This window comes from Amblyomma maculatum, unplaced genomic scaffold (genome assembly GCF_055883805.1).
Source record: "Amblyomma maculatum isolate TAMU_Amacu unplaced genomic scaffold, ASM5588380v1 scaffold_72, whole genome shotgun sequence".
In the NCBI taxonomy this organism is placed as follows: Eukaryota; Metazoa; Arthropoda; class Arachnida; order Ixodida; family Ixodidae; genus Amblyomma; species Amblyomma maculatum.
In genome coordinates, this window is record NW_028146797.1 from 134,348 (window position 1) to 206,436 (window position 72,089).

Below are 72,089 nucleotides of genomic sequence, written 5' to 3' on the forward strand. Positions count from 1 at the left end.
TATTTACCTCCCCTTTTGCTATTATGCGCATTTGTTTTCTTCGCCCTTCTCAAATGTCTTTTTTGAGAGTAATGCTCTCCTATTCACCGAATATAATTTTTATGGAAGGAGATTTAAATCAATATTTCCGTATCAGAACTGGTAACCGTCAGTAATTATTGCGACAAAAACATCTGCTCTGCCATTTAATATGTTGCGACTTTACTGATTGAACTAGAAAACGAAGGTCTGGCATTCACTTTGCGTCTGAGCATGATATAGAATTCATAAGACCTCGAATTTACTAGCTGCCACTAAAATGATGCTGGTGATCTATGAATCATTTTGCGATAGCGTACGCAGTTCTTTTCAACTGAAAGCCACCACCGCGGTAGGCGGCTGTTGGACAATTAATGTGTGCATGTGAAGTAGGCTAGATATTAAGCACCGCCTTTAAACGCATGATTAAAAAGCAAAGACGGCTACCACTGACCAGCTTTTCAGTGGATTCCTCTTGGAATTAAAGGTTTTAGTCAAGGGCTCTATTTCCTGATGTGAACCTTATACATCTCCCCCCCCCCCCCCCCCTTCTTTTATTATTTTTTTACTCAAGTGCCTTCTCATGGTTCGAACTGGTTATGACAAAATTTCCTATTCCGTATTACCTTCAAAAGAATGTCAAATGAGTGTCTTGCCTCCATTATCGAAATATATACAGGGTGCGCAAGCTAACTTTAGCCGAAGGGTAGAATAAAACCTTTGAAGTTGGCCTGGAAAACCAGTTCAGTAAAGCTCCCAGCCATCTTGCGCGCCTCAGGCAATTTATGCTTGCAAATTACTTGTAAGTTATTATACGAAATATTATCTTGAGACAATAACTATGATATGAAAATTTGGAGAGCACCTTCCGAAACCCCATCTAGGTGTTTTGCGATGAAGAGGGCGTCACATGTAGCTTTTGTTCCTATCAGAAAAAATACGGCAGCGAAATAAGCAGAATATTCACCTGACAGGCGCGTTCGTGCACCACAATTGTGCTGCTCTCAACCGTGGTTTGAACAACAATCAGCTGCCGCCGTGGCTCCATTTCACCGTTGCAGCGACAGGCTGTTGTGTCTGAGTCGGTTTCTTAGACAGCGTCAACCTTCGGAGCACGTGACGATGCATGTTGCAGCGACTGCTTGGAGCTTGCGGCAACCATCGCCAGCATATCAGCCTACCGCTGGAATGGGTTGTCGAGTGACGGCTACAGATAGTTTCATTCGCTCAAACTGCAACTGGGAGCATCACAATCATACCACGCGAATACGCCAGCCAGGTAATAGTTTTTGTATTTCGCGAGATTTATTTATGCGTCTGAAAAAAGGAACACGTAAGGCTTTCTTTAATGAAAGTGAATGGAACGTTGATTTCAGAGGTTCTTCAGTTTGCAATTCATATTTCTTCTTTAAAGGCAATAAGTAGATGGTTAGACAAATGTTTATTACTAATTACATAATTGCAAAATAAAAAATTGTCTGTTGTGAGCAGACAGCTGGCAGCTGCACACAGGTCATCTCCTTGTCCTTCCTAGAAGGTTTTGGTTTCCCCACTTGACTAAAATTAGCTTAGAAAAATACCTTAGGTGCATGCCTCCCTACCCATGGCTTAGCGAGGCCTCTCTTACAACTTTGTCCTTGTTTCATAAGAATACAAGTTGCTTTAACTTTGCGCTTCGATACCTCGCTCCCTGACCTGAAACCAAGCATGAATCAAATATTCATCTGCTTTTTGCAGATTAGTGTATCTCCAGTGGATGGGATGACATCACATTCTTTCATTGACCAAATAGGCAAAGCTCATACTCTCTCCCTCTGCTGCAAAACCACCGGTCTAAAAACAATTGCACACTTTCAGACGACTAATGTTTCTGTGCCAAGTCCTTTACAGCATGAAAATAATACGTACAAGGTAAACAAAAGAAGCGCGTAATAGCGCAGTTGAAAAATATATAAAGCAAGAGATATGCACCATTTTTAAGCAATTATTGTCCAAATTATCTTTAACCAGAAAATTCGGCGTGTGCGTTGTGAGCGCTGCTTCGTTGTTGCTGTCATATGACAATGCCGCGCACTACTACTTTAATAATTTGTGCGGCTTCACAACATGACATATAATATTATCAGAAATCTTGGAAGAACTGCCAAATCTGGTTGCTGATTTGAGAGGGGAAGGTGGAATAAGAAGCTGCTTTCTAGTGCGGTTCAATAGAAAGCATGCCAACCTACTCCTGTACCGCACAAGCGCTTTCATGCGGCTTGGTTAAGGGCAATTTATGTGTCCGATAGACACTTAAGAGCGTTTGCTGGATAACGTGGTAGCTTAGTACAAAATGCTGATAGGAATGTGAAAAACATTAGATGCAGAAATGTAAGGAGGATATCGCTTCATACCCTCACAGACGAAGCTTCAGTGTGCGCCATTATATTTATTTCCCTCCATTTGTCAGTACGTTACCAAGAGTAATGGCAAATGCATTACGCGAGACGAGTATAATCTCCTCCATTTCATTCTGCTTCCCCCTTTCATTAGGAGCGGTAAAGAACGGTTAAAAAATTAGACGGCTCCACCAACGCTACCTTCAGTTAAGGAAATTTATTGGACACCTTGTCCGAGCTAAAACAAAACCTCATTCTCCTGAGCGTTGTGAATTTTTGTCCCTGTTTTCCCTTCTCTTACTGACGGCATAAGGTTGAAAAATACTTATCTCGATTTTCAAATCTCTTACCTCTCGTTTCGCTCACGTATACGACCGCGTCATCGCCCTTTTGCTCCAGATCTCCAGTTAGATACAGATGCTTCCTGGAATACGATATGCTTTAGGACAAATGATTACTAATCTATAGGCAAAAAAAAAAACATACGGATAATGTCCAGGATAAACTTTTTCTCGTTTTTAGTTTATTAATGTGTGCGAAGTGAAACTCTTTTCCATGGAATACTCATCAGTAGGTTGCCGCGCGTATGATAGGAACACGTATTCTATTCTGTCTTATGAAATGTATTTCGTTTTTTAGAAATATTTGCGTTGATTTAGAGGTCTCTGAAGCCGTCTGTGACCAGCTCTCATATGTATTTCAATACTGATGCGCCTCAACGAGACTGGATGAAATATCTTCCACTTATAATAATTGCTAAGTAATATTTTAGCTTCCGCAAAAACTTAGGATATCATGAAACATATACTTGAACGTGACTGTATGAGGAGAGCATGTTGCCGGGCTAGTTGGTAAATCCATTAAATAAAAAAATTTAGCGCAAAAAAAGAACACAAAGGACAAAGAAGAACACAAAGGACAAAGAAACGTCTCGTCAAACGTCTTATGTCCTTTGTGTTCTTTTGTTAGGCTAGATGTTTTACTTAATGACTGTATGTTTTTATCCGAACGGGACGGTCGTCGAAATCTGAAGTTCCTAACTCATTCGAAACGGTCCTAAATACTGCAATATGCGTATAAACACCCTTATATTTTTAAGCTCCAACTGATTGTGTAGAAAGATAGTTTTTACAGCTCCTTAAGGAACTTATATTGTTTCAGGCTACCTGCTTCTAAATTGCGCACAGGCACAAAACGTAGGTTGAGGTTAAGGAAATACATTGGATGTCTGAATTACACGCCGGAAAACAGCATCAAGTGGCAAAAAATTTAGATGCAGATTCAGGTTCTTTAGTACTTCAAATATTCCATCTAGTGCAATATTGTTCCACAAAATTCCACTGCTAGCTAGATATTCCTTATATCCTCTAGTATCAGAATAATTGTTTCAGCGATGCACTAGAAGTTAAACACGGCGCATAGGGTTACCAGGCATATCAACAGATAAATAGCGTTTTGTCGTCTACAAGCGTTTGAAATTAATCAAATGCTACTGAAATTGACAGAATAAAATTTTAGTATTACTACCAACTCAATATAATGACTAACATTTTATTTATCTAATGCTCTTCTTTTATTCTTATTAAAGCGCTTATGTCATAATATCTATATTAGGAGGAAAATGTTAAGATATGCCTTTAAGGGTATAATACGACAGTGTTATTTGCTTTCGTCTGCGGCTCCCCTTCCGTATACTTTATGTACATGCCCTTTGCTACTCATCTAAGCAATATTTTCGTTTCTTCGTTTGTTTGTTTTTTCAGCAATACTGGTTATCATACAGTCGTAGGCTGCGGGAATTAGAGCTCTTAAATACTACCAGTTGCGGATATTCGCATAGGGACAATGCATCCTAAAGTTGTGCTTTTAATTGGTCAAAATCTAGGTGCTGATTAATAGTGGTGGCGCCTGCGACCATTAAAGGAAACAGCGAATAAGTTGACAACTTCCTGATTGTTGACAAATGCAGAGCCAGTTGGCAATTAAAATCAGCTTAACAGGGGAATTAGCCAAAATTATAAACGTAATGCGAGCAGCGATACTTGAGAAAGAAAGGAAAATAAGAGATATTTGAAAAACAATGTCGGTAATAGCAGAAAATGTATTAGCCAATTCTAGACTGCGCCACAATTCAAAAGCACCCAGAAATGCGTATTACTGTTAGTCATATTTTAAAGCGGATTTTTCCAATTGCTCTGATCAAAATGCTCTGGCAGCAATAATGGGGAACATTAAGTGACGTGCGTATAGATCCTAGGTATATCCATGTAGGTCGAACGCGGATGCGTCGTCTATGATCAATATTATCATCATCATCAGCCGGGCTATATTCATTCCAGGGCGAATTCCTCTCTCATAATCCTCCAAAAAACCCGGTCTTGAGCAAGCTGCGTCCATTTTACCCCTGCGACCTTCTCAACTTCGTCCACCCACATAGCATTCTGTCATCCCATGCTATGCTTTCCTGCCCTTGGAATAGAATTTGTTGCCATAAGAGACCATCGGTTGTCCTCTGTATTGTCCATGCCCAGTTTATTCTTGATTTTCACTAGAATGCCATTAACTCGTGTTATTTCTCTGACCCGGCCACTCTACGCGTTTCCTATCTCTTAACGTTACACCTACCAGTTTTTCTTCTATAGCTCTTCTATCGTTATCCTCCACGTTTCAGCATCATATGCGAGTATAGGTAAGATGCTATTGTTGTATACTTTCCTCTTAAGCGATACCACGCTACTGAAAAAATTGTATCACGCAATAACTCACATTTTCTCACACAATCTCACTCAATTAGCATATGATATCACACACTAGTTGCATATATAATTGCATAGTATCTTGTACATTATCATAAATTATGTACAATATTTTATGATAATGATGTGCACCTTATGAGAGTCTATGCGATTAGATGAGATTTTATAAGGTTATTGCCCCGTAGAGCTCTTAATTGTTTTTCACTAGGGCAGTACGCTGCTAGTCGTAATCTGCGAATACCTCTCAAATACGCCCCACTCCAATCTTGTTCGTCGTCTATAGGTAGCGTGTATGATTCATGATTCAAGGATCCAAGTTCGAATTCCTATCTCTCCCCACAGTCTTAATGAAGGTACACAGAGTTAGGTGCTGCCGCGATCCCGGCCAACGTTTACTTCAATAAAATCAGCAGCTGGCATAGGCATTCTCGCGATAATTGTTTCTCAAAACCCCGAAAGCTGACAATGCGGACGCTTTTTTTTCGGGAAGATGCCTGTAAGGCTGTTACACGAAAAGGTGACCGGGAAGTTAAACATTTTTCATAAGAGCTGAGTGACGTCGACATTGCTCTCCTTTGAAAACTGGAGGCGGCGTATGTCTCTTGCTCCACTTATCTCATTTTTACAATCTCCTATCTGAATTTTCCTATCTCATTTTTTGTTGCTTGGTTCGGGGTATTCGACATGTTTATTTTACCTGAAAAAAGAAATCAATAATTTTCAACAATATCTGATCGCACTGCTACCCCACACGCAGTTTCACATCAAAGAATCTTTTCATTTAAAATATAATCGTTATGACTTCACTTTTTCTAGCAATAGCATACGTCACATGAGACAGAGAGTCATGTCGAAAATATTAATATTTCGGCAATTTGAACAAATAACACGCTGCATACTACTCATCATTGTCTAGTTCTTGTGTAGTCTTAATTCCTCAAGATGCACATTCAATGCTTCGCGCAAAGTGCGCAATAAAATTGCTTTTCCAAAATAAGTTAGGTTTTCGTCCCTACATTACCTAACTGTACACACAATTTATTTTACCTTTTTAGTACTAGTATCATAAATCAAAGCTAGAAGCATTTGACATTTTAATCGATTATATTTTTCATATGTCTCGAATAAGCGATTTGAACTTTGATAGTGATAAACAATAATCTTTTGCAAAGTGCAGAGTGCATCTATTACGGTTCACGTAGAAGTAAAACGCCAAGCTGCAAAGCATATAAGTACGAGGGCCTATACCGAAACACGCAGCAGAGGATTAGTATCCAACAATATTCATAACGTCTTAGTGGCCCAAGGGCAATTCATCTTATTTATATTCAGTTTCATTTGTATTCAACCATGATTAAACTTCTGTGGTTTTAAAAACTTACGCGCTTCGAGGTTGGCTGTGTTGGATTTAGGACTCTAATACTGAAGCTTAACAGCACAAAATAAAAATAAATACTTCAAAGCAAAACGTTATCCCATTATATTTTAGGTTTTCACGCAAATAATGTCTGACCTTTCTAATTATATGCGTTCATGGACAGAACATAAGAACGTTTTACTGATTTCAAGTGCAGTATTTGTAGAGCTTCACTACACATGTATTATCAGAGAGGTATTCTTGGCGTGTTCAGCCAAGGGCCCTCCGGAAACAGGCATTTCCTGGAATGATGACTTGCTAAAATAGTCACCAAGCGGATTGCTAAACGCAGACAACGGGTAGTAGCCGCAAGGGCAATATTTGTAACTATAAAGGCAAGTCTTGTTTTAAATTTCTTAATTCCTTCTTGATTCATTATATTTGATTCTCATTGGTAACTTTATCAGCACGTGTTCAATAAAGTCAACCAACATTTCTTAAGTTTTTAACAGTTTGTTCTTGTTGTTTGGAGAGCCTGCAAATATACTTCGCTTCAGTTTGATATAGAAACTTTAAATGTACGAGAATATAAGATTACACTTTAAAAACAATTCTTCTGAATCTTGAGGCGTAATTTCAAAGCGAAGGCCACAATTTTAACGTTCCATCAGCCTAAGCAAAAGATCACCTTATATAGACACCAGAATGAAAGAGCAATATTCTATTTTTCTCTGCGATCCAGGTTTCGTCACTCACTGTTAACCAATGAAGGAGAGCATTTCATTTTGATGCGTTTGCTGACTTTAGCACATCCCGGAGCTCTAAAATCAATATCATAGTGTGAGCTCGGAAGACTAATTTACGTCGTGTCCACAAGAGTCGATTAAAATTCACATTAGCCATATTATTTAAATACGAACCTCATGGCGCGTTAATACCAATTGATTCATGGTACCGTTTCAAAGTTTCGAAGAGGTTATCGTAGAGGATAGGACCAACTCGGGTTCAAAAAAGAGTGTTTCTGGATATCAAAGAAGGCCGCCATAACAAGATCAAACAACATTTGATGCCCCAATTAACTGAGGCTACCATGCGCTCACAAAAAATATCACACGGGTAAATATACGGGGCCCTCTCTACGAGTCAAAGATAAACGCATATAGATACAGTACAGGAATCAGCCCTTTCCTGGTGTCAAGGATTTCAAAAAAGTCGATAGCTAAAAGCTCATGATGGTTATCTTTTCGGGCGATGACGGTATATCTTCTCGGGACATATTAGCTGCGAGAAAAGCAGCGCTTCCATGGCTTTGAATTAACCCAAAAGTCTTCGTCAAACGCCACGTCACATCGCATTATTCTCCGAGCTGAGGAAAATAAGCAGCGATCGTGCTTCGCGTATAACGACAAGGTCAATAATGTAGTCGCCATTTCGTGACGCCAGCCTGTGACATCATTCCTATCTGATATGGACTGATTTTGGTACCTCGATGGCGGAAATTCATGAACCTCGGTGGAACCATGATAATAAGTTGAATAATTCCTCCGGTATCAGATTTGCGTTGTTCATTTTCATTGGAAAATATTTTATTTTCTCGCCATATAAACATGTTACTGCAGGCGCGAAGACAATATATATTCCATGGCTTCGCATATTTATTGTAGTTTAAGTATGGTTTTTATACCTACCTCCCACCCACCCAGCGGTGGTGGTGCAGGAGTTAAAGGGAACGGCTGCTGTGCACACGGATGTGGTTTCGAATCCCGGCCGCTGAAGTCGTATTCAATTGAGGCGAAAAGCAAGACGCCATTTCGATCTGCAATGTCAGTGCAAGTTAAAGAAGCGTAAGTTGTCGAAAATACTGGAAATATACATCCTGGCGTCTCTCATAGACAAAGTTGCTTCGGTGAGTTAAACCCCGTAAACCAAACCAAACTATATCTGCCATTAAAGGTATCGAATGAGTGCGCAGAACAATTTTTTGCAATATTTTTACATTTTCTGTTTTGGTTTAGTTTTGTTTTTTTAGTTTATTCAAAACGGGCCCTGAAAGACCTTCAGAACAATACATAGGAGGATATGGAAGCAAAGCTTGGTATAACGCGAAAGAGATAACATGTGGTGATATGACATTATGGGACGGTAATAAAGTGCTTAGCTAGTAATCTTTATACTGAACAAGGCGGGGTAAACAATACCCAAATTAATAAAAGCCTTCGAAATGAGAAACATGTGCAGCGAGTTTAGCAAACGAGATTTTAAAACAAGTATAATATTCATGAGACACTTTGGAAAGACGGATCATGAGGGCAGAAAATTAGAAACAGAACAAGGTGGTAGAAAACCTTTTGCGATCATCGACGCAGACTGGAGACACCGAAAGAAGCCAAAAAAATTATTCTACACAGAGAAGTACAAAACCACACAATCCGACTACAATACGTCTGAATAGCTAGAAATTCTGTTTGGAACGCTGAGGTATTTTCCAGTACAGCGATACTAGACGGCACCTCGTTGCATTTATGTATTGCTAATGCTTGTGGCGAATTTCGGTACTTTGTCCTCGTGCGAAAATTGGGGACATTTCGTTTGCACAATCGAGTTGAGATGAGACGTGAGGAGTGGGGCAAAGATGAGGACGAGCAAATTCCGAATTGGTATAAGGTATAAAAAATGATAGTCGTACAAATTTACTTCTGGGAACAACCTCTGGTAGGTTTAAAATTTCTTTGATTGGTAATATGCTCAGAAACCTTGAGTATGATGATACTTTAATTTTGCAGTTTTGCTCTGGACGGATATATGATTGGAAAGAGATTCCTGGTGTGGACGCCATAGATCAGGAGCATATTGTAAGGTTGGTCTTATCAGCTAATTGTAAGACTGAGGTCTTGTGTCAGAATTTGTGAGCCGTAAAGACACATTAGCATGACAAGGTTTCTGAAAGCTTTGGCGGTAATATCATCTATGGGAGCATTCAGAGGCATATTAGGATGTAAATGGACACCCAAATATTTTGTGGTAGAAGAGATTCAACACATTTATTGACAATTGTGTAAAGGCTACGTAATAGTCCCGGAACAGGCGAAAATCTTGAGTAAACATATGCCAAACGCAGCACTATTCAATTAGAGTATTTAAATCGGACTGGCTCGTGTGTGCATCGTTCGCGTTAGAAACATTTTTATAAATCTCGCGGTCATCTGCAAAAAGGCAGAATGATTAGTTGAAGTTTATTGCTGTAATTTATATAAATTAAGAGGGAAAAGGTCCGAGAGCTGTTCCTTGTGTGGCACAGTACCTCATACATGTATAGGGTTCTTTAATTAGGTTAACCTATGGAAACCTATTAGTGATAACTTCGCTATCCATCTGGTCGCTTTCCATGAAGCTGTAAATGTTTTATTTTTAACAGTAAACGTTCGTGAGGAACACGAGCAAAGGTTTTGGGAAAATTGACAAAGCTGCATCTATGTCGAGGGACATGTGAAGCGAGTAGTTTAGGTTAGTAACTGATACAAATACCTGTGTTTGGCATGATCTTTTTTTACCGGAAGCAATTAGGGTTCTAAAGAAGTAGATTATTTAATTTCAAATGGTTCATGACGCACAAAAACAGCATTTCTTCAATGGCTGGTGGTCACTGCTGGTTAAATGGCTAATGAAGATGACTTATGAATACCAGAGAACACAAGTGATATGGCAAAATATATGACCCTTAATCCCAGCGGTAGACTGGAGAATAAACTGCTTTTTCACGCCGGACCTCACATTTACGTATTTTACAAGATCCAACGTCATAAAGTTTTCTTCGCTCATATCGTTATAACACTAATGTGTTTTTGTGTCCAAATACGCAGTTTTCACTACTTACCACAACTAACCATCCATCAACCCTCCTCCAGAATGACAGGTACGTGTTGACTTTGCAGCTAATGCTATATGGTTCCTTAGTCACCCTTTGTCAAGTTCGTCGTCAGTTAAAAAACTTCCTTTGTTGGTTTCAATATAAATGATTTTTAACGTGGCTGTAACGACTGCTTTGGAATACTTATTGGCTCACCGGACAATGTAAAAAAGCCAACCATCAATCGATCACCCGTTTCACCAACCGAGCGTGAGCCTTGGTGTTGTCGCCAAACAGACCTGTAGTGCTAATCCATATTTACCCAAGGGAGACATTAGTCTGAGAGCTTTCTTCATGGTTTGTCTCTAGAAAGCAAATATTATTTATTGGAAGTATAGTTTTTTACATATAGCTGGAACGATTCTTCAGATATGCTTTAATTTTGTGCGAAGCATTACAAAAGTAATCATTCAACAATAACGTATTTCACAGACAGAGGTAGGCTGGTCGAATCTCCCGCGAAATATGTCTATGGCTCTTCCATTCATTCATTCATTTGCATACAGGTGTAGAAAATATTTTGTTTTTTGCTTTGTTTTAACGAATCCCTCTTGGTGTACCGGAGATACGATTATGCGACCTGTCTGTGCGTGCCTGCCTAGTTTCAAACGAGGCATGGTGCCAGAGAAGGCACCAATACCGACGTTAGCCTATTGCGGTTTCATACAATATGGGGATCAAAAGGAACACAATGCTAATGGTAATTGCGAATATGTATACTTTATTCCAAAAAAAAAATTTCTACGTGAAAAAACGGATAACAAACATATCATAACAGGCCACGAATATTGCAAGCTCGCAGCGTATACAATGAATATAACAATTTATAAAAGGAAAAAACTTTGTTGGCTCATTTGGTGGCATACATCCAGTCACATTACAGCTCTCAGTCAAATGACGTCACCATAACGTAATCAAAACAATTCTCCACCGTGAATTGAACCAAATGCCGTACGCTCAGGATTTAGTTTTGGTTATTGGATGGAATTACCTTAGGTCCGGTTTGACCAAGCCGCATCCCGCAACAGCGCACCAGCATAAAGCTCTCACTTTGCCCATACGTCAACTTTGCTGGTGACATATACATGCTTCGACTAAAGGTAATCAGGCAGGTCGATCGTGCGCAGCATATACTCCCTGCACCATGGCATGCTGGTTTCTTAACATTTACTTCGATGAACATGGTGCCTCTCCCTGGAGACCTCTCATATGGCTCTTATACAGGCTAAACAGTTTCATGAGCCCAAAAAAGAAATGAAACCTCAGAAGCTTCCATTGCAGGCAAAACTCTCATAAGACAGTGTGTAATATCAACGTTTCTTTTAGAGTCGATTGAAGAATGTCTAAGAAAACACTGCATCACTGCAATACACAAAGCAATGATCTATAATTTCTGTCTGCCGACACAGGCGATAGTCCACTCACCATGGCAGAAAAGTCTCTTTTGCACGAGTGCACGCTTTGATAGGTTACGCTGACATCTGAAGTTTAAGTCTTTGCGGCTGATTGTATATTCGTCCTTTGCACCCGCTTTAATACACTATTCACTAGAAAGAGAAGGTAAGGCTGCGCTACATCGGTACAGGAAATAACATCTCAATCAAAAATGTTGTCATCTGTATTTTCGATATAGTGTGTAGGTATTCTAAGGAAACCCGTGCGCTTAGGAAATTGGAAGTGTCGGCAACTGCCTTAATAAACCACGCAAAGTGTCCTGACGCCTATGGACAGTGGCTACAAACATATTCGGCGAATGGGTACTTAATGGGCTCTTAAACACAGCTACATGGAAGGAATGGCTTGCTGATTTAAAAACGAAAAACCTTGAATCAATATGATAAAAAAAGGGCTGAAGAGAAGCGCCATCTGCCTTCAGATGGAGAAACAATTTGTCTCGACGCATAGACTCCTAGTGAGATCGCCGCACAAAAGTAGCTGAAATTCCAGAATCCATCCAGAATCCAGAATTCCATTTCCAGAATCCCTTTGATTTATTATGGTTAAGAGACTCACCTGAACTATCACAAGAATACTAACTAGCGCGCAAAACCTCGATCACTATCTTACTGTCATAACTGAAAAGGGCAATGTCGTCACCACAGACCAACATCTTAAATTCACATTGTGATAGTAAGAAGCCACGAAATGGTTTGTTCTGGATAATACTGCGACACAGAGACTCGAGATATAATGCGACTACTAAATGCGATAGCGGACAGTCCAGCCGAACAGATAAGCCGAATAGGTTTGGTAAAGTTTTGATTAACAATCAGCCTAGTAGTGCCTGCCCCCCTGCCTTCCAAAGGCAAAACTTGTAATTTGTATGACCCGACGCAACCAAAATATTTTCAGCGTTGGGCTTGTTCATTGAGCAGCATGAGAAACATCTTTGGCGCCACATTAACTCAACAGCATGGTCCTTACAGTCTTTAACATGCACTAATATTGCAAAAAAGATCGTTTCCCCCTTCGTATTCAAATAAAGGTCACCATAACGCACATACTGAAACCCAAGTGGCATGGACGAGAAAATACACCAATAGACCATTCCAGCAAAGACAATCATCTCAACACGCTTTCATGCCGCTTTCGCTTGGGAAATCTGAATTCATCCATATATTTAATAGTCGATATACTATTGTTGTTCATCATCCAAGCATGAACATGTATTTCAACAGGATACAACATTATATACTGACAATATGGAAAATTGGACAAAAAAAAGATAAAGCGCGAACATGCATTTATGGTGTTGTGTGAATTATTAAGAATCCAATATAGTTTACTCTTTACCAGCGGCCTGATTGCATGTCCATCCAGCATTGAATAAAATACCTAAGCGCATGAAAAAATACAATTTTTTTTAGGATACGGCGTCAGCGGCAAAACATTTTACTTCTGGTAGAAGTTTGTATTGAAGAGAAAGCATCGCATGAACATTAGCAATTTACAATGCCATGGAAGCTTTCAGATATAAAATGACGCATTAACTATAAACAAACACTTTTTTCCACAGAGTTGTGAGCACAATAGTTTGCTTCCCGAGAAAAAAAAACTTCCAGCTTTTCTGGGGTTTTTCTAGTATTTTTATGGCGATATTTACAGCACCAGAAAATAAGATTACGGTTATGTATTGGTTCTTAGAAAAAGCAATCACTTTAGTTTTCTTTCAAAAGCTCATATGTTCCCCCTGGTGCACTGTGTCTGTTTCTGTATCGTTCAGTTGTCAAACCGTGAGCTGAAATGGCAATGAAAATGACTGTTCTTGTACTCCTTTTGGGCGGTCAGATTTATTACGGATTAGGACTGAGAACAGCCCCAAATAGGAAAAAAGGAAGCAAACCCTTCCCCGTGCTTCATTATCAAACTTTGTTACTACCACACATTTAATTACTTTTTCCCAATTACATAATATTCATAACTGAATGAGTCCTAATCAAATATAGAAGCCATTGCCCAAACAACCCCACCAAAGTAGCAGCGAATAACAAAGGGGCAAAATGTATTTACAAGAGCTCTCAAGTCAGGAATAACTCGTTACGCGTGATCTTATGGATGAAAATTTCCAAGACGTGAAGCATGTCACCAGCGATACCATACTGAGATATCACCACTTTTTTTGAAGAAACTGTAGAAGTGAACCTATGAATATACAAAGAGATCAGCAGGCGTAAATTTAGCAGGTGTAAGAGGCAACAAAATATCAGAGAGGGTGATGGAGAAACAATAGCGATATCCTCGAATTAGAAAATAGAGACGGGCATTAGAAGATAATGCCATCCGAAGGTACGATATCAGTTGGGTTCTGGAGCAAACTAAATAGATTATATGCACTGAGTGATTTTTTCAGAAGACGACTGGAAGGAAGTTTATGAGGTTACGAATGCTGATGGAGAACATGTAATTGTGACACTGGGCAGGTTACTTCAATAAACCGATGACCATTTTCTCCTATGGTTGATATTATAAGAATATGAGCGACCAGCGTATCTATATTTAATTCACGTAACGTCGAGGCTGTTTATCGGATATTAAATGATGCAGGTCATATCAGATGCACAAGTAAGTTTCAACTTTAAACATGTTAATGAAAACAGCCAATATGAATAAGAACTAATTCCAAATCTAAAGGTTGGTACTTGTACGAACAAATTTGCACAGAAATTATATACCTAAGTTGTAATCCTATATGAAATGTGCTGCTAAATATACTTGAACCTTGAAATACATATTTGAAATTGTTTCAGAAGAAAACCTTTTCTGAGAATCTGTAAAAGTATTATATACAAGAAACATTGGGAATGAACTTGACATGTGCAAGTATTAAATGATTTAGAATGGCATCAGTGGAAAAGAACGAGAAGCAGATTAAACACAATATACAATAACTGAAGAATTAGAGCTAGAGGAAAATGTTAATCCTCATTTTGAGAAAACACCTAAAGCTAAATGTCCAAAGCTGCACAGCAAAGTTACAAAGAAAATACGCTAGGGGCACTTTGGACCACTAAATTGCGATGAGGCGAAAGCGACTGTTTCGAAGTAGACCGAAGCCTTCCACTGAGGAACTTCTTTTTCTCTTTTTTCACTGCCACCTTGCTCCGTTTCTTTACAGCTCGGTTAAGTTGTGCGCGGAGAATTCTGAGAGATACTGCGCCTTTTCTCTGCTGTCAACCAATTTGAAGCGCCGCTGACGTCTGCTGTACTGCGTCTATTTCTATATGGTCTGTCATGCGGCATTCGTTTTCCAGCTGTGAGCTCCCTATGAATACAACTGCTGCCTGGAATGCAATACAAGAAAATCAGTTGTTATTGCCTTACTGTGAATACTCCAAAATAAAGGTCAGTTTTTAGCTTCAAAGTGATGAAAATATTTTTGTTGCCTTTGTGTTTGATGTCACTGTTATGATGTCATGAAAGCCCTTTCTAATAAAGGCTATATTACGTAATGCGAAAATTACTTTTTCGCAATAAAATCTAGTAATAGATTGGCTGCTTAATCTATTATTGCAAATCGTCGATAATGGTTTAACGTGCAGATGGTTTGACTATATGCACCAGTGTAAAGATGCTGCATACCCACTTCACGCTTACGAGCAAGCCCATAGAATAGCTTCAGCAAGAAAGGTACGTGAGAATTGATATACCTAAAGCATTATAATAGGTTTCGTGCTTTCATGATATTTCAAAAAATGCTGGTGCCTTAATTTTACCAGCCATAGCAAACATGTTTGCTAAAATACTACTTCAATCTAAATTGCTTATTTAGGGAGATTTAACACTCTTCTAGAAAGAGCCTTTCTTGCTACTCCTCAAAACGTTATTATTTGATGGTATTTGCAAAATGTCTGTACATCATCTACAGAATTTGATGAAGGTTTGAAATACCCTGCTGGGCTGTCTTTGTCTCAAACACCGTACACATATTGTAGACTTACAAACATTATAAAAATCTCTAAATCTATAATGCATTTTCGCGCTAAAAATTTATGAACTCGAGAGTCTGGTAAAATATACGCTGGTAAAATATACTCCCCGAAAAGTGAACCCTTTCATTGACTGTACTTAGGTATTTTCACTTAATTATGCAATATGCCCCAGTATAAATATCTTGCTGATAGTTGCAAACGTGCTTGCTGGCCTCCCACAAGAATTATTGCGATTTCTTGTGTAAACAATGCATGGAAATGCTCAAATATAGACTATTTACAATTGTCAATACGTAATAACAATACGTACAGAGAAGGTATTAAACGAAATTGCTAAGTAAACAGGTTTTTCAATGTTCCTTACTTAACAAGTCTTCGATTATTCCTTATTTAAAGGAAAAAACATTATAGATGGACACTTACCACTTATTTGATATTTATTGCCTGTATCAATTGGTATTAGTTGCTTGTAAGAAGTGTGTGCATACATTAAATGTAAGATAAAGGTGCATGTGTTCCACGCTGCTGGAAAGAGCGCGAAACTGTCTAATGATGATTCTTAGTTTGTTACGTCTGACGAAAGAAATAATGACGAGAATTCAATTTAGGATGAAATTTTTGTTTGAAGACAACCGCGACAAAAATCTAAAGTTTTTGCCTCGAGAACTCAGTTCAGTTCAGTTCAGTCGTTCAGTCGTCTCCGACTTTTCGGGACCCTATGGACCATGTCACGCCACGCTTTCCGGTCTTTCACCATCTTCCTAACATCACATAACTTCATCTGCAGTGCCTCGAGGATGCCATCTAACCATCGCGTTCGCTGCCTACCCGTTCTACGGCGACCCTCAACCTTTCCCAACATCAAATCTTTCTCCAGCGACTCCTCTCTTCTCATCAGATGACCAAAGTAGCTGAGCTTTAACTTTAGAATTTGACCCTCTAATGAGCAGTCAGGGTTTATGGTCGACAATATCGACTGATTTGATCTTCTGGCAGTCCAAGGAACTCTCAAGAGTCTTCGCCAGCACCACAATTATAATGCGTCAATTCTTCGGCGGTCAGCCTTTTTCACAGTCCAACTCTCGCATCCATACATCACAACTGGAAAGACCATAGCACGAGTTATACGGATCGTGGTTTGCAGACTAATGTCTGTGCTCTTTACTAGGTGGTCAAAATAACCATTGCTCTCTTTCCCAGAAGCAGGCGTCTCCTAATTTCATGGCTGCAGTCTCCTTCCGAGGTAATCTTGGAGCCCAAGAAGAGAAAATCTGTCACAGCTTCCACTTCTTGTCCATTGATGCTCCAGGACTTGATAGGGCAAGACGCCATGATCTTTGTCTTTTTAATGTTCAGTTTAAGCCCAAACTTCTCACTCTCTTCTTGTACGCGCATCAGAAGTCTCTTCAGTTCCACTTCACTTTCTGCCACTAAAGTGGTATCATCCGCATATCTAAGGTTGTTGATACGTTTTCCAGCAATCTTCACTCCAGCTGAAGACTCGTCCAGAACGGCCTTCCTCATGGTGCACTCTGCATATAGGTTAAATAGGCAGGGCGACAGTATGCAGCCTTACCTCACTCCTTTCTCGATCGGAAACCAATCAGTAAGACTATGCCCAGTTCTGACTGTGGCCTCTTGCCCTTCATACAGGTTCCTGAGGAGACAGATGAGGTGAATTGGAACTCCCATCTCTTGGAGAGCTTGCCACAATATGCTGTGATCTACGCAGTCAAACGCTTTTGCATAATCAATAAAGCAGAAGTAGATGGGTTTCTGGAACTCTCTTGCTTTTTCCATGATCCAGCGAAGGTTGGCAATTTGGTCTCTAGTTCCTCTGCCCTTGCGAAACCCAGCTTGCACGTCCGGAAGCTCCCGATCCACATACTGCTGCAGACTACCTTGGAGGATTTTCAACATCACCTTGCTAGCATGCGAAATAAGCGCGATCGTGCGGTACTGCATGGTTGCTTGCTGCATGGTTAAGGCAATGCCTAGCGCCATAATAAGTGGCCAACACAGTCTCAGTACTGTTGTGCTGACCTGCATGATACTGAAAAAATAAAGCTGCTATTTGTAAATTGTGTGCATATGCATTTAGAAATTAAAATACCATCTCTATACGTTTGCAGATCTAAAGCAGTGTATGAAAGTAGCATGATAATTATTCTACTCTTAACTGCTCCTAGTCAGATAATGAGAACTCAAAGGCAGACAGAACTGCTGGTCAGGCGCGGCATCTCAATACTCACTCTCAATATGCTGTATTTTAACACAGTATGTGTACTGCTTAGAAATCAGCTAAAAAATAACCTTTTTTCTGGACAACGCTTATTCATTCTCGTCTTGTGCACTAGCAATAGAAACTGAAAAACGAATATCAGTTTTAGATAAGCAATACCGGCGCCGTTATCTAAAGCGAGGCAGTCACGATCCACTTTTGTTTCTGGCAACATTATACGAGTAACAAGCTTGGTTTTCACCTTTTAACGAAAGAGCGCTACTGGTCTCATTTCATCAAGTTTCGTGGCTGACAATCGTTCTTGCAGTAAATGCTCACATCTTCACAAAAGAATAACGAATCAAGTCATAGGAAGGCAAGCTCAGTAGCAGCGGCCGCGTGATGCGCAGGCGTTTCGTCATAGCCAACTGCTCTACAGGACCATCAGTTGGCGCCGCGTCTGGAAATATCGAAACAAGATATTGACACTCAAGGCCAAGGGCGCTGCATATACACACTGTCGCAAGATCTAACTCGGCGAGCGAACAGAGCTGCGCTTTCTTCTTTCAAACAATATCAATTTTGCTATTGCCACAAAGCGGATAGTTGAGACTGATTAAATTTTCTCCCTAAGAATGCTTCATAGTAGTTTAGGCTGAATGACTGAAGAAACAAGGAGATTTCTTCGTCTGACCAATTCTTTTTGGCTCTTGAGAACATTAATAAGGCTTTTTGAGTGCACATACAGACATACACGCACCATCTTGAATTCTTTGCCTCAGTATGTCGCAAAAGGCTTAAATATCTGAATTTCCGCATTAGGGAGTATTGTAATATTTAATAATTTTTGTTCATATTCCTTGACAAATAATCACTTTATGACTGAAATATTATTAATTTTCAAGTAAAATTTCAAGATCGCAAACGCATCACTTGTGCTGTTTTAACCAGCGACATCAGAACTTTGCGTAGGGTTACACTCAGCTACATTACCAACTGATGAACACGCACTTCTGATGAATCTTCCACTTTCGTAGGTAATAATAGTGCCGATATTCAAAAGTTGATATTGTTCACCGGCGCCGATGGAAAGCAGAATGGCATGGGTAATATTAGGAGATTGGACGAGAGCAATGTTATTCAGAGCGCTTCACTAAATTTCCACCACACGTACCGGCAAGTTCAACCCCAGTTTTCTGCGTTGCTATTACAGTGACTCCATAAGACAATCTAAGGTTTAGGTGGAATGTCAGCTCATGATTGTGCAAAATTTACATAAGGTCTTGACTGAAGTTTTGTCATAACAATATTCTTAATATTGATGATAAAAATGTTTCCAAATTTTGTATTCATAGTTGAAGATTTTTCAATACGAATACGCCGATTTCGCTCGAAGCAAAAAAAAAAACAAACAATGTATCTATAGTACATTTAATTCTTCAAATGACATATGCGTTGCTAAATTTCACCTAAATGGGTATATGTGGTTCTTTAAGCACCATGTCTCTCGTTAGTGATTCGTTAAAAAGAAACATTCGATGTCTTCACCAAAAACTATATACAGCAATTCAATGAATATAGTTTGGTACAATGTAAAAAAATTTGGTTGAAAAATACAAAAATTTTCTGGCAGCTGTCCTACAAGAATTTTTTGTCCTGCTATGTTTTCTGTTTTAAATTTTTCCGGTCGTTTTACAGCTTGTTCTGTTTACAAGTGATAGAATGTTTTTTTTTTTTTTTTTAAATTGGCAAAATATTTCTGTTATACGGCGATATAGGACGAAAGCAAAGGACGAAAGCAAAGTTAGTCATAGCGCTTCACTCAATTTGCACCACTCGTACCGGCAAGTTCAACCCCAGTTTTCTGCGTTGCTATTACAGGGACTCCATAAGAAAATCCAAGCTTAAGGTGGAATGTCTGCTCATGATTGTGCAAAATTTACATAAGGTCCTCACTAAAATTTTGTGATAACATTATTCGTGATAATGATGATAAAAAATGTGTGCAAATTTTTAAATTCTTAGTTGAAGATTTTTAATACGAATACGTTGATTTCGCCACTTAAATGGGTATATGTGGCCCTTTAGGCGCCATGTGTCTCGTTAGTCATTCGATAAGGAGAAACATTCCATGTTATCACCAAAAAATATATATAGTGATTCAAAGAATATATTTGGTACACTGTACAAAAATTTTGTTGAAAAATGGACATTTTCTGGCAGCTGTCCTGCCACAAATTTTCTGTTCTGCTATGTTTTTTTTTAATTTTTTCTCTCATTTTACAGCTTTTTCTGTTTACAACTGATAGAATTTTTTTGTAAATTGGCAAAAAATTTTGTTAACGGCCTTTTTGTTTTTGTTTTTATTTTTCTGTCGCAGTGAAAAGTATGATCCAAATACATCTTTTTTTTATTCGTCTTTCATTTTGTGTTTTTTTGCCCGTAACAACAAAATTGCGTTAAGTACCAATTTCTTTATGAACATCATTTCTAAGGGGAAATCCTTGCCAACTCCATCTCACAAATATCTCGTGGCGCTGGCAATACCCGATGACGCCCATAAAGCTGGCCGCGCAACAGTCGTGTTTAGAAAATGTTTTATTAGACATTAGATATTCATGCGCAGCCCAGCCATCGAAAGAGGCCAGTGAAGAATGCCTAACAGATACCACAGTAGCAGGGAGCCAACCAACAACGGACCTCAATGTGCGCCACTGTTTATAATCTTTCGAATCGAAATTGTTACGCACCTGTTCATCGGAGAGCGCCTTCGTGGTTTTCATAATATTTCGCTTTCAATTCAGGATTTAACTACTATTCAAGTAAAAAATGTGTTTGCGGTAGAAAATACAACAGGAATTGTTTGCCTTCCAAATGAGGTTTCGGCTGGAAAACAGAATATTGCTCTTTTTTTTGGAAAATTTTCTGAACTGGGACAGAAATTTTCTTTAAAAATACCTTTATTTCACACACATTTTTTACGGTTTAAATATAGCTGAAACTACTCTTCAGAGGAACATTTTCACTTATAAACACAACACAACCACTTCTTGTGCAATCACCCCTCACCCCTTTAACAGGCTAACACTTGTGCGTAGAATTGTTGACAAACACATTTGTTATGTCTCGACTACGTTTGGCTATTTAATAAAATTGTTTGAGAGCTTGAGGCTTTGTGTTCTTCTGAAAACAATATGTTACGCTTCAAAAATAGGGTCTGATAAACGTAGTTGTATTATGCTTTACAAATACTTGTTTTTCACGTCGTTTGTCAAATTTTGCATGCACGTCGAATTTCTCGCCAAAAACATGTTTGCTTCAGAAAGTGAATTCAAAACCTGTAAGGAGGAAAATGCTAACTTGTTTTTAAAATAAACTTTTCATTTGGTAACATTTAATTTTGTCATGACCCATCTATGTTTACCTGGTTGGGAAAGATGTTTACGAGAGACGTTCATAAAGTTTCTATTGTCAGTGCCATTACTTTGTACCAGGCGTACAATGGAAATGTCAAAAAGAACATTTGTGTACTTCCAGCAGGATGTAAAATTTCCGTTTATTATAGTCCCCAGAAACACCGCTACATCATCAAAATAATGACGGTGGCATCCACAGGTAAATAGGAAGCATTCTCTGAGATCCACTTTTCGTATTTGAAGGGAAGATCCAAGGAAGATTCACGCGGACGTATTGGCGGTATACTCCTTACTGCAAGAATGTTCTTTCTCTGCCTAAAAAATTAGTGTTCTCCAATCATGATCCAAATACTTATATCAACCTTGGTTTTGAGAAGAACGATGAAGTTGTAATAGTTTTGCGCAATACTGTGGTGTATCATATATGATCAACCATGCTTTTAAGGGTATTTGCGAAAATATAAAATTTCTCAGTAGCAGCTCTAACTGAATGAGATTTACATAACTAGTTAACAAACGGCAATTTCATGCAAAAACATTTTGTTTAGTTTTAAACAGACCAGATCTAAAAAAATTATGACTGTAGCACATGGCGCCCCATCTACAACTGTGGTATTTCCTGCAAAGCTTTCTAAATTAAAGACCTTCACAACGGTTTCCTTCCTCCTACTAACTAGAGAATGCTGTCTTTTTCTTGGCATCAGTGCGCTGTATAGAGATCTTTAGTGCACTTTCACTATGACTACCACAGGATGTCCAATGAGCACAGGACCCACCTTTATGGTTTGTTATACACTGTAATATCCCTACTTTGAATAGAACCGGTGTCTAAAAAGGAAGTAGGTAATCTGAACACGAAACAGTATTTAAAAATCATTTGAGTGCAGTGAATTTATTTCTTGCTTATGGAATTACGAAACACCTTAAAGTGACAAAAATGACCCCTAACTGCACGATGTATCACATCTGATACACGAGTAAACAGCCTTGTCACAATGTAGTCTAAAGAATTATTGCGCAGATGGTGCTGTTACCAGACAAAATAAATCCCACTGATATCCTAATAATTTTCTGAGAGCGCTGCTTCTATTCAGAATGCAAAAAATGTTCCGTCTAACTATCAAATTTCTGCAAGAAATAAAAAATGCCAACATTTGTTGCACATTTGGGATTAAAAAAACTAGGTAATTAAGTCTGGAGATTTAGTTACGGCGCATAGGAATTCCAGACAGTACCCACTTTGGTACGAAATAATCAAAATTTGTTTTCTTGCTCTTCAAAATTATCTTCACTCGGATAAGAAATCCTGTACCATCACGAAAGGGATAGCCGATCGTCTCTCAGTGGCGAAGAAGAAACTAAGGTAACACGGAATGTGGGGCCTAGTAGGTTCGACGTAGGCAAGTGGGGCTCGGGCAACCATAATAAAACCTGCATCGGTCCCAGATTTGAGGGCCATACAACCTACGTTTGGGCTCTTTATGGGAAAGACCTCATAGACCCGAAAGGAGGCCGCCCACAATAAATCTCTGTGGGACCTACATCGGCCGTAGTTGGCCAAGAAAACGGGCAGGCCGCAATGCTACCCCACTCGGCCTCTTGTAGGTTTCTTAAGCGCAGGTGGAATCTGAATAACAGCTCAATTTTGGCAAGCCCTAGTGAAGTTCAAATGAGGCAACCTTTCCTAAACCACTTTAGGTCCTACATCGGCCGTAATAAGGCTGGAAGTTGGGAGTGCCCGCATTGTACCAAATTCAGTCATTTGTGGGGAATTTGAAGGCACGTGCAGCAACAAGTGGGCTCTAGGTTCGAAACTACACCCACCCCATTGGGGCTACCCACATAAAAATGCTTTAGTTCCCGTATCGACCGTAATGAGGCTAGAAGGCGGATGGGCCCGCATGATACCACAATCAGTAATGTGTGGAGAACTTGAAAGCACCTGAAACAGCTAGTAGACTATAGGTTAAAAAAAACACCCAGGCCAATCTTTTCTGCCCATACAAAACCGCTGCAGGCCCCACATATGTCTTGGCGGGGATAGAAACCAGAGCTTCCGTATGTTCGTCATATTTGTCAAGGAAGGTTGCTTGCGCAACGTAAATGCGGGCTCTTGTCGCAGGAAATAGCTGTAGCCCAAATGGGGCTGCCGAATCAATGACGCCGTGGGTCCCATATTGCTATAGCGGGGTGCACACATCGGGGTTTCCGCACACTAATATGCAAGCCTTATTTCTATCGTTTATTTATATTAGAAGGTGCTCTAAATTACTATTAGGGGTGATATGTATAACAGTTGTTTAGTCTGCTAGAAATTTTACATGGCATTAGTTCTCGCGCTCATGCAAATTGCGCTAAAAATACTGAAACATACTGATTGCTAACTGTTGCTCGTTATGAGGTGCCATGGACAGCCTGCAATGTACCATAATATTGGGCACGCGTCTTTGTCTCCCTTTTCTTTCTTCTCTATTTTTATTCGGTCCGAACCAGGCAGCGGAGGTGGCTCGGCTACAGAGTCAATCGCAGGCCCGTGCATTTCCTTTTACTTCTCCTTTTAGCCGCAACAGCAACAACAATATTTATGTTCAGAACAGACATCTCCACAGCCTAAACAAGATGCATATTAAGTCACTTAGGCTAGATTAATGGTATTGATATGAATTATAGTGAACGTTTATATTGTAGCTGATTATACAGGGAAGACATGAATAAATAATTGCTAATTATGTCAGTGAATATTCAGTGGGTCATATTGGACTAGGGCTTTCTATCATATCCCAGTCGAAAAAAACAACAGAACTTTGTCAAAAATACGACAAAATATCCTGTAGTTCTGTCGTAACCATCAAATTTTTCTGTAATTCTTTAGTAGTTCTGTCGTATACTTCTGTTGTCTGTAGTTCTGTAGCACTTTTGTGTTGTAACTACGGAAATTTCTGATGTTACGACAGAATGTTCTGTTGTCACAACATGTTTCCCGTCAAAAACCCCACGGAAATTCTGTCGTAACATCAGAAAACTTTCTGTAGTTTTTTTCCGACTGGGATACCTGTGTCGGCCGCCTATGACAATAATGTGGGCAAGCCCAAGTGCGGCTTGCGCTATAGAACCCCCATCGGTCCTATATAATTATGTGAGGAACAGACCGAAATAAAAAATAAATGTTCATCTAGAGCGGCTGCCCGAATCTGTCCAAAGTAGGACCAACAGGGGTAGTTGGCGGGATGTACGCTTTTGGCAATGTGGGAAAATTGTGGGCAGCCCCTCAAGGGCTGCCTGCATCGGTCCGCAGTGGGGGCCATCGGGGCTTTGTCGACAGCCCCTTTCAGGCCTACGTCGGCCTCCTTTGCAGCACCAACACTGAGCCCACCGAGGCTTTCCTGCTTTGCCTACATCGGACCCACCGGGCCTCTTCCTTCTTCTTAGCCTACATCGTGCTGCTTGGGAATGGCTGCGAGAGTGGAGGCACCAGGGCTTGTTGCGTTCAGAAGCACTGTCCGATACATATTGGGATGGCTTAATGCGAGTCCTGGTTAAGTGCACACCATTTTTCACAATACCCTGCTCAAACCAAGTACTGACGCGCTTGCAAAACACATGTCCTGCATCATAAAACCGAACGCACCGCTTCGCCAAGAAAAGGTGGCGGTTGCACAGTTTATCATCTTAGGGTAGAAAACATCTCATTGTTCATATTCACATCCGTTTTCGTCCTCATAACTAAGGTGAATGAGGTCGCACCAAGTGACTTCTCTCTCCTCCCCCCACAAAGGGCACCACGAGGGATACAATTCCGTAATGAAATTAAGTGATTTCAGAACCCGTGGTATCGCGAAGGCTCAAAGGCAAAGGTAGACTCAATATATGCCGCTGCTTGTTCAACAGCGGGAGAAATCCAAGTTTTCGAGAGAAGGATATGCTGATAAAATATTGGACTCCTATCAACACAACACATCCTTATCTGCGTTTCTTCTTGCCAATGATGCTACCTTTATGAACGCTCCTCGTATAAAAATTTTTGAATTATTTTCCAGCGCCATACTAATCAATGCGGCGGGTATGTTACGGCATTTATTACCACCAGTCTCATATAAAACGCGATTGACAGCAGCGGATGCCGCTGGGACATTACCGCTTATTGTCATGCTTCAGAGCACCCTCAACCGAGATGCTTGCAAGAAATTAACACACAAATGTATTGAAAATAAGAGGCCTATCGTTTGAAATGGCATAGAGGGGACATTTTTGAATGTTCACAACTTCCTCTTATTCAATCTCCTCTACGCCTAGCGGCATGTCCAAGCCCGGTTTTTTGCATGGGACGTGAGGAAAAATGTAATGGTTTAAGTGGGGTGGCTATTTTTGAGTATCAAAGATTTGCATGGGCTGTTCACTGTAATTTCTATCTTGAGAATAATCTGAATAATCAACATTTGCAAAGTTTTAAAAACTTTGTTGACCATATTTTATAACAATACGTCGATTTCACTAAAAGCATACGCAATGTAATTATCCATAGTACATTGATTTCCTGAAACGGCACGTGCGTTCCTATATTCCAACTAAATTAGTAGATGTAGCGTCTTAAACGCCAGTTGTCTCGTGAGGCATTCGTTCGGGAGAAATCTTTGCTCTTTTCACCAAAAAAATGTATGGCATTTCAAAGAACATCGCTTGGTAAAAATAGTTTAAACAACTATTCTTAGATACGATGTTCTCACTTATAAACATGAAGAAATCGGTTTTTGTTTTATCACTTCGTGCTTTGAAGATTGCGGTTTGAGAAACGTAGTTTTAATAATGCTTTACAAATGCGTTGTTTTCTAGTACTGCGTTAGTTTTTCAATAATTTTGCAATTAATGAAGTACTAGAAAACAACGCATTTGTAAAGCATGATTAAAGCTACGTTCCTCAAATTGTACTCTTCGAAGCACAACATATTTTTTTTTCCAGACAGAGGAAGGCAGAAAGCTACGAAACGAATGCATAAAAGGACAAAGTAGGGTTGAGAGAGACAAAATGTGTTTGCCAACAACTTCGAAGCACTAGTGTCAGTCGGTTAAACAAGTAATAAAACAAAAACCGATTTCTTTAAGTTTATAAGTGAGAAAGTCGTATCTAACAGTAGTTGTTTAAACTATGTTTACCAAACAATTTTCTTTCAAATGCCATACATTGTTTTGGTGATAAGAGCAAAGATTTCTCCTGAACGAATGACTCACGAGACAACTGGTGTTTAAGACGCTACATGTATGAATTTAGTTGGAATACAGGAACGCACGTGTCGTTTCAGAAAACCAATGTACGATAGATAATTTTATTACGTTTGCTTATAGTGAAATCGACGTATCGTTATAAAATATGGTGAACAAAGTTTTTAAATCTTTGCAAATGTTGATTATTCGGATTATTCTCAAGGTATAAATTACAGTGAACAGCCCATGCAAATATTTCATGCTCAAGAATAGCCACCCCACTTAAACCTTTACATTTTTGCTCACGTCCCATGCAAAAAACTGGGCTTGGAGATGCCGCCAGGCGTAGTGAAGATTGAATAAGCGGAAAATGTCAACATTGAAATCTGTCCACTCTACGCCACCATTTCTACCGATAGGCGTCTTATTTTCAATACATTTGTCTGTTACTTTCTTCCAAGCATCTCAGTTGAGGGTGTTCTGAAGCCAGACAATAAGCGGTAATGTCCCAGCGGCATCCGCTTCTGTCAATCACGTTTTATATGAGACTGGTGGTAGTGAATACCGCAACATACCCGCCGCATTGATTAGTTTGGCGCTGGAAAATAATTCAAATCTTCTTATACGAGGAGCGTTCGTAAAGGTAGCATCATTGGCAAGACGAAACACAGATAAGAATGTGTTGTTTTGGTAGGAGTCCATTTTTTTATCAGCATGATCTCCTTTCGAAAACTTGGACTTCTCCCGCTGTTGAACAAGCTGCGGCATATATTCAGTCTACACCTGCCTTTGAACCTTCGCGCAACCACGGGTTCTGAAATCACTTCATTTTCATTCCGGCATTGTAACCTGCGTGGTGTCCTTTGTGGGAGGAAAGAGAGAGAAGTCACTTGGTGCGACCTCATTCACCTTAGTTATGAGGACGAAAACGGATGTGAATATGAACAATGAGGTGTTTTTTACCCTAAGACGATAAACTGTGCAACCGTCACCTTTTCTTGGCAAAGCGGTGCGTTCAGTTTTGTGAGGCAGGACATGTGTTTTGCAAACGCGGCAATACTTGTAATGAGCAAGCTATTGTGAAGAATGGTGTGCACGTAACCAGGTGTGGCATTAAGCCGTCCCAATATGTATTGGACAGCGATTCTGAACTCAACAAGCCCTGGTGCCTCCGCTCTCGCAGCCATTCCCAGGCAGCACAATGTAGGCTAAGGAGGAAGAGGCCCGGTGGGTCCGATGTACACAATGCAGGAAAGCCTCGGTGGGCTCAGTGTGTACATCCCGGCAACTGCCCTGTTGGTAATACTTTGGACAGATTCGGGCAGCTGCTCTAAATGAACATTTATTTTTTTTTTCGGTCAGTTCTTCCCATGACATAGGACCAATGGGGGTTCTAAAGCGCAAGCCACACTTGGGCTTGCCCACATTAATGTCATAGGCGTCCGACTCAGATATATGATAGAAAGCACTAGTCCAATTTCACCCACTGAAAATTCACGGACGTAATTAAACAGTTATTTTATTCATGTATTTCCCGTTTAAACAGCTACAATATAAACGTTCACTATAATTATATCAACAGCATTAATCTAGCCTAAGTGACTTCATATTCGTCTAGTTCAGGCTGTGGAGATGTCTGTTGTGAACACTAATATTGTTGTTGTTGTTGTTGCGGCTAAAAGAATAAGCAAAAGAAAATGCACGGGCCTGCTACTGGCTCTGTAGCTGAGCTACTTTCGCTGCCCCGTGCGGACAGAATAAAAATAGAGAAGAAAGAAAAGGGAGACAAAGACGCGCGCCCAATAATATGGTGCGTTGCAGGCTGTCCACGGAACCTCATAAAGAGCAACAGTTAGCAATCAGTATCATTCAGTATTTTTAGCGCAATTGGCATTAGCGTGAGAACTAATGCCTCGTAAAAGTTCTAGCCGACTAAAACTTCTCACAACTGGTATACAAATCACCTCTAATAGTAATTTAGAGCCCCGCCTAATACAAATAAAGGATGGAAATAAGGCTTGCATAATAGTGTGCGGAAACTCGGTGTGTGCACCTCGCTATAGTAATATAGGACCTACAGCGGCATTGATTCGGCAGCCCCATTTGGACTAGAGTTATTTCGTGCGACAAGAGCCCGCATTTACGTAGCACCAAAAACCTTTCTTGACAAATATGACGAACATAAGGAAGTTTTAGTTTCTATCAGCGTCAAGACAAATTTTAAACCTGCAGCAGTTTTTTATGGGCGACCCGATTGGCATGTTTTTTTGTTTTTTTTTTCACCGAGAGCCTACTAGCTGTTTCACGTACTTTCAAATTCCCCACAAAGGACTGATTGTGGTATCTAGCGGGCACATCCGCCTTCTAGCCTCATTACGGTCGATGCGGGAACTAAAGCAGTTTCATGTGGGCAGCCCCAATTGGGCTGGGTGTAGTTTTGAACCTAGAGCCCACCTGTTGCTGCACATGCCTTCAATTTCCCCACAAAGAACCGAATTTGGTACCATGCGGGCACGCCCGACTTCAAGCCCTATTACGGCAGATGTGAGACTTAAAACGGTTGAGTAAAGGCTGCCTCATTTGGACTTCACTAGGGCTTGCCAAAATTCAGCTCCTATTCAACATTCCACCTGTGCTCAAGTAACCTATACGGGGCCCAGTGGGGCAGCATTGCGGCATGCCCGTTTTCTTGCACAACTTCGACAGATGTAGGTCCCACAGAGATTTAATGTGGGCAGCCTCCTTTAGGATCTATGAGGGCTTTCCCATAAAGAGCCCAAATTTAGGTTGTATGGCCCTCAAATATCTGCCAAGGGACTCTCTGGTGTGGGGGAAGGAACGTGCTCGTCAAGAGCTCGATCAACGCTGCTATGGGAGGATGCAACAGAAAGAAGTGCAAGCCCGAATGGGGCTTGTCTTCCTTCGCACCATCTGAGACCGATGCAGGTTTTATTATGGTTGCCCCAGCCCCACTTTAAGGCGAACCTACTGGGCCCCACATTCTTTGTTACCTTAGTTTCTTCTTCGCCACTGAGAGACGATCGGCTATCCCTTTCGTGATGGTACAGGCCTTTTATCTGATTGAAGATAATATTGAACAGCAAGGAAGCAAATTTTGATTATTTAGTACCACAGTGTGCACTGACTGTAATTCCCGTGCACAGTAACTGAATCTCCAGACTTTATTATTTTGGTTATTTTCATCCCAAATGTGCAACAAAGTGGCATTTCTTGCAGACATTTGATAGAGGAAACATTTTTTTCATTCTGGATAGAAGCAGCGCTCTCAGACATTTATTAGTATATCACTGGGATATATTTTGTCTGGTAACAGCACCGTCTGCGCAATAATCCTTTGGACTACATTGTGACAAGGCTATTTACTCGTGTATCAGTTATGATACATCATGCAGTTAGGGGACATTTTTGCCACTTTTTGGTGTTTCATAATTTCATACGCAAGAAATAAATTCCCTATACTCGATTGATTTTACATACTTTTTCGAGTTCAGATTACCTACTTCCTTATTAGACTCCGATTTTATTCATAGTAGGAATATTACAGTGTATAACAGAGAATAAAGTTGGTTCCTGTGCTCATTGGACATCCTGTGGTAGTCACAGTGAAAGTGCACTAAAGATCTCTATACAGCGCACTGATGCCAAGAAAAAGACAGCATTCTCTAGTTAGTAGGAGGAAGGAAAACGTTGCGAAGGTCTTTAGTTGAGATGCTTTGCAGGAAATACCACAGTTGTAGATGGGCGCCATAAGCCACAGTCATAACCTTCGCTTGTCAGACCCAAAACTGATTACGCTCAAGCTATATTCGATCCTCACCAAACTAATCTGATCAATTTACTAGAATCTACTCAAAATCGAGCTTCACATTTCATTCTTTCAGATTACTCCTATAGCACCAGTGTTACCGTACTAAAATCCAAACTTGAACTTCACAATCTAGCTTTACGCCGGAAACTAGCTCGCCTTTCTCTTTATCAAAAGTTTTATCACAGCTTGCCACCTAACAACGTGTTCATCCGTCCAGCCCATTGGTCATCTCGTCATCTCCACTCCAATGCCCTCTACCCCCCGCGCGCCCATACGATAACATTCCAAAGGTCATTTTTTCTCCGCACTGCCCTGGATTGGAACGACCTTCCCGACCACATCGCCTCACTAACCGACATTTATCATTTCAAGACTGCCATCGAAAGACATTTTTTATTGTAACCGCGGTACTCCAAGTCCACCCCTCATGTAATACCCCTTAAATGGGGCCTTTGAGGATTCAATAGAAAATAAAAACCTTTTAGATCCGGTCTGTTTGGAACTAAACAAAATGTTTTTGTATGAAATAGCCGTTTGTTGATCTGTCATGTAAATCTCATTCAGTTATAGCTGCTACTGAGAAGTTTTATATTTTCGCAAAAATACCCTTAAAACCATGATGTATCATATATGATACACGACAATGATGCGCAAAATTATTACAAATGCATCGTTTTTCTCAAAACCAAGATTGATATAAGAATTTGCATCATGATTGGAGAACACTGTAATTTATTAGGCACAGAAAGAACATTCTTGCAGTAAGGAGTATACCGCCAATACAACGACGTGAATCTTCCTTGGATAGTGGCCCTTCAAATACGAAAAGCAGATCTCCGAGAGTGCTTCCTATTTACCGGTGGATCCCACAAGTGATGAGCTTGCTTTATTATACTTTCAAATTGATAATATTGCAGTCATAAATTGATTAATTGTCAAAACATATCAACAAAAATAAAAAATAATACAATATTCTATTTTGCGGAGATTCAGATGTTTAATCCTTTTGCGACATATTGAGGCAAAGAATTCAAGATGGTGCGTGTATGTCTGTATGTGCACTCAAAAAGCCCTTGCTGATGTTCTCAAGAGCCAAAGAGAGTTGCTCAGACGAGGAATTCTCTTTGTTTCTTCTGTCATTCCGCCTAAACTACTATGCAGCATTCTTAGGGTGAAAAATTAATCAATCTCAACTATCAGCTTTGTTGCAATAGCAAAATTGAGATTGTTTGGAAGAGGAAAGCGCAGCTCTGATCGCTCATCGAGTTAGATCTTGTGACAGTGTATACATGCAGCGCCCTTTGCCTTGAGTGTCAGTGTCTTATTTCGATATTTACAGACGCGGCGCCATCTGATGGACCTACAGAGCATTTGTCTATGACGAAACGCCTGCGCATCATGCGGCCGCTGCTGCTAAGCTTGCCTTCCGATGACTTGATTCGTTATTGTTTTGTGAACATGTGAGCATTTACTGCAAGAACGATTGTCAGCCAAGAAATTTGGTGGAATGAGACCAGTAGGTCTTTTTCGTTAAAAGGTGAAAACCAAGCTTGTTACTCGTAAAACGTTGTCCGAAACAGAACTGTATCGTGACTGCCTCACTTTAGACAACGGGGTCGGTATTGCTTATCTAAAACGGATAATCGTTTTGGAGTTTCTAACGCTAGTGCACAAGACAAGAATGGATAAGCCTTGTCCAGAAAAAGGTTATTTTTTAGCTGATTTGTAAGCAGTATGCATACCGTGATAAAATACACCATATTGAGAGTGAGTATTGAGATGCCGCGCCTGACCAGCACTTCTGTTTGCCTTTGAGTTCTCATTATGATGCTAGGAGCCGTTAAGAGTACAATAATTATCATGCTACTTTCATACACTGCTTTAAATCTGTAAACGTATTAAGACGTTAGTTTATTTATAAATGCATAGGCACACAATTTACAAATAGCAGCTTTACTTTTTCAATGTCATGCAGGTCAGCATAACAGTACTGAGATTGTGTTGGGCACTTATTATGGAGCCAGGCATTGCCTACACCATGCAATACTGAGTTTTTAAGGCAAAAACATTTTTTTAACGATTATCTTCAAACAAAAATTTTTTCCTAAATTGAATTCTCGTCATTATTTCTTTCGTCGACGTATCAAACTAAGATTTAGAATCAGACAGTTTCGCGCTCTTTCCAGCAGCGTCGAACACATGCAGCTATATCTTACATATACTGTATGCACACACTTCTTACAGGCAATTAGTATCAATTAATACCGACATTTAATATCAAATAAGTTGTAAGGGTCCATCTATAATGTATTTTCGTTTAAACAATGAATAATCGAAGACATGTTTAGTTATTAACATTGAAAAACCTGTTTATTTAACACTTACATTCAATACCTTTTCTGTACATATTGTTATACGTACTGACAATTGTAAATAGCGTATATTTAAGCATTTCCATGCATTGTTTACACAATAAATCACATTATTGCTTGTAGGAGGCCAGCAAGCACGCTTGGTACTGTTACCAAGATATTTATTACTGGTGCGTATTGCATAAATAAGTGAAAATACCTAAGTAAGGTCAACGAAAGGATTCACGTTTTTGAGAGAATATTATACTAGCGTCAATAAAGTAGAGTCTATGACCCTCGAGTTCCTAAATGTTTAGCGCAAAAATGCATTAACATTTGAAGATTTTTATCATGCTTGTAAGTCTACAATATATGTGCGATGTTTGAGACAAAGGAAGCCAAGCCCGGTATTTTAAACTTTCATCAAGTTCTGTGGATGATGCACAGTTATTTTGCAAATACCATCAAATAATAATTTTTAGGGAGTAGCAAGAAAGGCTCTTTCTAGAAGAGTGTTAAAGCTCCCTAAATAAGCCATTCAGAATGAGGTAGTAATTTAGCACGCATGTTTGTTAGGGCTGGCAAAAAAATGCACCAGCACTCGTTGAATTACCATAAAAGCATAAAACCTATTCTAAATCTTTAGGTATATCAGTTCTCACCTTTCTTGTTGAAGCCTATCTATAGGCTTGCTTGTAAGCGTGTAGTGGATATGCGGCATCTTTACACTGGTGCATAATCAAACCATCTGCACATTAAAGCGTTATCGGCGATTTGCAATAGCAGATTAAGCAGCGACTCTATTAGTGAATTGTATTGCCAAAAAGTAATTTTCTCATTACGTGATATAGCCTTTAATAGAAAGGGTTTTCATGACATCAAAACAGTGACATCAAACAGAAAGGGAACAAAAATATATTTATCACTTTGGAGATAAAAACCGACTTTTATTTTCGATTATTAACAGTAAGTATTAAGAACTGATTTTATTGCATTGCATTACAGGCAGCATTTGTATTCATAGGGAGCTCACAGCTTGAAAGCGATGATGCGATGCAGTTCTCTATGCGACCGAAATGCTAGGTAGGAGCAGAATTTCCCTTTACGTTTTATCTGCATGTGATAAGCAAACATAGCCGCGATCATATTGCCAATGTAAATTACACCAACAAATTTGTATAGTTGCAGACGTCCAGTTGCAGACGTTTCAACAAAAACACATGTACGCTAGGCTTTCACAATTCCAATCTCTAGTTTGATACAAATTGGCTGCTGATTTACCATTTTTAAGCTAAGGGGTGACTACCACGCAGCTGCTACGCCATTTTATTTTACATAGCAGTACAGGTATTTTTTACTTTATTATTTACACTTGGGCTATTCTTTTTGTTATGTTTATATGATGTCATAGCATTCAGAGAAAATTATGTTTCTGTAATGACGGCAGAACCACTACCTCAGCAAAGACGCTGTCAGTGGTAAAGGAGAGTGAATACAAGCAGCAGTGAGATGAAAAAAGGCAGATGCGTGTATTGGAAGCATATGTACGTTCACATCAGCAAACACTACATCTCGGTAGCCTCTTTAAGCCAATATAGATGCGTGTATTGGAAGCATATATACGTTCACATCAGCAAACACTACATCTCGGTAGCCTCTTTAAGCCAATATAGAGGCTACCATTACATACAATACAATACAAACACATAAAATACAGAGATTTAAAAGAAATGGCCAACACTCCTACCGAATAAAAGGAACATAATGGAATCATAAAAACTAACGTTCTAATGCTGAAGGAACCTGAAAGCGGTTGGTACAAGCTGGCTGAATTGAAATTATGAGTAACACTAGCCCCCTCCGCAAGCGGCGTTGACCTATCAGTCCCAGCCCCGAAGGGAATGGAGCATTCACCCTTCAGCACCTCCCCAACAGCGTCTCGGCTTCTGAGGCTCGATTTTATCTACCCTTAAGACTTTCCCTTATCTTCGTACACCCAGTCACTGAAGATATGCAACCCAAATCGCTCACAATACGTGACACGCCTCTGGGACTGTGCGCAATCCTCTCCCCAAACTGCAAAACACAGACGATAACAATAGATTCGCCTCCAATCCACAAATCTGCGAAGTTGACATCGCGACTCAATTGGGTCACCACGTAGTGGGCCCCGCCCGGTAGCCTTTCCAGTCCTGCAGAAAACTATCTCTGCTATAAGCGTACTGACACATTCCGACACCTTGAAGTGGTTTTCCGCTCCGCCTGTAAGTAGTTGCGACACGGTAGTGATCAGCGGCGTCTCTCGGCGTGCTGCACCGTTAACCCCTTTCTTCGCACGTGACACGACATGGGCACCCCTTTTCCATTCAGGTACTTGGGACGCAAGAGAACCACCGCCCCCACCGCACACAGGCTCACTTCTTGAGGCCAGGGCATCTCCCAGAAAGCTGCGTTACGGCTCCACTACTCCGCCGCTCTAGAGCAATTCTCTACGCGCTACCGCTCGTCCCGCTGCGCAAACCATGCTGGAAGAAGCCGGAGGTTGATCTTCACAAAGCGCTTCGCATTTGCCTCGGCCTTCCTCAGAACTCATAATGCGCAACTTCTTTGACCGAGGCAGGCGCGTGGCCATTACAACTTCAGGCCACTCGGCGGGTGCTCCGATACATCGATCGCCTACAGCGCGCAAGCGGACGGCGCGCCGCTATTAGCAGCGCTGCTCTAGTACGACCACCTCACCAATACAACACCCTCCTACGAACTCTGCTCGCCCTGGCCCGCTGCTGCGCAGGTTCAGCGAGAGGTCGTCGGCATCGCGGGGAAACGCACCACACCACTCTGTGCGGTGCAGCAGCTGACCGGAGCCGTCATCTAGGACGAACGCCAACACCACCTCCTCGTTTACATCGACCGCTCCGTGGCCATGGATAGTTAGTTGCTCGCTAGCAGCGGCCGATACCATCCGCGCCTTGCAACGGCGCTGACAGCTGCACCCGTCATTCTTGGGTTTTTCCACCACGGCGGAGCTGCTGGGCCTACGCCTAGCTCTGGATCTACTGCTTGCACTGACTCCGCCGCCACCCAGGTGTGCCCTGCTATGCGACTCCCACGCCGCCCTCGGCAGCCTTCGAACCATCGGCTCGGGAACTCCGCTGCTGTGTCAGATTCGTGCGCGTCTTGAGCGCTTAGCTGAGCGCTGCTGCGCAATACGGGCACAGTGGATCACCGGGCACTGCGGCATCGAGGGCAATGAACGTGCCGACGAGCAAGCGACCGCAGCACATGAACTCCCTCCTAGTGACGAGCAACTCTCATTGGCGGACGTGCGTGCGGTAATCGATGGCCACCTCCTGACACAGCACCCTGACCCCCGCATTGCAAAAGGTGAGCGCCTTCACAGTGTCAGTGGCCGCTGGCTGACTCGAGTTGCAGCCGATCGGCTGCAACTCGCAATGATTCTCCGTGCACGCATTGGATGTGTGTGGCCTGGGGAACGACGGATGCGCCACGGACTTGCCACCAGTGACGTTTGTGATGGCTGTTGCGTGGTAGAAACTCTCGAACATCTTCTCCTGCACTGCGCCGCGCTAGCCGAACTCCGACGTGAGTTGCTGGCGGCTTACTGAACGCAGGGGTAATCCCGGACAGCGTAGCTGTGCTCCTGTGGCCGCTGGGCCATGCGCGCATTCGCGAGCGAACGCATGTGAGCCTGTGTGAATATGTCGAACAGGCGGGCTTGATGACCCGCCTATTTCAATTCGGCAGATAGTGCGCGCTGTGTCCGAACACTTCGCGTGTGTTATTCCGGACAATAACGGCCGATCGCCGCACGTCGACCGTCAGTGTTTTTGTACAGTGTGCACGTGCGGGCATCGTAAGGAGTTACATGGATGCAGAGCTATTGCCGAGTCCTGCCCGATGTGCCGAGTGCTCAGTTATCTATGACATTAGCGGGTGGGCCTCAAGCAAACTATTGTACATTGTATCATAATGTATATACATATATTTTTTTAATTTTTACCTACCTTTCCTGTCTCCCTATCGCTCACCTCTTTGATTTCCTCTACTCCTTCCTCGCTATCCTTTTATTTTTGCCGCCCAGTTCAGGTGCTTCAGATATCAGATAGCAGATACCATGGCTGGCAAACATCGTTTCCTTCTTTTTGAATATATAATAAAATAACCACTAAAACAACAACTCGGGACACTCATCCCCCCTCAACGCGTTGGCGTCTGCGATGGGGGGAGACGTGCGCATCTTTTCACCGCTTCTCGGATTTCGCTTTTTTAGTGGTAAGACGGCCGACTACTGTGCCGGAGTACCCCGGTTCGCATCCCGACCGCCGGCGGCTGCGTTTCGATGGAGCCGAAAAGATATGACGTCCTTGTGCTGTGCGATGTCAGTGCACGTTAGAGTTGCCCAGATAGTCGTAATGCTCCGGAGCCCTGAACTATGGCACCCATTCCTCTTTCCTCTTTCAGTCCCACCTTCCTCTCTTCCTTTACGGCGGCGGTCAGGTGTCCACAGAACAAGTGTGACAATGCGCCATTTCTTTCTGTGAACCAATTGTATATTTGTTTTGCTGTGCAGCTAAAGATAGCCTTTACACTTCCCCCTCAAAATATAGCTAAGGGTTGTAGCACCCTAAATGACTACGAACGAGAAAGACAAAAAGGATAGCTGTCATTCAGTGCTCCGCTTGCGGGACCGTCATGCACAAGGATCTATAAACTTTTCAGGTACGGGCATGAACAAATCCTCGCTGGACGAGCGCAAAATAGATTAAATGCACCTCAAACAATAAAACACATTCTTTACAGCACATGTTTTGCATGCACAAGTTTTGCTTCACACAGTGTTCAAGTTCGTGCAGTGGCGTCAATCTTCATGCTCGAGCACACACTGATTATCCTTGCGAACGCGCGCACCCACAACCACAAAGGTATTAAAAGAAAATCGCCGCAGTCGATCGTTCGCTTCACTGTTGTGGCGGTGAAAACGGGTCCTCCCCGACCTCTGTTCCGGGCCGAACACCACGGTCCGTATCCTAGCAATTATGTAGCCAAGGAAAACCGAGTAATGACCTTGTGTTAGAGCATCCGCCTCGCATTCGGGAGGTACCGGTTTCAATGCCCGATGCCAACAGTTTTCAATAGGTACAACTAACGCCGAGCTAACATACTCTTATCTGTATTCTTGGAGCGGCTTAGTGCCAGCGGCTACACTTAGAGGCTACAAATTCGCGTGGCCGTGACGTGCTGGAGAAATCTTAGAACACATATCCAGAACGGGAAGAAGCCTTTGCCATGCTGCCGTACATACACGGGATCGCGCACAGGCATAAGTAGATTGGCCAGCTGTTCAAAATAAAAGTTATCATTTCCGTTACGTTAAAGTTTAAATGAATCTATAAAAATACATCCAGGAAAAACTTGCGGTAGATGGAAGGCGGTGTGATGTGTGTCATAATTTGCCTATTGTCCCATGCTCAGTTGGTGTCGTTGGGGTCGGAATATTGTCACGTGTACGTGTTTTGTTTGTTCCTATCTACTGGAATATACTCTCAGTCGGTAGATCGCGTCTAACGTTTCTGCCCGTGCTTAAGCAACCTAGGCAGCGCACCCTCTAAAAATATAATTTTCCAAAGAGTCCAATTCCAGCACTTCTTAGGTTCATTAACGTTACCGTCCTAAAACAACTGACTTCACGGGCACGTCGTAGGGGATTGCTTGGGAGTTTTTGACGAAGCGGGGTTTACAAATGTGTCCTGATATTGCGCAAAAACAGTGCGCCATGACAGTAACCATTATACGAACCAATATATAATTATTGCATTTTTTTCTGTTACTGGTAATCACTATATAATTTCTGATATGCTAAATTTAGAAACCATGCTCTTCTGAAGAAAGGACTCTATTACATTATGTACCTTGATGTGCCCGAGGAAAAACTTGCAGGAAGGATACGACTGGGTAACGCAAACGTTATGCGGTAGTCCTGCTCGAGGAAAAATCTCGCCCGCACATGTTATATTTGAATACTCGAGAAATGATACCACTATAGGTAAATATGGACTTCCGCAGGTCTTCAGTGATATTCAAAAATGAAATGTCACAAATGACAAACGTAATCAGCTGCATGAAGTGGCACAAAAAATCAATACAAAGCGCGTTCTGCACCTGTAAAAAGATAAAATTGAATGGCTTCACGGATTCCATGGCACAAACGCTGCAAGTGCGTCAAGCCTTACGTATCGGAGTTTTCAGCAAACATAAAGAACACTCTGAAACTAAAACATGGCGTATCAGAAACCGCAACAAACATGAAATTGTTGAAGTGCAAGCTTCGATGCTGCTCGACTGCTATGGACTTTATGCGAAACGCTTGACGTTCAGTCTAATAAATAACTTCCTTGTTTGAACTACATTAGTATCTTATTTTACTCCAGCTTAAGCGAAATTTTAGGGCTTCGTAGCTTGCTCTTCCGCGATGTTATTTGGATTAGACAACAAGCCCAGGCACGCAACTACATTTACTACTGATCCAAATGCCTACGTATGTTCGCCTTACAACTGTGAATAAGCTCTATTGTATACTAAACTGTGCCCTCCAATGATACCCAAAACTTACGATGAACGATTATTTTTAGAACGCCCCAGCAATTTGTCTTGCTTGACACGTAGTTGTTGCATATGTACTTGCTGAATACAGAAACCTAATAGATCTTCTCGTAACTATGTGTGATTGGTTTTTGTCAGGCATTTGTACACGATTTAGGTATAGAAGGTGGTGATGTCCATAGCTCCAGATCTCTCTTTAAGAATCCACTCAGGGGGTGTAGAAGAAAAAATTCAGACAAACATTGCAATTATTATTCACTTGGGTGCAGCCGGGAGACGAAGCAGCAGCAGCGAGCGTCGCAATGTACCGGGAAGGGCTGCACGAAAAGATAATAGTCGTAGAGAGAGAGACTCTTTAATGGAAAAACAGAGAATTTTGCCGGCGTTTAGATTTCGCTGTAATGCTACTCTGTGTGGGTAGGGGAATTCGGGAGGGAAATATTGAAAAAAGAATGGTGAAGGAATAATAGAATTCAAGGGGGAGATAAAGCACGGCCATTAAATACGTGTTAAGGTGCTTCGTGGAGTAATGATATAAAATCAAATAATGAAATGCATGATCCGACAAATGTGCTTATAGAGTTCACAGCTTTCAAATTGCCTGAGGGAAACATGCGAGGTGAATTTAGAGTTTGTCAAGGAGTCCAATGTTTTTGAAATATGTAAATAAAAAGTTCATCGCGAGTCACTGTTGTCTAGGGCAGGCTAAGGGACCTAAAACACTGTTCATTGTTAAAGGCTCTGGGGAGAGCTTCTCCATGCTGTGTTCATAGTTTGCACGCTTGTCAGCGTACGCAGTGCACTCAAGTAGGATACGTTCCACAGTTTCAATCGAGCCACAGTTGTCGCAATACGGGTTGTTCATTTCACCGAAACGGTAGGGCAATCCATATGTGTATGCACAGTTTAGACGAAGTCGGTGGTAAGAGTTTCTAGTTGGCGAAGAAATTTCGGAGGAAGGCTTGATCTTAGATGTGGGTCAATTGAATAAAGAAATTGGTAGTGATGCGTCTGCAAGCTCCAAAGTTCATACTTTGTTTCGAAAACAAATTTTTTAGCCAGTTGGGATGCATCAGATTTCGTGAAGAAGGTCCTAATGTATATTTGATGTTGGTGGCCTTTGCGAGCCGCTTCATCTGCTTTTTCATTGGCTTTAATCTGGTACCCAGTGAAATGTTATGCAGTGGCCTGCGGCAATAGCCAAATGATGAATATACTCGATGTAAAGGGAAACAGGATGATGACTGTTTTTCTTCAGCAGATTATTCAAGATTTGCAGAGATGCTTTGGAATCAGTGAAGATAACCCATCTTCCAGGAGTTTGGCGCAGGATATAGGAGAGCTTCTTTAATGCCATGGAGCTCAGCTGCCGCAGATGATGTCTTCCGCTGCAGTCGTAGTATTTAAACAGATGTAACTCATAGAGCTTTTTTTCGTTCCGGCATCCCCTGAGTAAAAGCAGGGTCCGCGATACATGTTGAAACTTTTCCGTCTAGAAAGGACCGAACGAAGACGAGCCAACTTACGGAGGCATTATCGCATTTTTATTTTTTTCGCAGACAAATATATAGCACAGAATGAAACAGCAGCTTTGCATTTCTGGCAGCTCTATTAGAAAAGTGGTAGGAAAGACGGGTGCTACTTAGGGAAGTTATTATTCAGTCCTTTCCTCTGTAATGCGACTGTGGGCTCATTTTGGCTTATAGCCGGGTTGCAATAAAATAGCCCATAAGAAAAGTTGGGTACATATCCGCACTTACAACCTGGAGCACACCAATCTCCCGGGTATTTTCCTTTGGGACACTGAAAGAAGGCAAAACGAGTCATATTATTAAAATGCTGTAGAGGTAATGCTATTATGAAAACATGTTTAATTTTTCTATATGCTCTTAAACGAAAATGCGGGCATACTTATCTTGAATACCCCTAGTGGCATATACTTCTGCAATTGTGTTGCGCCTGTCTTAGTTTATACGATGCACTGTGATTTTGAATCTCATGGTTCAATTTCGACTTGTGATCGGCATGCCGTGATACAAAACTTATAGGGGGCAGTTAAGCTACGCCTTTATGGTTTCACGTGATAGCGTAGGCTGCCAGCCTATATATAAAGTCCTGCACTAGCCAAGCCTCCCGAATTTGGCTGCACGGCCTGGTGGAAACGGGGCTGCAACGGTCCTGGCAGGAGGCCCGAGTTGGCAGCAGCTACCAAACATAATAGGTCATTCTTCTAACCTACAACAGCTACACCAGTGTAGTAGACTTCAAATACCTCTAGTGATGTTTGCTTTGCCAGGTTGAGTAGTGTGGCTTAAAAAATGGCCCTAATGTTAGGCAACACCGTGTCCAACTAGTGCTCGGTCATGTCAGCTGCCAGCTGCCGACTGCGAGCGCTATGCAAGTTCTTTTTTGCTCACAACGCAGGCGACGGACAGCTGCCAACGCCGACGGCAGGTGACGGATTTCCGGTGCACTCGGCCTTCAATGCTATCACGTTATTATTCAAAAAAGAACGCTTCTAACAGATGGCGTTAATTTTTCCGTTGACCGAGACCCTGGCACTGGCCTCGGCGGTAAACGTTGCCATTGCGAAAAAAAGAACCATGGCTCTAGCAGGCAGTATATAGCTGGCAGCTGTCATGGACGCAAACTGAGTGGATGCAGAGTTGTGTGACGTCACGGTTGCCAGCAGTTGCCAACTCGTTCCTCTACTTTCATAGGGGAGCACGATATCGCAAACAGTCTGCTGGGACCCTTGCATTCATGCTAACCCAGTCGAAAAAAACTACAGAAGTTTGTAAAAAATACGACAAAATATCCTGTAGCTCTGTCGTAACCATCAGAATTTTCTGTAATTTTGTAGTACTTTTCTGTAGATCTGTAGTTTTCTGTAGTATATTTCTGTTGTTTGTAGTTCTGTAGCACTTTTCTGTTGTAACTACAGAAATTTCTGATGTGTCTACAGAATGTTCTGTTGTCACAACAGGTTTCCCGTCAAAAACCGCACAGAAATTTTGTTGTAACATCAGAAAATTTTCTGTAGTTTTTTCCGACTGGGAAGCCTAGGCCACGTAGGCAAGTTCTTACGACATAGTTGAAGGCGGATTGTATATACGGGCTGCCAGCCTGCAGTATAGCATCAAGTCCTTAAATAGGGAGTAAAGTATCCCATATTTTCTTTTGCACTCATGTTTTAAGAGGTGCAGACACATTTGACTAAGAATACTGCCGTGCTTTCGAGAAGAAAGCTAAACAGTGCAATTTTCAAGGAAGAATATGAAATGTTATAGCATGTGGCTGCGAGGAGAAAGCGGAAATTAAGGAATGATGAGGGAAGCATAAATATCAAGCGCTATCTTGTGAAGAGCATTGCATTTTGCGCAGCAGTTGTTATACGGTAGGGCACAAAGCACACTCGGCTACGTCAGAAGTTGAGAAGAGGAGACGCGAGAGCTGGGTCAAGTGAGCGAAACGGCTACGTGGAAGAAAATGCTTCAGTTGTTCTTTTCTTGAAGAATATATATGAACAGCACAATTTGAGGGCTGCATCATAGTTCTAAAAGGCGGTGCTATGATGACAGAAAAGCTACTAGGAATTTCAAAAAGATTTGCCTAAGTTTTGCATTGTGTGCTCCACACCTTATGATCCGTCCATCCATACCCTCGCGAGCTTCCCTTGCAAGCGGACATAATACCAAACCAAGCATGCTATTACTCAACCAGGAATTTGGAGATATGACCGGTGAAGAGCCATTACTTAAACTCAATGTGATTAAGCCCACCAGTATTTTATACAGCCCTGTTCTACCAGCGCTTTTGCCAGATGTAGAAAGCGATATCATTTCTACGCGACAATCACAAATAGATAATAATTCATTGTGCTGGTTATTTTATTATTTGTTTACCAACGAGAATTCTTGCTTTGTCTTAACCAAAGAATGTGCGTCCTTAAGGTTAGACAGTGAAGTAGGCATAAAAGGACGTTAATATTTTGTCCTACACCTAAAAATACCTGGACAATACTGAAAAAAGAATGTATTAAGATAGTACCGAGTTCACGAACTGCACCCCGCAAGGCTCATTCTTACTCTCGCGTTCACATTTAAGTTTGAACATCCCAATTAACGTGTTGCTTTGCTTTCTCACGGATGCGCAGTCAGTTGGAATCTAGAATGTTGATTTCCTCCTCTTCGCCCATGCTCGGTGTACACGTGTTCTTTTGCGCTGCTGCGTTGTGCGAATGTTCCACGCAAGTGATGGAGAAAATGATTGGAAGCCCCGTTTCCACAGCACAGAGTAGAAGGTGCTAGCAATATGATACATGCATTTTGTCTCGAAGGTCCTCATTTACCAAATTTTTACGCTTGAGAAATTGCAGCTATACCTAATTGTTTTTCAGACAAGGCGCTCCAGTATAGAGAAGCGAAGCATCTGCGGGAAAAATTGGATTCTTAGTGTCCTGGTCTCATTGTCATCATCATCAGCCTTACTATACCACCTGCATGGTGAAGACCAATTCCATATTCCTTCAACTGACCTTCTCCTGTGCTAGCTGCATCCACGTGCCCCTGCGAACGCCTCAACGTCATCCGCCTACCTGACTTTCTGCCGCCTCCTGCTACGCATTCCTTCCTTTGGAGTCCAGACTGAGACTGTTACCCTAAGCGACCATTGGTAATCCTTTCTTCGCACTACATGTTCTGCCTATGCTCATTTCTTCTTATTAATTTCCACTATTGACCGGGTCTACTATAAAAAAATGGCAGCAAATCGCAAGAAGTGTAGCATAGATCTGCGCGGTGATTCCTTGCCCCAAGGCTGAATTATTAACCACTAACTGGCTTTCATTACGTCTATACTGCGCAAAAGTGTTTCAACCATCTCTAGAGGGCCAACTTTCGACTTTCTGGTGGCTCTGTTTTTCCTGATGCGAAAGGCGGAATTTGGGGTTGGTTCCCAGTGCCTCCCATTCAGTGTAATTGGACTGATACAAGCAGGTAGTCGCGCAGTACCACCAGACCGTATCGGACGCATCCGGTATCTTTCCTGTAGCTGTGTCTGTGCGCGCCCTCCCATTTATCCGCAAGAAATATACAAAAACACTTATCCACAAAACATTTCACAGCACATTATATGTTTCATTCCAATTCTTTTCCGTCGTCCATATTTTCTAGATGTAGCATACAATTTAAGCATTGTTTTCCCCTTAAATCAGGTATCTTAAATATGGTGCTTGTTCGGAGCGCAGGGCGTTCAACTCGGGACTCTTAAAATTTAAGAAATGTTATTATAATTCAGTTAAATACGGTTTGCTTCGGCATAGCAGAATCACTGGTGTCCTCCGGAAGAATGAAGCGAGACATGCGAAGTAGATTGCTGCTTAATAGATAAATTAGAGTTAGATTCTTATATTTATAAATAGGTTGCCATTTTAACTATATTCACCGCACCTATCCAATAGCCGTAAATGATTTATTTTGCTTCGCAACCGCACCGACGATATTTTAGGGCCAACACAATTTTAGACCGGAAACTATCAGAAGCCATGCGAGAGAGTTGTTGTACACAATTTTAGTCCGGAAACTATCAGAAGCCATGCGAGAGAGTTGTTGTCCATAAGAAGAGCTCCCGCACGCCCACCGCTTGCAGGCATACACCGATTTTAGCACAAGCTTTTCCGGTACACCACTGACAAATGATTTTACAAGAAACTTCATTTAGAAGCCTTGTGTCGGGGGGCGCTCAAGCATTATGGTACATGCATTTATTACTCAGGAATCTTACTACAACTCGCGAGCAAACAGATTAAACCATATATATGAATAAATAGCAACAATATTGTGATTTTTGAAGCTTCTAAATTCCGCACTAGGATTTTAGACCAGAATCTCGGAGCTCGCAAGTCGTTTTATTTTAAAAAACCCAACTTTCAAATATAACGTTACTAGTTATAAGTAGGCCTGGAAACACTATAAGTAAAGTTATTTTTGCAATATTTGCAAACCATATTACTGTTTGCTTTGTGTATGTTCTGTAGGGTACCCAGTGGAATTTATACTATATTATTTTAAATGTTCTGCCACAAAATGGTACTATACAAGGCGTTAGTCTGTGACTCGGCAATGAAGACGGGAGTTTTTAAAAAAGAATTTTGAAATAGCACTGAGCAAGGTTTGAGGGGGGCCCTCAGCTCACAAGCCGAGCCATCGTGACGACAAGGGAACAAGTTCGCTTGTCAAAACGATAGCTGGGCTTGCTACAGAGTCTTCCCTTCAGCCTTTTTCCAGCGCTCTTTCATTGTGTGTAGCATCTTCCATCTCTAATGATACTCTAAAAAGTATAGTTATCATCAGTAATGAAAGCATTTATTGAGCCTCACTAGTACCAAACGGCGAGCAATGATGAATTCTAACTCCTTTTTTTAAAAACTGTTAAATGGTGCATATTAGCGTAAACATGTTCTTGTAAAAACTATGCGCTGCAGTGACAAAAGATATTTCTTGAAATAGAAAGGAGATACTTTCCAGCTTTCCTTTTTACACAAGTATACCGCCAATTCTGTTCCGGCAGAGGATCGGCCTGAACACAGTACGGAGAATATAGCAGTTCTAGGAGTTTATTGAAAAGCACCAGTTACACCGCAGTAGGTTTTCGGCAAACTGGAGAAACGAAATTATTAATGCATGAGCAACATTCAAGCTGAGTCCTTGCTACGCGCATAAAGCTTGCGCCTCAAGATAAATTTAACCTTTAGAAAACACTGCCTTCAAATCGCAAACCTTTCTCTTCAATAACAACGCGATGGTCTGCTTTTTCTGATTTTTATTCAGTGGAAATATCAGATCTTGACTTGTGACAGAACTTTGGAGAAGCCTGGGCTACTCCATTATAAAAGGCATAATATAGAATATTCGCCTTTCGCCAATATTCGTTTCTTTCACTGGGCGACAACGTTTAAGCAATGAAAGAACAAGCACACTTACCCAAGTAGGGCACTGAGTCGGACGGTCAATTGGGTTGACCATTGGAGGTTGTTCTGGACTAATTGCGTTTTTATTTAGAGGTTGTCTAGGGCGGATTGAGTTGACATTTAGAGGTTGGTTAGGTTGGACCGGGTTCCCGTTTAAGGGGGTACTAGGGTTAATAGGCCTGACGGGTGAAGGTGGTCTAGGGTGCACTGGGTTGACATTTGTAGGTTGGTTGGGCAGGCTTTCGGTCACTTTCGAAGATTGGCTCGGAGGCGCTCGGTTCTTCTTTGGATGTTGACAGCTGAAATAAATCATTTCATTCCCAAAGTCAGGACGAAATACGAACCGAATAAAGGGACTACCGATGGAAATTCATTATTCGTAATTTTCAGTTAGTAATTGAAAACTTGCAAATATCTCAGAGCAAACTGTAGGTGCAGGCATGCGGCTGCTAAGAACTGCGACGAATTTGTTCGCCTACATTTGTGGTATACGAAAGCAGGCTTTCGACAGGAAACTCACAACACCTGTCATTAGAAAGGGACAAGTGCTCTCTCGCCCAAGCGATGGCGAGCATATAAATTACTGGAAAACATCTCTAGATCCAAATTAGAGTTTAGGGCACGAAGCTTTCCGCAATTGATGAAAAGTATAAGACTTCACTGTATACGAAAATCAGAAGCAAATTTTTCTTTTCGACATCTGGCCGGCAAATAGCTTAACATTTGCCGGCCAGATGTCGTAATATATACATTTACTTATTAGCTTCACAAAGCGGGGGGGGGGGGGGGGTGCATCGGATGAGCCTAGTATGCTAGATAAAAAAAGAGCCATGAAATTTAGATTTAAAATTTTCTAAACTCTTAAAATGCCCTGGACTTACGTCTGGGTAATGACCAATAAAACGACGGCTTTTTCTGCAGCTTCTGAGGAGGCGTCCAGGGGATAGTTATTTTCATGAGGGTAGTGGAGAGGAATTTAGCACGGAAGCGATGGTGCGGCCGGGTTGCTTTGCAAAAACTTCTGTTGGGCTGAGGATGTATTATAACTTTAAGGATTTCCTGATGTTTATAGTGGTAACCTTGAAATTACATTGCATGTAACAGCCAGCAAAATAGTCTTCCGCCATTTGCATTTCCCTATTATGTTTTTTAGATCGACTTCTTTCAATGAGCCTCCCGTAATTTGGTCCTAGGCCGCCTCTTTTCCGCTCTCCATTGCATTTGGGGCTTTACTTACTTCATCCTTCATTACTGGAGCTAACCTGACAGCTCTGCTCTGCTTCTGCTATCATTATGCCCTGAGTACTTTGGCTGCCATATAAAGTAGGCTTGAATTTAGCACGTACTTTGCATATGTATACATGTTTGCAGTGGTTTTGCCTGTTTTCTCTGCTTTGAGCATATTTTCATTTTTGCCCAAGCTGAGTTTTCCTATAACTTTCTCTAGGTTGTCGCCACTCCTGAAGGAAAACTCCATCCTCCCAATATATATTTCCTCACATATTATAATTTAATATTTTTTAATTCGCTTAGAAAGGGCTGCCAATTCAGTTCTGCCAGATTGGCTGCAATTTTTTAATGCGAACCTGCTTATCCTTACAAAATTTGGTGTTATTTTTTCTCATTATTCTACAGGCTAGATATAGTTCCCACTGAGCAATAACACTTCCCATATTATCGTTAATTGTGTCTAACATAATGTTTTATTTATCACCATAATATACAAAATCTTCTGCAGCGATTTCCTGACTTCCTCAACATTCCCTCGTATCGCGAAGTCAATGTCGGGTGTTGTCTTTCCATGTTTTGTTTTCATCACTGTTCAAGGTAGGTCTAATACGCGACTTCACGATCCTATGGTTCCTGCATCGTACTTCTTTGAAGACGTCCACATCGAGACAAAAGCCCGATTTAGAGTGCCATATGAAATCTATTTCGCTTTTAGTATCCCCATTTCATTCCAATCTCCAGATTTGTTTTTTGCATTTATTTTCTTGAAAATCAATTCATGAGTGCTCCCAACATGCATAAGGCCATAAAGCTTGACGATAACGTACATAGTTTACAATTCTACTCGCCTGTATACCGAGTATTACATGTTGGCAATGGTGACATAAATTTTAGAAACAAGAATGAGTAGCCCGGTGGTACATCTATTTGTAGCTTTCGGAGAAAGGGTCACATCGGCTCACAAATATTTCACGTATGCCTCTGCTGATGTAAGCGTATTCATTGCCAACATTTCGGCAACTAAATATTCAAGCGATTTTCTAGTACACGAAAGGCCTGCTTAAATGTTCAGCAATTTGCGCTGCTGCGGTTGAAAATTAAATCAGCTGAGTATATGTAGGTATTGACTGGAGCTCATTACCTTCCGTTGTTCGCAGCTTCTAGACATGTCGTAAAAATTACAATAATGAGGCGGAGAAAACTCTGTGGTGAAAAACATTACCGACGATTTCGTTAGTTCCTAATGCGAAATTAGAGCGCAGCTCATCAGCTGTTTCACCTTTTCAATAGTTTGAGGGAAATATTTCAAGCCAGACACATATGTACAATTAAATATCATTTTTTTTAAATCTTTAACAAGTATTTATTTCTTTCTTTCTACATGGTCTACATGATCAGTAAGCAGCGAACATCGAATATTGCGGCAGGCTGGCACACAACAGTAGCCTTGATGAGGACATAAAAGGAAAGAAACAAAACAGTAGTGACATTTGTGCGCAGTGTGTGCAAAAGAAATATATGTAGATACAATATGAGTATAAGGAAGACACTTAATAGGCACAATTTTACGATGAGTATCACAGGGATACAAAAATAATGAAAGTAAAAGAAATATACACAGTATAAAACCCTATATCAGACAGGTGAGTTTTCCCTCTTTTTTTGCATTTTAAACCTTAAGTCATGTAAACAAATACACAGTCAATTAGAGATGACACCGGACAAACAATTTAAGTACAATAACTCACTAGTAAGCAAACTAACAAACCTTGACCAACAAATCATCAAAAGCATGCGCGGGCGGAGTAATATTACTGAGAGTATGCAATATCACTACACAAAAGAACTCTTAAAATCTTTCCTAAATGCAAAAAAGGGTTGATAGTAATTTAGGGGGTATCTCTTCTATTATTTTTAACCTGGAAGGACAGTGTTTGGCGCCCATAATTTGTTCTGGTTATGGGCATCTTTAATTTAGATCCCTGATTGCGTACAAGCTTACTCTGTCTGTAGGAGTGTTGCGTAAACGATTCTTATGTATCCAGTGCAGCAGCTTAAAGTAGTAAACCTTGTCTGCCTTCAGTATACTGTATTTCAAAAAGAGTGGGTGTGTTCTTAATTTATGTTTCTCATCATGATAATTTTCACATATACGCAATACCTGCTTCTGTAAAGTAATTAATTTTTTGTAATTGTGATCAGTAGTTGTGCCCCAGACTAATATACAATAGGTTATCCTTGAGTAGAAAAGAGAGTAATACAGAGCTTGTTTCAACCAGGATGGGATTAAATGTTGAACTCTGTAAAGACAACCTGTAACTCGTGACAAATCAGATTTAAGGCTATCGATATGGGTGTTCCACGAAAGATCACTGCTAAACCAAACCCCCAGAAATTTCTGCTCAGAGTCTTCTTTCAGCAGGATACCTTCACATTTGATGCTAATAGAGGTAAGGCCTCGCTTACTGACGGGTTTGAAAATTACATATTTAGATTTTGTTACCTTTAGGCTTATACGATTGGCTTGCAACCACATGGAGAGTTTTAATAAGTAATCGTTAGCCATTTTTTCCAGACATTCTTTTCTTGTTCCAGTACAAAATATGTTATTGTCATCTGCATACATGATTAGCTGAGGGAATCCTGGTATCATAGTTATGTAATTGATGTATACTAGAAATAGTAGAGGGCCCAGAATTGATATTGATAATTGATAATTCCTTCAGGAAACCCTCCACTAACAATTCTTGGCTGTCATGAAAGAAGCTATGGTCGGAGAAATGAAGAGAGCAATTAAGTTATCCGGAGGTTGCGGGAAGCGCGTGGGCCTACAGGAACGTTGCGCAACGAACAGATATCAGCGACTCACTGATGTCGCTGACGCCGCTAGCGAGTGAAGAGAATGTGACTCTGCATTTCGGCTTAGGATGCACACAACGTGATCCGCTGATAGCAAGCCGGCATTTCGGCAACCGGTGAGCACTGTCGCCGCCACGCAGGAAGAGGGGGGGGTGGGGGTATAAGCAGAGGCGAACGGAGGAGCGCGCGCAGCAATCAGATAACACGCGCTGTTGGCGCCACGCAGGAAGAGAGGGGAGGCGTAGCTAATTACGAGGCCGACGCCGACGGCGACGCCGGCACGAAACCCAGGTACGGGCGCCAAAGAGCTGCGCTCTAAAAACGATGAGTCTACTGCGGTGCCCATACCATTAGAAAGGGAGAATTTGAATAAATAACCAACGCTGCGGGGAAGTAGCCCATGGCAACCTGCTATGAATGATGCTTAGAACGCAGCGATGCCCTGTTGTGGTAAATAAGGACATGTTCAAGGGAAGGTGGAAAACGTAACCGCAAACACATCCCCTTAGCCTCTTCCTGATCTCTGCTGCCTGATTTGTAAGCTTCAACATCTGAATACGGGCTCCGAGGTTTCCTTCAATGACAATTTGATTTTGGTGTCTTGGTTTTTAAGCGTGACTCATGCTTCAGTATATTATCTGTGACATTTGTTGTATTTTTTAGTTGAAAATAATTGGTGACATAGCCCTTTTATAGCGCTGAAAAATGAAAACCGCTTAACTCAGCCTTTAATAGTATGAGTGGACAGCATTATCGCCTCCAACCTGAGGCTTCCGTTACCTGCTACTTTGCTACTTAATCATTCTGTAGTCTCTCATATTATGTCTTCATTATCTGACGCAATCGCCAGCATGGATGCCGTCATAATGTACCACATTGTGCTTGATACCACACATTGCATGAGGTTATTAAACAATAAGCCAAACGAATGTAAATGCACAGCATAAATGTAGTGCGTTGCACTCATTAATAAAGGGTTGCGATCTCAGTTCAATCCAACCATGTCATGACAGCTTGGTTCAGTGACTAGGCCGCTTAAATTCTGAACATATGGATGGGATATAAAACTGCGTTCGTGGGAGCCGCTTTTCAATGAAGGCGCCAACCTACTATGTAATGATGACGGGCCTTGCAAAACCCCAGGAAACCAAACAAAACCGAAACATTATTCGTAAAAGAAACGTGACAACCAGGTTAAATTATTTTACATCAAACCACTGCAAGCCCACTACGTGGTCTAATGGGTTGCGCGTCTGGCTGAAACCAAAGCCTGTTCAAACGCCGACTGATTTGTGCGGACTCTTTACGTTTTAATACGTTTAATACGTTTTAAACGGAACTCATTTGAGACAAGAGCCAAGCTTGATTTCGCAACCGAATACCTGTCTTTAACTACACTTTTGAGACATTCACGATTGACGTGAACTTCTTGATAGAACTCCGCCGTGACCTACAATTTTTACATTACGCCATTGTGACGCAGGTTCTGCGGCGTCACGGCGGCGGAAGGAGGTTTTTACGTCTCAACGCCGATTCCGCTCTTTTCGCTTATTGGTAGATGTGGAGTAAAAGCTTCGAAATCGCTGTATAAAATATGAAAGCAGTGATATGCTCGAACGGGACCATGAACGCACGCCACTGAGAGCGAAACAGAAATATATGTCGTACAAAATATTACCGTGGAATGTGAACCTTACTTTGCAGCCGGAAGTGAAGCCCAAGCAAGAGATAGCAAAAGCAGCGCACACGGTATTTTAGGCACTCCCATCTCGTCCTATTGCAGGCATTTGTATAACATAGTAGATGGATAGCCACGTTGTTAGCTTTTATATATGTTTCAAATAGGAAATCCAATTCTGGTTGTAAAAAAGAGAAACTAAATGCGAAAAAAAAAACGAAATGTTACGCTGTTGTATCATTACATTTACATACACATAAAGTACTTTATCTCCACTGTATTCCGAAAAATCAGCTGTGTAACCGCGGAATGCAATGTATTATAATAAGCGACACTATAATGATGATTTTTGTTTGGTTTCCAAGGAAGAAGCTCACTAGATATTTCGCAGAATTTTGCATTTCAATTTTTTCCTGTACCGAGTCTGAAATCATTTCTCGAAGTAAGCTTTAAATATTTATTACTGCGGTGCCAATTATGAAGTCCCACCCTATTTCGACAATTGCTACACGTCATCCCTGACAAAATACAGAGGTCAGATTCCGGCTGTTTTTTTATTCTTAATGCTGCATCATTCAATATAATATTATGCGATTGTAACCTAAATGTATGAAAAACTTCTGTTTTTTTTTTTAAGAGGGCGTTTATTTCGCAGTGTATATAGTTTGATCTTATTTGTTGGGTTTAACGACCCAAATTGGCCAAGGCTATGACAGACGCCGTAGTGGAGTGCTCAGGAAATTTCAACTCCCAATGGTCACTTCAGATTCACTGGAATTGCAGAGCGCACGGGCGCCTTGCTTTTCGCCACCATTAGAAAAGCGACTGCCCCAGCAGGGGTCCGATGCCTCATCCTTAGGCACGGCAGTCATGCGCCCCAACTACTGCGACACCGAAGCTCGGCGCAGGCCCACAAGATTGGTGGAGTGGTCGTTAGTACGCCTCGTGTGCCACATCGAAAGAAACCGGAACGCGGCCGGGTTTACTTGACCGCTAGTAGTTGCCAAATGGAATGCCATTGAGACCTTTCTGAGCACGGTTGATGTGTGTACGGAGTTTGTAAGTTCAGTTGCGCTTACTTTTTCTGGCAGGTGCGCCTGATTATCTACATGTTTCGGGCAGGCGTATCGATGGAATCAAAGCTGTCTGGGTCTACCGTGGTAGTAGAGCCATCCAAATGCACTGAGTTGGATCCAGGAGGTCCATTTATGCTAAAAATAAAAATACAATACTGATACATGAAGTTCGTTTTTAGAAATTACCAGTAAAAACGTGAAAAAAGCCTGTCAGTTTTGTATGCAAATTCAAAATAAAAAATTCAACACTATTTATTAGTGTCGAGAACCTATTGCGTTTCCTCAGCGATCCTTACAACATTGCTAATATATACTCAAGAAATTTAGTAAAGTAAAAATGCGTTGATTTATGCAAATTTTAACATAGATATCAACTTTTAGGCATTAAAATGGCCGAATTATATGCCCCTGCGATTTTTAGCAGAAAGGATAATTGAATGATATACCAGAGTCCTCATGTCGAGCTTAATATCCTTGTGATCCAACCAAATGACTTTTTCTGGCTTTTCTACAACACTAGACGTCGAAACAAATAAGACGCCCTAATGATCCCTTCAGACTAGCCTCCCACAGCTCTGAAAACGTCACGCCAAGAGTGGATTTGCCAACTTTTAGCGTTTGCCACAAACCTGGTCGCCATCGGTGTTCTCTTGATGTCACTCAAGGGACAAACCAATTATCGCTCCATCTTGTAATGTGAGCCTGTGGAGGATTCGCCCTCGCAAACTATCAGCTGTTTTCAAAATTGTGGGCACCGATTGCTGGTGTTACATGGAATGATGCAACATTTTAATAAACGATTAACCAGCATCTTCTTGTAGCACATATGGAATGATGTTTATATCGAATTACTTTGTAAAAACCCAAAAGGGCTTTAGCTGAGTAGCTGACACAGCAGTATGTAAAAACGTTAGATGTGTTCAAAAAATATCACACTCGCAGCGGTACAGAGAGTGAGAAATTTAACCTTTAGACGCAGCCGTCAAAAATTACGCGGAAGAAAGCTTTAGAAAGGGGAAATTAAGCAATTAATTTTAAATGAACCATTCTGAAAACGTCAATGTCTAAACGTGTACTCTCGTTAAAGCAAACAAATAAATTATTATGAAATTTGCTCGCATTTCAAAGAAATGCCTGTGCTCTTCGATGTCTTTTTCTGGGTTATTTAGAGGGCAAAATAAATATTTGTGTGAAAAAATAACGATGCGGCAAGGCATTTTTTTTTTGTACTATGGTTTGTAGGCGGGGTGCTAAAGTAATATTGAAATGTTTTATTTTGTAACGAGAAGATCGCTTTATCGATTGAGATACATATGGACTAACGTGATTTTTTACTTTTGCGTTATCATTGTCTGTATGAAGAGGAATTGAGAGCGCCTCAAGCAATGTGCACGGTGCTTTTTCGCTTTTAAATTCTCTTTGCACAATCGATCTATGTAATCAGGAGGGGGGAGAACACGAGATTCGGAGAACATGTAAGTGTGATCGGGGTTCAGCTCTTCAATGTATCCAAGGTGCTCGCCACGAAGAAAAGCCGTTTGCCATGGAAACGGGTTGAAGGCATAGCTTGCACAGCTACCAGCAGAAATCGTTAGAACGGCGAAAGGAAGAGTGCAGCTGTGGGCGTGAAACGGAAAAAGCTAGGAAGGGCTGAGGTCGAATCTAGGGGAGCGAGAACAGACGAAAAGAGAGGGATATATCTGTCTGCCACTACAAGAAGTGCAGGGCCCACATGCAGGTCGCGCAGGGAGAGAGGGCAAAGCTCAATTTCAACACAGGCGCAGTCAATCACAGCACTGTGAATCGAAATCGCAGACGAGGATAATATCGTGGAAGCAGTCGCACAGCACCACCATCTCGACGATATAAGCAATGTCTTTTATACAAACTCGTACCCTGCACGCTACCACAGGATTGAATCACTGTGAGTTGGTTGCACAAAGCGAAAAGGCAGAAAGCGGCGTCGGGAACGTAAGAATTTTTCAGCGAAGATTGTCACTAATGACGGACATGGCAGCACCCGTATCCACCAGCGCGAGAACGAAAAGGCCTTCAACGATAATTACGATCACATTGCCTGTAGAAGACGGAGGACCTAACATGTTGGTCAACCTTGAAGTTCTTGCCCCAGGAACTGCGGCATTTAGTTCTCTCCTTGGATAACGCCCTTTCGCCAGAGCATTGGTGAAACGGACGTTGGCGAGGCGAAGGCGAACGTCGCGTGGTGTATTGAGTACGAGGTAGAGATGATCCAGAAGATACATAGGACATTTGTGGCTCGGGATCGTAGTAGTATGACGCACGTCAATCTGAAGATGGGGCGAACAATGACGGCCAAGACATGTGGCCTGGTCCAGAAGGCCGGAAGCATAGCAAACGGGGTGACTGTCGGCATTCGCCATGGGTTCGTAACGCGTCTTCGCTGACGAGGAACCGAAGGAGACTGCAACGACATGAAAGTAGGTGCACCATAGAATATAGAGCTGCTCTCGTAGCACGCAGCGGGAAGTGGACCCTGCATCCTATCAGTAAATTCAGCTTATGTCACGGGTGATTGCACAGATGCCATGGAAACACCTGGTGGCAGGACTGCGACGACGTTCTCTTCTATTACTTGGAGGATAGACAGCCGGATAGATGGTGCGTTAGGCAGCGCTAAGTGGGAAGTGTGGACGGTCGGTTGAACTGGGTGTAGGAGGGACAGCTGTCGTGCAATTACTATGCTGAAGAAGTAACGCATAGTCTGTATAAATTGTGACTACTCCGAGAACCATGGAACTAGTGCTAAGCCAACAATGCCCTCGACAGGTGCACCAGACTGCTGCGTAGAAGCGCGTTGTTTCCGTAGCTCATCAAACCTCTGGCACTGGGTTATAACGTCGGATACAGAAGTAGGATTCCTGGCCACAAGCATGGGGAACGCATCATAAACGATACCTTTTAGAGTATGTTGGACTCTTTCGTGCTCAGGCATGGACCGATTGACACGCTTGAAGAGGTCAACTCCGTCCTCAATGTTGCTTGTAGATGTGCCTGCCGAAAGCTGAACACGTGCATATAGGCGTTGTTCGGAGCGGAGTTTACGTAGCGTGGGACCGTTAAAGACCTTCACGAAGTTCTTCAATATAGACATTGTCGGGAAGTCGGCTTCGTGGTTTCATAACCATAGATTTGCAATGTCGGTGAGATAGAAGAGGACGTTTCATTTTATGGAATCGTCCCACCGATTGTAAGTGCTGGCGCGCTCGAAGGAGGACAGCCAGTCGTCATCGTTGTAGTAGTTATAGCTGAAATAAGGTGGATCATGGTGACATGCTCCGGAAAAGAAAGTGGCAGAAATGGGTGCCGATGCTTGGCTGGGAACCTCTTGCATTGTTGTCGAAGACGGTAGCGTGCGGTTCCGAAGTTCGAGGGTTAAAACGTTTACGAGGACTGGGACAACAACGGAGACACTTCCACCAACTGTAAGGTGTTTATTGAAACATCAGGACGGTACCACTGACAGAGTACCAAGCGAGTGGGTATCGCTTGAACAAGCTCTGCAGCGTCAACAAAGGTTCGGCTCCACTTTGTCGACCTCTACGACTTGTGTGAGCGGCAGCCAGTCAGAATTATTATTAATTGAAAAGTAAATGGTCCGTTCTACATTTAACATTTTGCTCCATATCCGAAATGTAATTTAAAATGTGTCGAAAATACTAGGCCAGAAAATATATTTTGAACATATTTCGAATCTACGAAAATTATTTATGTGGTTTTAGGGTGGTAGCGGTATATTGAGAACTTACTTTTTAAATACAAAAGTAATTCTTCTGAAGTACGTTTCATGTCTTGCCTGAAATTCGAAATATGTTTGAAAAATCTGTTGATAATGCTACCCGAAAGTAGGCTTCGAACATTTGTCTTTGTCGAATACGCGAAAAATGCAAATGCATTTTTAAAATCCTCGAAATGTATAATTAGTTTTAAGCACACTCTGAGTAATGCTTTACGTTGAACGTATGTTTAAAATGCGGAATTTTGGTGTCAGCTCGAATTGCTGTCGGATGTAGCATCTAACTTGAGTAAGCTTGTAACTTTAAACGCCTAATGATACGGCAGTACTCTGAACGCTGCGCCAAGAATGGTCTGGAGGAACACATTTTATATGCAAATTCTCATAACTGGTGCAAAAATTGACATCCGACAGGAATGATGTCTAATGCTATATGATGACCATTGCTCCATTTTTGTGTAATTAAAGTTTTTACACGTACTATACAGACTGTTGTCGCGTAATTAGGATAACAAGGGCCAAAATTCGCTTTAAGATGCATGATCTGCCAACTAGTGTAAATGCTTCAAATGTAAGAGGCATAAAGATGAAGACACAGGAACTTCTTGTTATATTGTATTTTCCCAGAATCGACAAGTATATTCCCGGTGCAAATGTTCCGTTGAGAAAGATGTATCCTATATCTTGTGCATTTTGAATGCATTAGAAGTATGCTAGAAACGCATACTTTTCTCCTCGTTTACGTTTATTGTCTTCTAGCATAGAAAAACGTCACTGATACTTAAGTGATGTTTCGAAAGTACACGGTCCATCTACTTGTCGAACACTTCTCTTCTTTGCATAGAAATGCAAACTGAATAAAATTCGTTTTTGAAGGTACAATTATAGCAAGCAGACAATAAATGCGTTTTTAAAGTGTTTGTAAAAATATGAATTGTGTACTACTAATATACATCTACTAATATAATATAATAATCTTACTGAATCTTACTTATAATATAATAATCTGAATTGTGTACTACTAATATACATGTACTAATATAATATAATAATCTTACATAGTGGGACAAATTCAAGATATATCACTGGGCGAATGATAACTTGCTTTGAATTTGTTTTCAGGCTTTAGCGGAAACCCACCAGCCCACCACTGCATCAGGCTGAGTGTGAATATCAGCTCGAAATCTCATCCTCTAGCAATAGGCTCCCATTCTCATTGCCTTCAGAGCTCATCAATAAAAATTTCATCGAACGGAAGCACCGGAAGGGGACTTTGGTAAAGCTCGACTAGAAAGACTGACAGATTTTATTGTGCGCTCGAATATCTAACATTGTTCAGGATTTGGAGGCGATAAAATTGTGGAGGTTGAGCATGGCTTGAACCCACTGATAGTGCGAAAGCTGAGAGTGTTGCAGGAAATTTTTCTTCGGACGCCTGTATTTAATGTGCCGCTGCCAGAATGTTTGAACGAACCTTCTGTCATAGCAACTCGCTTTGTCGTTCGCCTCTACCAACTACCAGTAATATGTTTTCTTCTTTTTTTCTCTTTTTTCTTCTTTTATTTGATATTTTAGTCTTTCTTCGTAATTTTCTTATTTAACTTCTTTTTTCATCCTCCTACTCCTGGCCCAGCCAGCTCTCTGTCTGCACAACGTGACAGTTCCTAGGCAAAGGTACGTGGCACGGTGCCACATTCGCACGCCGACGAACTTAGTGCAGTGTAATTTTCGGCACATATCTTCTGGAAGGTTTACTTTTCTAAGCGAAATTAATAAAGCGAAAGCATGCCGCTTGCTGATGGCGTTGCAAAGTCCTCCACGGGACTTTCCGCAATGACTATGCTTCTCACGGATCTATGGAGAAGTGTGCTCGGCCTAAACCAACTATGCGCTCCTCTTTCAACCGCTGGCAAGCATGAGGAGTCACGTGTTCTGACAACGGGAGAGTGCATGCACGGCAGCGACGAGAGTGCGCGCGCTGGGAATCTCAACCACCGCGATGAGTTTCCTCTTACTCAGTAAAGATACAACATAGGCCGAGCTGACCACCCTAAGTGGCGTAGTAACACCTTTGTTTCATAAACTCTGATGATGAAGGAAACAGGATTGTGAGGCCTCATATTGGATAATATGTAAGGATGAATTCTGCTGTGCCCGCTCTCTGCTTCAACAACAGCAGAACAAAATGCGAACGACTAGTGAAAAATCTCATATCTCGCCAAATCGGCCTTTACCCGTTGTGTATAATACGCTATAACTCTCATACAGGTGTGACCAGTCTGGTATGGAGTTTAAACAAGTTTACACCGAACCGGTATAACTCTCGAACCGAACAGACAATTCCTCATCACAATCAGCCGAATTATAGCCTCTGCAGGGCGAAGCCCTCTCCCACATTACTCTAACTACCCGGGCCTGTGCAAGCTGCATCCATTTGACCCTTTCGAACTTCTTAATTCATTCGCTCACCTAACTTCCTGTCTCGCCCTGCTACGGGAGGCAAAATAGGTCTAAGCCCTAAATGGAGCCTACATCGGACAGGCCGCGTCCTTGTAGGCATGTCGAACTGCACAGGCGATATCCGGTAGGGGTCTCCATCCGGACGGAACAGCCGGTATGGATCTGCAGCCGAACGGACCGGTTCAGTATGGAGACTATATTCCGGAAAGACCTTAATTGTCTAGTTTAACTTGGAACCGATCAAATCCGTCTTATATGGAGCCGATACCGGAAGGTGGATTTCCGCTTCTCAACTGAAGCTCGACCGATCAATGAAACCCCACCAGATTGACCATGTTCAAGCATTCCAGCACGACAAATAAGGATAAAAATATACACAATATACGTTACAGCTCTTATGTGTATAAGCGGTATGCATTGTGTCACAAATATCTCGAATGTATGAGCCATAGAAGTCTACGCTAGCCCGTACGTACGTGCAGCGCGTCGCTTTTGCATGTGCTACAGTTGGGGCTGCTCATCTAATCTTGCGATATAGCTTCATATCTGTGACTGAGGAGCCTTTAATGAAAGTGTGGAAGCAAGAACGTAGCGCATGGCTAGTGACGACAAAAATATGTTCGACATAAACAGATGGCTGACCATCGAATAAACGAAAATAGCCGCATACCTGGCGATGCTGGCTTGAATGTTTACATATACAAAACGCTTCGTCGGAAGTGCAATAATTCGTATCTCTTCTCTACTGGAAGCATGTGAAGCTAAAATGTTCAATATAACATGCTGTATTGCTCCGATTATGCTGTATGTAGGAAAAAGTATATGCGTTCGAAAGCAATAAAAAAAGCATTGCTCTCATTAATGAGGATATTACAACGATTTGCATCGAAGATCTTGATGCCTTATTCAGATGTGGGACATTCGGGACACATCATGATTGCCAGGAAAAAGACAAAGTTTTTAAAGGTGTTAGTGGTGAATTTTTTTATTGCGCCAAAAAACAGGGGACGAGTCAAAGGACCTGTTGCGCTGGCTTAGAGGAGGTCGGCGGGGATCCCTTAGGATGTCACAGCCTCCATAGCGCGCTGGATAAGCCAGCGTTGGTCTGCTGGATTGAAGTATGCAGGAGATACTCCCACGTCTCTGGGGTGTTTGAGTTGTGTGTGTTGTAGTGTTTACAAGGCCACGCCATGCGTATGAGAGTGGCCGGAGTTGAGCAGTGCTTACACATGGGTGCTATCTGTTCCGGAAAAATCTTGCTGTATAAAAGGGGGTGTGGGAAGCTGCCAGTTTGCAGTTTGCGCCATTGGACGGCCTCGTATCTTGTTAGATTGCGATGTGTGGGAGGATATGTGCATCTTTGGAGTAGGTAGTGCTGGAGTATGTCCCTGAAAGTGGTGAGTAGAGAAGCGCGTGAGATATTAGTGTCAGCGGAAGCAGGGTGGCTCATCATGCTCTCGACCCGGCAGCTGAGATCTCAAACGAGAGTGTACGCTTTGGCCTTTCCGCTGAGGGACTTGTGGGCTGTAGCCGAAAGAAGTAAGCGAGATGTGGAAGAGCGTGCTGTAGAACGCAGAATGTGTAACGCCTCGCGAGAGATATGGCCGCCATCGCAGTTGCGGATAGCCTGCTGAGAACCACTGATGACGACCATGGTATTAGGCTCGGCTAGTGTTAGCGCAATGGCAACCTTCTCAGCTGCCTTGACTGTTTCTGCACTGCGAATGCTGCAGGAAGAGTACCAGCTGCGGTAAGGGGCGAGAGCTACCGCAGCCGCCACCATCGCTGGCCTCGATGGATGGTAAGAGGCGTCCGTATACTTGACGTCCGGACGTCCGATGAAACGTTTCTCAAATTGACGAGCCCGGTCGGTCCATCTCTCGGCGTAATGTACCGGGTGCTTCCGTTTGGGAATGGGAGGGATGCGGAAATTTGGGCGATATTTCGGTGTAAGTTCAGCATAACTTGGGGCCGATCTCGGCGGGGAAATCCAAACTTGCTGTAGTACCTCCGCACCAGCGTGTGTGAGTGAGAGCCGCTCACACTGGGTGGTGAGAGTTGCTTTGATCAATTCGCTCACGGTATTGGAGATTCCGCGATCAGTTAACTATGTCAAAAACTTTGACACCCAAGCAAAATATAAAAAGTTCGGAAACGTAACCTTCGCTATATAAAGATAAATATCACTATCGTGAACAGTTTTCTAGTTGTTTACATCTTTTCTTATTTTTCACATGCAGTCGTTTAATGATATAGTTCTGCTTGATTTTTTCATGCTGTGTTCACTTTTTATTTTCTCCAAAAACAAGGGTCACCGGTTATACAGGAAGCACCTCGAGAAACAGATCCGGATGGTTTAATGCCGATGCAGGCTGTACCATAACTCGGCATGCCGAATCCGGTACGAAATTGGCACTGGAATTTTTTATCGTTTATTCGGTGCTTTTTATGTTCAGTGTGTCTGTTTGAGTGGTGACGTAGTAGAATCCTGTAATGGAAGAACGAAGTGCGAGCCTGGAGTTTAGCGCGTGGAGTGTGGCGGAGAGCACCGACCCAACGCATCCAGCCGCCCCGTGTCATGCGATCTGGCTGCTGTCTGCGTTTGGTAGAGGCGGCGGATGCTTGCAATAATACGAATAATTGGTTCATAATTATGAGTAAGAACAATGAGAGTAATTTCGAACATTTGGGGATCCTTAACATGCGCTGACATCGCACAGCACACGGACGCCTCTTCGTTTCGCCGCCATCAAAACGCAGCAGCCGCAAAACAGATCGAACCCGTGTACTCCGGCACAGTAGTCTGGCGACTTACTACTGCACCAACGCGGCGGGGCAAACATTGACCTTTTCAACAGAACTCTGGTTGTATACGACAAGAGGCGAGGAATGTACCATATGCAGTAGCAAAGCTCAGGCTTTCGCACTTCTTCACTGCAGATTCTGCAGTACTTTCGGATTTTCATTTCGAGGAAACGCAGCTACGTCCGCGGCCCTGGAAAGGTGCTGGCAAAACGTAGAGAAGAAATGATGTATCCACTATAATAAGATAGTAGAGGGAGACTGAAATGGAAAGCATCACAGAGAATACTTAGAGAGGGTTTGAGTGAACAATCACTGGGCAGACAACTGTGAAAAATTCATAGCATTCATAAAAAATGGCGGGAAAAATTTTAGCCGAGACAGCACACGTTCACAAGCTTTATTTCGAAGGCGGTTCCTAAAAACAAAACAGGAGCTTACTCGTTCGTACATTGACGCATCAGATGAGTTCACAGTTCCTGGTACACCCCGAAAGAGAATAAAAAAGTTAATAGCATTTTTAAGCCAGATTTCTTGCATGCAGGCCTAAAACGAACGCTATAATAGAATTCTGATTACTACTGGAACAGTAATACCATATGTAGCAGCACCCTCTTTTTGGTAAAGAACGGAAAAGAAATATTGTTAAGCACTGCCCACCTTCAAAATTAAAAGTCAAAACTAACTGAGCAGACTCGGTGAGTGCAGTCGACTTCACTTCAAGAGCGGCCAACTTCACCACAAATAATAAGCTTCAATAAAAACTACTGATGTTTAAACGCAGATTAGAGCAACTCCTCATGAATTCTCTATCATTGAATTATGGCTGCCTGTACTGAAATATTCTTCTTCTATTCCTGATTGCTGCCAGTTACCAATCTTAAAATATCACGGAACAAATCGAAAATCTGCGAACAATTCAGTTCCAGACCATATGTACAGTATCGTCATAATATTCTGCTTCTGCATACAGATGCAATATTTACTCGATTGAAGTACCCAGTTATTTTTCCGCATCCCGATGTGTAAATTATCTAGGGAAGAGGGCGTTCTTTGATTCGAGAAATCTAAAATGATTACTCCCCTTTTTGCGAGTCTCTAGCTCTGCAGGACAAGCGGATAAAATAGTTTATTAGGCAATCTAAGTTAGAAAACACTTTCTGAAAATGCAAATACGGTTCGCACAAACTGAAAGCTTTAGGCAGCACCTATACAAACCCATTACGACCTCCGTTAGGGCTGTCAAACACTAACACCTAAGTAGGCAACACGAGCCCCACAAAGCACGTGAAAGCAGCCGGGTGCCGGGGACACCTGGTCCTCGTGATATTCCCGTGATAATTACAGCGTGTGCGTTGTGCTGCCATCTGCCAGGTTGTGTCAGAACACAACACACGAAGCCGTAGATCATGCCGGGGATCATGCTGGGACGCCTCGCCACCTCGGGACTTTGACAGCTGCAGTTCGACAACAAAGTGAGCGTTCGTTTGATGGGATTGGATACTCGGACATCCTTGCAACAAAGGGTGCTGTTATTCGTACGCTTATTGTTCTCAAGCTTTGTTTGTAAAAGTAGACGGGGTGCTTAGATATTTTGGCACTTCCAGCAACAAATTGACCAATACATTTCTCACGCAATATTTTTAATTAGGTACTCATGCTTAGAGCTTTGCCGAATGGTGTCTAAACGTGGGGTAAGGCGAAATGAACAATGATTGTTCTCATTCCAGTTAGTTATGACAGGCTCCATTCTATGGTAAAGAAAACTCTACAGCACATGTCACTGCAATCTCATTTCATAATGTAAGCACATGTTTCATTAACACAAGTTCCATACGTCGCTCTATACCTCCGGTCAATAGCAGCGCACATTAAAAAAGGTGCAGGCAGATTTAATCATTTATTGAAATGTGCGTATAAAAGACGTGCGAAACGAACGGTAGAGGCAGTGCATCTTTGGTGCCTACAGCAGGTCCTACAAAGCAAGTCCTGCAAGTGTTCATGTAGCGTCGTTTGAAGCTCTCCGTCCCAAGAAGTAATGATCCCCTCTCTGGAAGCTGGCAGGAAATAACCTTTGATATAAAGGCAACCGTGGTCGGCTGGCACTCGAACCCTTTCCCTGAAAAAAATATACAGAGCTACGGGGTAGTCTATGGGGTCTAAGTCACCGTAAAAAAAAACGCTAATCGCAATATCTATGATTTGGAAACAAACGTCAGTCATTTCATCACATATTGGCGCAACCAAGTGGCAAGATGTTGAATTCTAGCACTACCGCGTTTTCACGACATCAATTTCATTTTTTGTTTGTGACCTCTCGCTTGTTTTAACCTCTTTGCATTACATAAGCAGAAAATGAAAGAGCGGAGCATTGCTTTTGTGCGAAAGCACTTCTTAACACAATCAAGCTCAACAATAGTTCTCAACGAAATTACTTCCTAGTCCGGGATGAATAATTACGATGATGCTCAAGCTTCGCCTTCAGAGTAGACACAAAAGCATGATCGACTCATTTTATTTTCAATCATCAACTTTTTATTCCCAATCTTTCGGCTTTGCCTCTCCGCCTCGCTTCTGCGGGTCGTCTAGTCCAATGGCCTGACTTCGGCTTCGCGGACAGGTGATTCGTACTCGACACTCTGCATTTCACGTTTCGCTTTCATACCTTCTTATAGGCGCTCGGGATGCACAGCCCCTTTTCCCCATTGCTTCTGCCTCCCTCTTTCGTTACCCAACGTCTGCAGTCAGTTTCTGAAGCTTTGCCAGGCCTTTGGCCCACTTCTGGCGCATTGCGTAAGTCAATTTCGCCCGCATCTTGACGTTTTCGCGCCGCACAAACCCGCATCGCCTCTGTATCTCCAGCTTTCGTGTACGCTGTCGTCAGCAGTCTTACGTGGGTGACCTCACTGCCTACGAGCTGATAGGATGCCGCATCAGTCAGTATCCACAAAGATGACTAATACGAGCATTGGAAAGCGGCACTGCATCAATCGAACAAGAGTTGCAGAGATAAAGACAGGCTTATAGTGTTTACCATCCCAAAGAAACCCAGGCTTTGTGGTATGCGGTAAGGAAGCTGTTCGGTATTTTGGACTACTGAAGGTTATAAAAGGGGCGCTGATATTGTGCAATATCAGGAAGCATTTAGGCTACCATTATTTAAACAAATAATGTTAATACCTATTAGCTTTTATGTAGATATTCTATACCGTCTTCTGTATCAGTTGGTAGCTTCTGACATTGATATTTAAAAAGTGAATTGTTTTCAACAAACGACTCTATACCATTATGCACATTGATGAGTTCCTGACGGAGCAGTCACATGACGGGTACTGTTGGGAAAGCAGCAAGTTATGCGTTAGATGGTGTAGTGAACAACAACGTCGCCCAGACATTTTATATTATTTGCATGTGAAAATCATCCACTATAGGTAAATTAGGATTCCCACAGGTCTTCAATAATATTCAAAAATGATTCTTGCAATATATTCCTTACAGCATACAGGTTAGTCTATGCGTGCAATTATACGCCCCAGTCTGATCGTGCAAATCACGTTGACGCTCCATGTGAACAGGGCAGCAGAAACAGCATTTGTAGGCCAATTTGCTCGAAATTTAGTTCGCTTTAAAGAGCGCGAAGAATTGTTTAGACAGCTTCTTTCAAGTGCGAAAAATTATAATATCCGTGCCCCTAAACAACGATACAGTAAAATTGTGCGACTTATTTGGCTGTTTGTATAACAGGAAGAAGACATTTTCGAAATCATGTAAAAAAAAATACGGCGCAGTTATGTAACAAGGCTCGTATCATACCTTGTTAAACTTGTTAAAATAAAACCACTAGGGATGCAGAAAACTGCAACATGTCCAATGTTGCAGTTCGCGCCGCATTATGGAATCGCAAGCTTTTATAATTATGCCAACAGCCTGCAGCTGCCCGAAAATACGCGCAGCGTTCATATGACCGTCGCAACAATGTATACTGAAAGCGCGCCGACCCACAGCTATGTTTACACTTAGAGAAAGGCGCTCTAAGATACACGGCCGTATTTAGCGCGCTTTAGAAGTAAATACTTTCAATGATTTGCCCCCCAGAGGCCCGAATTCCCACGGATTAACTTGCACGTCCTGCGGCCACGGCGTATTTATGTATGGGAATTCTGGACTATAGATTCCGGATCTATGCAGAGTGGCGAAAAACTATAAACGACAGCGTTTAAAGACAAAACTGCAGAACTGACATGAGCTTTAATATAACTTGCAAAGAGCTCCACCCCATTGACAAGCATATCGTAGTAATCACCTTTAGTGCCTGCACGGCATCCACACTGAAGCCCCCTAACCCCGAATCATCGCTGGGCTCTCCATTAGCGTTAATGGGATGTAACATCAATAGCAAACGTAAGAAGGCACATCAAAATAATAAACCTTGCGTATATGCAACACAGTAAAATGAGTAGGTGCACGGACTCTTTACCCCCTCGCTGCAAGAGTTGAAGCTTTCCAGATGTTTCGGCAAATATTAGTGGACATTGAAATTAAAAACATTATGCCATCTCCCAGTCCAAATATAATTTTCATACGAGGAATTTGTGTCTTGGTTTTCTGAAAAATTACCTTACCTAAAAGTACATTATGACACTGTAAATTTGACGCCACTGACTAAATGTAAGACCTGTGCAGATTCCTCCATACCGCGTTATCTCTATTGAACATAAAGAGCTGGCTTTTAGTGCCCGTAGAGATGCCTAGCTACCTTTTGGTTAGTAACAATAAATAGCTGCATTGTTGTTCAAGCTTCATGCTAACAGTTGCTTACAATTATACCCACAGCTTACGATCCACGAATATTTATTGCATGCTCAACTCGTTCTCTTAGTTGGCACGTAATATTTGCAGGTGGGGGTGTTGAACACAGCGAACTAATATATTTTCGCATAGCTATAGTCTGATCAGTTTTAGTTTGGGATATTTACAATTTATGCCTGCATGGCGGTGGCGAAACTGACTCCATGCTGAGAAGTTTCGTTCTGTGAACGATCCTGCCGGCGAAACCCATATGCCAGCAAGGCTCGCTTCACGATGATTAGAAAAAGGGCACTACTGAGTATTGCAAAACATTCCTGTTCCGTGCAGACTGTAGAGCAAGCAGAAACCGCAATGGTCACAACCGAGATTGGAAGTAGAGGAAGATAATCGTCGGAAATTTCGAACGAAATATTTGCACTGAGTTTCTGCTGAAACTTCAACCGTCTGTTGGGTGAAAGCATGATCCGCGATCTGTACTGAAACGTTTCGCACCCTTCACGGAACCAAACAAAAAAACAAGTGAGCTCAAATGGGCATCACCCAAGAGTTTATTCTTCTCTCAGACTATCCTGTGTTCGCGATCCAACTGTCCGTTTGTTGAAACCAGATTAGGAATGTAGGAAGAAAGGCGTCTTCTACGTTCTGTGTCTTTTTATCAATCCCTTGTCTTGCATTGCGACTTCAGGCTTATTTCCACTTATTGCAGGGTTGCAATAAAACAGCAAGTATCTTATGTTGAGAATATATCCGCACTTACATCCTGGAGCACACCAATCCCCTGGTTTTTTCCCTTGAGGGCACTAGAAAGAAGAACAAGAAGCACCGATGTGCGGCCGAGGTTAACTGAAAGCAAAGAAACGCGTGTAATTTCGTCATAAATACTTTCACGGAAATGCGCACGCGGTAATGAAGAATAACTGTGGTGATATACTTTTTAGCAATTTTATGGTATCTGTAAAAGTTCATAGGGCTGTTTTGATTTCCAATATCATGGTCATCACAGCTTCGCCGAAGTTCTCAATAAACTTTCGACTTGCGATCGTTGTCCCGAATACAGATGTTGGGGAAGTGTTCAAGAAACAACGTTTTTTTGGGACTCCGGCTTTCAGAGTGTCAGAGGCATCCGACTTGCTTCAGTTCTGTTTTCGAGAAGGGGCAAAGTGTTCACTTAATGACAAAGACAAAGAATTGATAATGATTATATCTGGGATGATAAAGCGGCAATTAGAGAATTAATATAGAAGAAGAAAAATTAACCGTTCTGGCTCGTGACGTAATTGCTATGTTTTGTGTGAAATTCTTCATATTTTACGAGGCAGAGGAGACGTGAGAGCTGGGGCAAATGCACAAATCGGTTGTACGGAAGTAAAGGTAGCACTGCCTCTCCTTTCCTCACAAATACATACGTACAGCACAGCCAGATGACATGGCTTTTTCAACCACGACGATCCTTGCTTTGAACAAATCTAAAATGCGCGCGCTACAGTTTTTTGTACCTGAATTAGATAGAAAGATACATCGTTAGTGAGTCCTACAGTTCTACATATATGGACCATAATTCGGAAGAACATATTACGAAATGTGCTAAATACAGCAATAGAGTGCGCTTCGCAATTATTATTCTTACTCTCGCCTTCACGTTGTACTTTGAACTTCCTCATTAGTCCTGAGCTTTGCCTCCTCACAAATGCGCCATAGGGAAAAATGAAGGCTTGTGATTATTTCCGCTGCACACCTGTTAGGTGAACACGTGTTGTTTTGGCTTCTGCGTTGTGTTATTGATACACGCTCGTGATGGAATAACAGCTTCGACGCCTGTTTCCGTAGGACGCTCAACAAGCACTATTAATGTAAAATATACATTTCGTATCAAAGATCCTTATTCATGGTAACTCGTGGCATCTGGGAAAGTGAACCTATAGCTAAATACACACCAGAAAGTGCCCTCAAGCGTCGAGAAATGTAGCTTCTGGGTAAAAAAGTTCGATGTATGTAATATTGGTCATTGACTGCCCTTTTGATGCATCCCTACTTGTGAATAGTCCTTTGTACCATTCTTCGAGGCCTCCTTTCAAGTTTCGGCTGGTTTAGTATTCCTCTTGTAGAAACGGCGGGTGCTCTGAGTCGGTTTCCAGCAGCGTCGAAATCATAGTGTCCACAAACTGCGAAGGGCCAGCTAGGAGAAGCTCTGTAAGTTCGTATTTCTCGTTCATTACAATGAAATATGCCAAAAACTGCTATCTACCAAAACCTTTCCTATACACTGTATGTGTTTGGATCGAGATCCTATTCGCAATCTATATGATCTACATATGCCATCTATCTCAATCGGGTTTCTTCTTTTAATCCGCATTTTGAAACATGGTGCTCATTTGTTTTACAGAAAGGTTACCTTGATATTCTTATCATTACACAAAAGGTATCATCATGAGTTACGCGACCATTTCTTTTGGTTATGCCAGTTTCGTCGGCAGCATACTGAAGAAGAAAGCTACAGATGTTAATCAGCTTGCTGCCTAATTCATAAATTCCAGCTAATTTTATAATATTAATAAATGCGTTACCATTTTTCAGCTACTTTTAAAGCACCGTATGAAATAACTTTTCTGAGTTTAAAAGTTGTGCTTGCGTCGCCACTCAGCACCAACAATTTAGGGTCAAACAATTTTAATCGCGGAAATCTGCACCAGAAGCCGTGAAAGCGAGTGGCGTTAAATAGAAGCATGCATGCGACTTGAAAGCAAACACCCATTTTAGCGTAACCGTTTTCGGGGCAGCATCGAGCAAAGTTTTGCAAGAAATTTCAGATCAAAGTCATGTGAGCAGTGGAGCGCAAGCGTAGTGACGCATGGTTCCTATTTTAGTATTCAAAGATTTTTTCTGCAACTGTAGGAAAAACAAACTAAACCATGTATAAAAATATAAATATGAAATTCTCTTTTTTTTTTTAGCAACGATTCTGTATTTCTCAGCAGGAATACTGAAAAGAATTACACTGCTTGCAGGTTCTGTTTTTGCTTTATTAAACTTATTAAAAAATAGTCTTACTCTCGGTACACACACATCAACACTATGACTAGGGTTTATTCTTCTTGAAAGCTTAGGTGCATGATCTGCTGTGCTTTGTCTAATTTATACAAAAACTATTTTAAAATTTAGCCCCACACGATGGCACAACGAAAGCCGCTACTCCATATACCTATCAAGATGGGAATTTCTTAACCCACGGTTAGTTGTTCATTACTAGTAAAATTCTTGAGGCACTTAAGACAACATAAGCGCGCTAAGTTCATAGCCTTTCGGGCTGGTTCTATAGTATTGATTATTACGCAGAACCTCGCCGATCACAAAGTGCAGGGAATTACGCGTACTTGTACTGGCGCGCTGTCTTCATAACTGGTGGCAGATGATTCCGTATTAACTAGTTAGAAAAGCAACCTTTTTATTAATGACTTCGTTACGCACCGCAATAAAAAACATCTGCGTGGCGTAGTTTGTTAAAGCATTGGGCTGGGGAATGGAGGAGTGCGAGTATGATTCCCTGCGGATAATGACTATTTTTCTTCCAACTCCCCCCCTCCCCCTCAAAAAAAAAAACTATATCCTGTGAAATCCGGCGAATTTGCGAACAAATCTCACCCACGCGTGATTTTCACTACGACTAAAGTAAGGATTTCGCTAGTAGGCCTCACTACTACCAAAGAACCAGAATTGCTGCATTTTATCTTTAACAAATACTGAAACCTATTTTCCAAAAAACGCTTTTCATTAGCACGTGCTTCGCTAATTCACGTTTAATTAGCAAAACTATGCGTGCAATTGACAAACAATGTTACGCAAGGGAATGGGGCTCTTTCAGTGGTCCTCTTTACATAAATATATCGTCTATTCAGTCAGGGAATTGGAAAAGCCTGAAAGTAGCATGGAGTCTAGAAAAGCAATACGTGTATATACACAAGCATCAGCTAAACCACGATAAATGTCTGCACAGTGCAGACTCCTTCCCTTTGCATAGCACATTTGAGGCTGAACGCTTCCTATATAGATGAAGCTCTAGTCTCAAAACGAATTACCACTTTAAAAATATTGCCTTCAAATTGCAAACCTTTCTTTTCTCAACTACATGCAGGCCTCCCTTGAATTTTATTCTTTTGAAATAGGCTTTTATGGATGGCTATACATTTTTGACGCCTGTGCGTCAAATAAAAGGCAAATTTTAGAATGCAACGCACATCATATATGCTCCTTTTGACGTGGTGATAGGGTTTAAACCATAAAACAGGCACACTATACTTACCCAAGTGGGGCACAGGGTTGGGCGGTCAATTGGGTTGACCATTGGAGGTTGGCTTGGAGTAATTGCATTGGTATTTAAAGGTTCGCTAGGGCGGACTGCGTTGACATTTAGAAGTTGGTTAGGTTGGACCGGATTCCTATTCAGAGGGTTGCTAGGGTTTATAGGGTTTACAGGAGGGCTAGGATGAATTGAGTTGACATCAGCATGTTGGTTAGATAGGGCTCTCTTTACTTTTGGAGGTTGGGCAGGACGCACTTGAGTCCTTTTAGGGGGTTGGCAGCTGAAATTAAGCGATTGTATCCACAATTTCAGTAACCGACAGGAAACGAATAATTGCATGCCTACTGATCTTCATTATGCATAATTTCTATTTAGTAATTGAAAGTTAGTTCTAATTACAAAAAACTGATTGTGCGGTGCTGCGGCCACGGGGCAGCGCGGCAAAATGTGTAGCCTATATTTATGTCATAAGAATTCCGACGTCTGCCTGCAAGTATAGAGCACCTGATATTAGGACGGACTACTCATCCCCCCCGGGGGGGATGACCGCATAAAATACAGAAAAAAATTATCTATCAAAATTAGTGTTCTGGACACGCTATTAAGTTATAATTCCACGAGAATCATAATACTACTGATTCTAAAGAGAAA

At 41.7% G+C, this 72,089-nt stretch overlaps 1 long non-coding RNA gene across 1 annotated transcript; it reads right to left on the reverse strand.

Annotated features, from left to right (window-relative positions):
• Positions 1-41,004: 41,004 nt before the first annotated feature.
• LOC146170688 (uncharacterized) lies at positions 41,005-52,396 on the reverse strand. The gene is made up of 3 exons (XR_014703139.1): positions 52,239-52,396; positions 46,466-46,751; positions 41,005-41,285 (listed from the first exon to the last, which is right to left on the reverse strand). It is a non-coding gene; the product is annotated as an uncharacterized LOC146170688 (long non-coding RNA).
• Between the last annotated feature and the right edge of the window lie 19,693 nt (positions 52,397-72,089).